General features: G+C 44.8%; 1 protein-coding gene across 1 annotated transcript; it reads left to right on the plus strand.

Moving 5' to 3' along the window:
* Positions 1-346: 346 nt before the first annotated feature.
* Positions 347-50,133, plus strand: C7H12orf75 (chromosome 7 C12orf75 homolog). The gene is made up of 6 exons (XM_084811883.1): positions 347-374; positions 740-1,015; positions 19,516-19,540; positions 47,107-47,186; positions 47,991-48,033; positions 48,883-50,133. The coding sequence occupies exons 1-5, from the start codon at positions 347-349 to the stop codon at positions 47,993-47,995; spliced, it is 414 nt and encodes a 137-aa protein (XP_084668009.1). The 3' UTR covers positions 47,996-48,033; positions 48,883-50,133.
* The last annotated feature ends 21,956 nt before the right edge of the window (positions 50,134-72,089 follow it).

Consider the following 72,089-nt stretch of genomic DNA (forward strand, 5'->3'; position numbering starts at 1 on the left):
ACCTATTTTGTTTAAAAGCTGTACAGTAATGCAAAATATGCACATAATAAAAAATGTTTGCCTGAGGAAGTAAAAAGGGAAGCATATTGCAATCTTTGCAAACCTATCCTGCATGTTTCCACAGTGTGTTGATGAGCCTGAATAAGAATGTGAATTTGTGCTTTTTAAGTAACCCATGAGACTTTTAACCACTATGCTATGCAAGCAAGAAGTAAAAACTGAAGAAACGTTCTGCAGTGGTTTGGGGCTATTTTACATGTGCAATTTTGCTATTCTAAAGACTGCTTCAACGTATGACATGCTTGCCATATGGCGTTAGGAAGACCATGTAAAAAATACAAACACCATGCGTGAAAATCATATCCCAGTTTGCAGTAAGAGCATGTGTTTAGGAGCTGCCGTTTACAGCAAAACATTTGACTAATTTCCTCACACTACAATGTGGACATTTTGTATTCTATTGTTAATTCGCGCAAAAAAAATGTGCATAAAGGCCACAACAAACAACTGAATGCTCTTGGATTAGACAAACTCATGGGGGAGGAGGAGGAGATGGCTATCTGGTTATCAGATAAATTAAAGGAACCTCCATCTTCATAAACCGTCACTGCATAACTCCCATCAAAGTAGATCCCGCAAGCCTGAAGTCTGCCCGGCCCTGTCTTTTAGGAGATGCTCTCAGCCGGGAGACTTTTCTGAGCATCCCTCTCCCTTCGAAATCCCGCTCACCTCCGCTCAGGCCAATGGGAAGGCGCTGTTCAAGATGAAGGCGGCGCTGATTGGCTCCTGCTGTTGCCAAGGCGACGGGGGGGCGGGGGGGAGGAGGGTCCCGTCGGTGCCGTCTCTCCCTCCCTCGCTCCCTCCGGCCGGTCCGGAGTCCTTTGGCTGCTCCTTCGCCTGCGCCGGCTGCAGCAGCAGCAGCACCTCGGGACGCGCGTCCCACTTGGAGAGCGAGAGCCGGGCAGCCAGGAGATGGGCTGCGGGAACTCCACAGCCACCAACGCCGGCGGCAGAGGTGAGGGAGCGGGCAAAGCGCGGGGGGAGGACCGGCGAAGGAAGGAAGGAAGGAAGGAAGGGGCGAGGAGGAGAAGTGGGCGCCCCGGAGGGACGCGCGGGCGGGCTGGTTGGCAAAGGGGCCTGGGAGGTGTGGTCGGAGGAACGGCAGCGCAAGCGGGGGGGAAGCGGGCACTTAGAAAGGCGCTTAGAGGGCAGTTATAGGGCCAGTCAGGCAAGAGAAGCAGTGGTTGGGGCGGTGGAGGCCGGTGGCCCCGATTTCGGTGGGGCTGTGAATCCATTCTGGGTTTGTTTATTATATTTATATCCCGCCTTTTTTCCTCTCACAAGGAATCCAAGGCGGCTTACATTACCCTCCTCCTCTCCCTTTTATCCTCACAACAACAACCCTGTGAGGTGGGCTGGGCTGAGCGTCTGTGACTGGCCCAAAGTCACCCAGTGAGCTTCCATGGCCGAGTGGGGACTGGAGCCCGGATCTCCCGGCTCCCAGTCCAACACTCTCGCCACTACACCACGCTGGCTCTCCGTCAGTTTCAGTCAGGACCAGCCAGAACTCTAAAGGAGCTCTCCCGAGTGCTGAGCCCTGTCCCCCAATAGGTTCAGCGCCTACGATACCTCCCTTAGAGTTCTGGCTGGTCCTGACTGAAACCCAGAGTGGGTTCACAGCCCCACCGAAATCGGGACCACCAGCCTCCACTGGGCTGGGGAGGGCAAGGCAGCGGGTAGGAAAACCTGGAGGGGAAGAGGCACTCTGTCTTCTACAGGCTGCTTTGAGGCTCAAGGAGAAAAGAGAAGGACCCTTCTTTTCTTTTGTGGCAGGCGAAAAGGAGCCAGAGAGAGAGAGTGCCCGCGCTCCTAGAACTGCCTGGAAACTTCAGGCCGCTCAGTCAGGGCGCCTCTGCTGCACAGGCTGGCAGGCACTGAACAACTTGGGGGCAAAACAAGGGGTGTGTGCAGCCACAATGCAATTTCCTTTTTCTTCCCCACCATTTTTTTTTTTTTTTTTTGCTGGGAGGAATGGGGGGATGAACAAAATATGTGTGAGGTTCCCCCTTTTGTCTCTCCCAGAGTCCACCGGCAATAGGTGAACCTGGGCAGAACGAGCATGCTGCCGCTGCTGAAATGCCATTCCTGAAACCTGCTTTGCAAAATAGGCAGTGTGAACAAAACACTTCCTTGCAAAGTGATGCAGCCTGCCTGCTCTTGGAGGAGAAGGATTATCTCTCTTGGCTGACGAGTGCTGTGCTGGACTGTTCCATCTCGTTTTGCTAGACATGTGAACAAAACTAGCAGCATGAAGGGGCTGACTGAAAATAGTTATGGTCACTCTCTGCAGCTGATCTTCCAACATGAGTTCACTTTTATTTAAATTCTTTTTGTACTTGGTGGCTGACATTCTCTTCTCTCAAGAATTCTGTAGTCGTCCCCCCCCCCACCCGCCCCCTGCCTTCTCCTTAGCACAAAAGGCTCTTTCTTTTCATCCACTTAAAATGCAGATCGCTCAGGGCGGGAATAATTGACTTTGTGCTCATGTGCTTGTTTGGCATTATGTCTTTGTCCCTGATGATGTTTCAGTTTATGCCTGTAATGATCCTGGTTCAAATCTGTGAAAATTAAATTAAGAGGAGTTTTGCTCTAACAAAAATGTGACCACTTTTCCAGTGGAGGCTGGTGGCTCCAATGTCAGTGGGATGGTAAATCCACTGTGAGTTTAGTCAGAATCGGTCAGAACTCTGCAAAGGAAAGCACCATGGATAGCTCCTTTAGAGTTCTGACTAGTTCTGACTGAAACCCAGAGCAGATGCATTGCCCCACTGACATTAGAGCCACCAGCCTACACTGCACCTTTCACCCCTTAAGCAACATTTCGCAACCACTGAGTGCATTGTGGAATAATTTCCACGATGTTGCCCTCCAAGAGTTACTATCCAAGAATCCAGCTTCAGCTCACTGGATTACCAATGAGAAGTGGCATTTATGATCCATGCACGTAAAACATTTCATATTTTTGAAGCTCTATAATTCATCCAGACATCATCTTGTGACTGTAGAATGTTATTTATTTATTTATTTATTTATTTATTACATTTATATCCCACCTTTTTTCCTCCAAGGAACTCAAGGTGGCGTACATAATCCTCCTCTCCATTTTATCCTCACAACAACAACCCTGTGAGGTAGGTTGCTACTGTGAGAACTTGCCCTAAGACTAGGGCAAGTCAACCATCTGCATCAGATGCTTATATTGCTTCTTAATGGTCACCAAGACAAAGTATTCCATTCATTACACTACTGCATTTTTTTTATCCTTTTGTCAGTAAATGCTTACAATTTGTAGCTCCTGAAATAAAAAGAGGAAAGATTCCCAGAGTTCTCTTGCTCAGAATGCATAGCTTGTTAATGTCACGACTAATCTTTTTCCATACCCTCAGTGGAAAAAGTAATAAATTCGTAGGGATTTTAAAGAAAGGTATTTGTGCCAGAGGCCTAAGATCCATTCGCTCATCACAGAATTAGCTAAAGTTAGCTACTTTCACCTAAACACTGAACTATTCTGGGCTCTTTGTAGCACTAGTTCCATGGTAAACAAAAGATAAAATTAACTGGTACTGGGAGGGGGGGAGTCTCACATTTGTATATTTATCAGTGTCCACCCCATTCAATTAAGATTGCTTGTTCTGAGCAAATCCGTCACATTTTGTGACAGCCCTTTTGATCTCAAATCTTTTTGAGAAAAGGCATGGTGGCATGCCTCTTGGACAGGGGTGGGAAAACTCTTGATTGGGGGGAGCAGTATCTCAGCCGTACAGCCCCTGCTTTGCATGCAGTAGGTCCCAGGTTCAATCCCCGGCATCTCCAGGAAGTGCTGGAAAACCATCTGCCTGAAACCCTGGAGAGCTGCTGCCAGTCCGTGTTGACAATACTGGGCTAGACGGGACAATGGTCTGACTCAGTATAAGGCAGCTTTCTAGGTCCCTCTTTCACCACAAGAGCCAAATTCAATTTTGGAGATGCTCTTGGAAGCCACATTCCAGAGGTGGGTGAGCCGAAAGGCAAAGCCAGTAGGGCCAAAGGCAGAAGCTGGAGCGAAAATACCAAAAATTCCAACCTATTTTAGCTTAAAGCACTTACTGCCAGTAACTAAGCTTTAGGAGAGGCATTTCAACCTTTTAGAATGGGGGAAAACTCCATAAAAGGTGGGACATTGCCAAACGGTGCCAGTGTAGTGTAGTGTACTGGAGAGCCAGTGTAGTGTGGTGGCGAGAGTGATGGACTGGGAGCTGGGAGATCCGGGTTCTAGTCCCCACTTGGCCATGGAAGCTCACTGGGTGACTTTGGGCCAGTCACAGACTCTCAGCCCAACCCACCTCACAGGGTTGTTGTGAGGATACAATGGAGAGGGGGAGGATAATGTAAGCTGCCTTGGGTTCCTTGCAAGAGGAAAAAAGGTGGGATATAAATGCAATAATAAACAAACAAACAAACAAACAAACACACAACTGGTGGTTGGGGAAAGGGGGTGGAGCCAAGGGAAGGGGGCGTGACCATTTGGGGAACCTCTAGAGTGCCAGCTTGGAACCCCAGACAGGCCAGATTGTACCTCTAGGCCTGAAGTTCCCCACCCCTGCTCTTGAAGGATCAAAATGGTGCACTTCTTATCTCCAGTGAATTTATCCAGATCAGGAGGAGTCAAGGAAGTGTTCCGCTTTAGAGGAATTATTGATAGTGGCACAAGATCCTCCCCTTCCAACAAGGCAGCCCTGAGAATGAGTAAATATTATTTATTTATTATGTCTTTATTAAATGTATAACCCATATTTCTGACAAAAATGGTGCTCAAGGTGGTTATCTATAATAAAATACAGATTAAAAACAAGATCTTAATTAAAAATATAAAAACAAATCAATTAAATGCACAGTAAAAGAAAGGCATGGCAATAACAGGAATAGGGAGGGTTGGATCCAGACTTAGTTATACTTAGACTGTTGCTGTTGTTGTTTATTCGGTCAGTCGCTTCCAGCTCTTTGTGACTTCATGGACCAGCCCACGCCAGAGCTTCCTGTCAGCCGTCGCCACCCCCAGCTCCCCAAGGTCGAGTCCGTCACCTCCAGATACTTAGACTATACCAACTGAAATCAGTGGGACTTATGCTTGACTTGAATAACTTAAATTGCCTTGATTTTGATAAGTCTACTGTGACGTCCACCCTTCCTTTACCCAGGCATTCCCTTATTATCTCTTCACGCTAGAATGATAAACCTAAGGAGTGGGACGTCACTGCCAAGGCAATTCGCGCCATGTGTTTCGGATTTATCAGTGTTATTGTTATTTCTAATTTGGGAAGTGGGTGCTGGCTACTCTGTATTCTTGGTTGAAGAAGCATAAAATAAGACCAAGCTGGCACACAGATTTAACTCAAAGCAATAGAACAAAAGTTTATTATTTACAAGATGTCATTAACGAGCTTAATCCTGCTTCACTACCCCTCTAAATCCTCCCTCCCCATCCAAGATGTTGCTCCGTCCAACTCCCCACCCTGTCTCTCCTCAAAACCGAATTAACTAAACAGAAAACAAACTTAACTAAACTGTCTCTCGCTCCCCCTCCCCCCAGGTAGAACGAAAACAGCCAATCACACACAAGCCTCATCCTGCTCACAGTTAACTTTTTTCTACTTGCACATTCATTTCTTGCAAAACTAATTACAGTAATATTAATACAGTAAAACAGATTAACATAACAAGCAGGTGATTTTGTCACATCTACCCCAAGTATGACTAAATCTGGATCTAACTCACAGCACCCAGCCAGTTAAAACCTGCTTCTGCAGCAGACCAGCTTATGTGGCAAAGGCCTGTTTAAATAAAAATGTATTTGCCTGCTGGCAGAATGACTACACAGAGAGAACCAACTTGCCTCCCTTGGCAGGAAGTTCCAGAGCATGGGAGCAGCCACCGAGAAGGCCCTGTCCCACATCCCTACCAAACATACCTCCAATGGCGCTGGGACCTTAGTTGTATGTAGGGCCCCAGATATGCCTGTATACAATTCGCACTAAATACATTTAAGTGGGGACGGAAGCCCTACTGTCATGATCTTGCACATATTTCAGCCTAGAAGTGATGTGCTTCAGTTTTGTTTAACACTGCACAGCATTTGTGTCCATAATGCTGGAGGACAGAAAAGTGAGAAGGAAATAAGGGACCCCAAATTGGACCAAACGCTTTTCTAAGGCAAGCACAGATAGCCGTGAGGCTGCAGCTAGATCAGCCAAGGAACACCAGAGATATATCCAGAGATTAGAGAACTCAAACCTGAGCTCCACCAGACATAGCATGTTCCCCTGATCCTGGGTCATTTAATCCTGTGCAGAACTGGAAGGGGGTCCAGTACCTTAGGTCACTCCCCTGCAGTGACCCAGCTACCACACTGTTGATGGAAGAAAGAGGCTTAGAGCATCACCCACCTGGCTGTGTTGCCTCTCTCACCCTCATTTGGAGGGAGGACAAGGACCATTACAACATGGACTCTGACCCTGTTAGAACAGGGACTAAATTAGACAGAAGCACTTTTTGCAAACATAAATGTGCATTCTGCTGATGCTGGAGAGATTTTTTAAAAAAATATTTACTTGGGTAAATTAAACACTTGATAAAGCCCTGTCTGGCTGTTAAATGAGCCTCAGTTCCAGGAACCCTAAAGCTTTATCTCCAGGAAAATGTTCATGAAGCTTGCAGACTTCCATTTGCATGTTATACAATGTATGCTAATTATCTAACAGTTAACAGCAAGATTGAAAATTCTGATATGGGTTGTACCCAAGAAGATAGTTTTGTTACACTGATTTGTTTATTGTTGAGTATCTTAAATCACTGTTAGCTTGCCTGTGTGTGTGTATCTATCTATCTATCTATCTATCTATCTATCTATCTATCTATCTATCATCTATCATCTATCTATCTATCTATGAAATTTGTATTGGTACCAATGAGAACAGATGAAGTTTTATTTTGTCTGTTGCTCCTTGTCACCTAGCGCCAAGGAAACAGTCATAACTCTTGAATGTTGCCTGGCTTTGATAATGGTTTGGATGAAGGTGAACAAGTTGAGGTTAAACCAATGATGTCGGGTGGCAATTTTTTTCCAAAATGGAAAATTTACAGTGCTTTGTTTTTCCACTGAAAATCTTCCATTTCATAAGTTCATAAGTAAAAATGAGTAAGAAAAAAAAGTATGCCAATTGCAAATACAATATTAGGCAAGCTTTGTGATTATCCCTAGCAAGTATGTGAGAGAATATATATGTAATTGAAATACATATATTTCTCACAGTGAAATGGAGTTAATAAATAGTGACAATGAAACTGAAGGTGCCCCGAGTTGAACTCTCTTGAAGTAGATGAGTGTTTGTCAGCATTCCATGCACATTTCTTTGGGTTGCTAAAATTAAGTAGTGTGTCAATAGTTTTCAGTGCCTTTGTTTTTTTCTTAAATTTATACAATGCAAGGAAAGTACATGCTACAAGTATTCCAATAAACATGTCTACATAATATAACATTTAAATCACAATAAGAGAGCATTCCTATGGTCCCTGGGCAAGCATCTGTTTGGATAGTTTGGATTCCCCCCTCAGAGGCCAGAGACAATGCTCTAACCTTGGAAGAGGGAATTGGAGATCCATCCTTCCTCCCTGACCCCTGCAGCTGTCATGGAGAAAACCATGCTGGCTGCCTCTCTGATGTCAGAAACAACCTTGGAGAGGGGGGAAGGGGGTAATCCAAAAGGCGGGGAGGGATACGATTTATCCTGAGCTTCCTCCAGCCTCCTTCCCTCCCCCTCCAAAGTGCCCCCCTCCAAAAATAAAAACACAGAGGCTGGGGGGGGCAAAGATCACCCCTGCCGCTCCTCCTGTTCTGCCAGTTTCATCCCGGCAGGGCTTAGGAATCTCAGAAGCCTCCAAGTTCGGGGACTTCCAAGCAGTGAGGGTGATTGTGCCCTAAATGTACTTTAATTGACAAGACAGAGGTGTTGTTGGTCAGTAGATAGCCTGACTTGGAGATTGGTATTCAAGCTTTCTGGAAGGGGTTGTGTTCCCTGTGAAAGATCAGTTCATAGCTTGGTAGTGCTCCTTGATCCTACGCTTTCCCTGGATCTTCAGGCAGAGCTGTGGCAAGGAGTGTGTTTGCACAGTTACACGTGGTGCGCCAGCTATGCCCCTTCCTGAATCAGTCTGACTTAGCAACAGTTATCCATGCCTTGGTTACATCACATTTAGACTATTGCAGTTTGCTCTGCATGGGGCTACCCTGGAAGACCATACAGAAGCTTCAGTTGGTGCGAAATGCAGCAACTAGGCTGCTAACCAGTGCACAGTAATGGGACCATATTACACCCATCTTGAAAGACCTGCACTGGTTGCTAGTTGCTGTCTAGGCTCAGTTCAACCTGTTGGTTTGAACCTTTAGAGCCTTAAATGGCTTAGGATCCGGCTGTCTAAGGGGCTGCCCATCTCATCATGAACCTGCAGGAGAGACCACGACCCACAGAGGCCTGTTCATCAGGCATGCACGAAAGGGCTTTCTCCTGTGTCATTCCCAAACTGGAATGCACTCTCACAAGAACTGCAGTTGTCTTCCACACTCTTGGCTTTTAGAAAGGGGGTGAATTAAAGAGCCACATAGTTTTTTTTAAAAATCTAGACTTTTAAATTATGTAAACATTATGTTTTAGTGTTCTAATGTTTTACAGGATTTTAACGTACTTTAGTGCTTTTAGTTGTTAGTATTTCAAATTGTTGTGCAGCGTCTTGATGGTTCTTTAGCAAATAAAGCAGCACATAAACTTTCATAAATAAATAAATAAACTATAATTTTCTCAGTATTTCTTTAAAAATCCAGAATCTTTAATTAGGGTTAACCAAGTGGCCTAAGGACTGGATGGGACTTCTGAAGCAAATTTATACAGCCCCTGTCAGTCTTAATGCTTTTAACTGAGGTGTGGTTAAAAATGTGCCCACACCCACAGCACCATACAAGTTGAACAGAATAGAGCTTCCCTGCTCTTTATGATTACACCTTTTGTTTAGACTTTGTATGCAATGCCCTAGCTCTGCCCGTGTGTTTGTGTTTCATATCACTGAAGCCCTTGCTGGCTGGGTTCGCACAACATGACAACCCACCCTAGTGAATAAGCCAGGCAGTATGGGTCATCCACAGAACAACCCATAGTGAGCAAGACAGACGATCAGGCTTACTGTGGGTTGTTTTCCCCCTCCCTCTTCCTTGGTCCTCCAGCCAGCTCCATCATGTATACTAGCGGACTTGGTGGCAAGTCCCCTTGCCCGCTCCAGTCGCGACCCTGTTCATGTCCCCTGGCTTCATTTATTCATTTATTTATTTGTTCCCCAACATTTGCACAAATGGGGCTGATGGGGGGGGGGCAGGAATGTGCGCAAATGTCTTTGTAATGGAGGGGTTGTAATTGCAGCTGTCAAGTATATATAGCCCTGCCTTGTCTATTGCCTTGTCTATTTCATCTGTCAAAGGGAATAAAGTGTACTAGGAAATATTCAAGGTAATTGACAAGTTGGGACTGCATATATGCTAGTTTGACAGCCTTTGACAGCGGACAGGTCGGGGTTGCGGGGAGGTGACCGGTTTCGCCCCTTAGCAAAACTTTATCGTCAGGTTTTGAAGTGTGGGATTTACCCTTAGAGGTCCCCCCTTCCATTCCACCCCTCCCCAAGTATCCCCCAAGTGGTTTTAAAGGTGATCTAGGGTCCACCCCATTTTCAGAGCTCCCATTCACAGTAAAAGGAATAAAAGCTCCCATCTGCACACATTCCCGGGGCTGAAAAAATAGTAAAAAAACAAATCGGCCCCATTTCTGCAAATGCTGGGGAACAAACAAATAAGTAAAGCCAGGGAACCAGTGACAGCCCCTCCAAAGTGCTGTTTGGGCACCATTGGAGGGGCTGTCACTGATGAGGGAGGACTGAGGCTGCTCAGGTACGATTGTGAAGAGTGATCGTGGCAGCACTTGGGAAGAGCAGCAGGGGTTTCTGCCACTCTTGCTGAGTGGCTTGCTCACCAATGCCAGCAACCCACAGTGGGTTGGCAGTGCTGGGTTCGGATGTCACGCCAACCCATCATGGGTACAACAACCACTACAACAAGCCATGGGTTGTTAGGGTGGCTTGCTACTCTTGCTCAAGCCACCCTGTGGGAAGCGGTTCAGGTTCAGATGACATGACAACCCACTGTGGCTTGTTACCCACAGTGGGTTGTCATTTTGTGTGAACCCAGTCACTGTTAGATGGTGCAAAGTTTGTTTTGATCTATTTGCCTCCCAGTGCAAGTTGGGAGCATATTTGGGGTCTGAGAGGTCTGGAACTGTTCACCCCCCTTTTTATCTCTCCCAATATCAGAGCTCTGACACTGGGGTGGTAAGTGATGCAGAAATTTCCACAAGGGCTTGAAGAGGGGTTCCAAGGTCGTATTACCTCCTCTGAAGGCCGCCCTCTTTTTCCACTCTCAGAGGGGGAAATCCAAACAGTCCTATGGTCCCTGGGTTGCCTTTGCAGGGGCCACAGGTTTGTAGCTTAAGGAGATGCAATTACTGGAGTTTCCTTGGCAAAGGCAAAAGTTCTGTCTGTGGCAGAGAAAACCAGGATGATGCCAGTGAAAGTTGTTGTTGTTGTTCAGTCGTTAAGTCATGTCCGACTCTTCGTGACCCCATGGACCATAGCATGCCAGGCCTACCTGTCCTCCGCTCTCTCCCGGAGTGTGCTCAAGTTCATATTCATTGCATCGGTGATGCTATCTAGCCATCTCATCCTCTGCCATCCTCTTCTCCTTTTGCCTTTAATCTTTCCCAGCATCAGGGTCTTTTCCAGGGAGTTTTCTCTTCGCATTAGGTGGCCAAAATATTTGAGCTTCAGTTTCAGTATCTGTCCTTCCAATGAGCACTCAGGGTTGATTTCCTTTAGGATTGACTGATTTGACCTCCTTGCAGTCCAGGGGACTCGTAAGAGTCTTCTCCAGCACCACAGTTCGAAGGCATCAATTCTTCGGCGCTCAGCCTTCCTTATAGTCCAGCTCTCACAGACATACATTACTACTGGGAAAACCATAGCTTTGATTATACGGACCTTTGTCGGCAAGGTGATGTCTCTGCTTCTTACTATGCTGTCTAGGTTTGCCATAGCTTTCCTCCCAAGGAGCAAGCATCTTTTAATTTGATGGCTACAGTCACTGTCTGTGGTGATCTTGGAGCCCAAGAAAATAAAATCTGTCACAAGCAAAGTCCCTGCAGCCACTCCTCCTTTGGCCAATGGATGAGGCCAGGCTTGTCTCCTCCTTGGGATGATGTTCTTCCTGACAGGCAGGGGTACAGCCTCCTCCCCTGGCCGATGGCCAAGGCCTGCTTCACACATAACGGTAATCTATGGTGTGGTTTGTTGAAATCTGGGTTGTTGTGTCTGAACCCATCCTGCAAACCAACCATAGTTTGTTAACCAGCTATAAGCCAACAACTGAACCCACAATTTGTTCTTGGCTTACAAAGTGTAGCTTGTTTAAACTACGACTTGTCATGATGTCTGGACCCAGAACCATGTCATATCCCTGGCTTGTTTGCTCTGCTATCCCTGAAACAGGTGCCCAGCAAGAGCAGCCTGAAAACAAAACTGCTCTAAAGGTTGGCAAAATGGGCAGGAGAGAAACCAAATATAGAGAAAACAAGTTTGTTCATCTGCAAAGCAACTCATGGCTAAAGCAACAAACCATGGTTAACATAAACCAGTGCTTAGTGTTATATGTGAACAGAGACAGTGCTTGAGTTCACACAACTCAATAACCCACACTCTGTTTTTTTGCCAGTCCATGTCTGCTCCCAGAATGCAGTTTGCTCCCTGAACATTACCAGGTGATAATACTTATCTCCATCCTGGTGAAAAGTTTCACTTACTGATTCCTGCAGATCGAGTGCTGTTAAAGGCAGAAGATCCATTTCAGTCGGGCTTCAGGCCTGGGCATAGGACAGAAATGGCCTTGGTGGCTTTGGTGGATGATATGAAGAGGGCCTTGGATACGGGTCCTGTCCCAGTGCTCCTTCCTTGTTCTCCTCAACCTCTCAGCAGCTTTTGATACCATTGACCACGGTATCCTCCTGGACCGCCTGGAGAGGATGGGCATCGGAGACATCATATTACGGTGGTTCTGGTCCTTCCTTTCCAGCAGGTACCAGAGGGAAGCACTGGGAGAGGAGATGTCGGGTCCGTGGCTGCTCACATGTGGGGTGCCACAGGGTTCCATCCTCTCCCCGATGCTATTTAACATCTATGTGAAGCCGCTGGGGGCTATCATCAGGAGGTTTGGGGTGCGGTGTCATTAATATGCGGATGACATGCAGCTCTACCTCTCGTTCAAATCTTCACCAGGGTTGGCCCTGGAATCCCTGTCCAAATGTCTGGAGATGGTGAGTGGCTGGATGGGGAGGAATAAGCTGAAGCTGAACCCTGACAAGACCAAAATACTTTTGGTGGGAGACAAGAGGAAGTTGGGGGATGTTGACCTGGTGTTGAATGGGGTACGGCTACCCTTGAAAGACCAGGTCCGCAGCCTGGGGGTCATTTTGGACTCCCAGCTGTCCATGGAGGCTCAGGTGTCAGCTGTGGGCTGGACAGCATTGTACCAACTCCATCTGATATGGCGGCTGTGCCCCTACCTTCCCGGCCATCTGCTCCCATCAGTAGTACATGCCCTGGTCTCCTCTCGTCTAGACTACTGTAATGCGCTGTACGTGGTGTTACCCTTGAAGATGGTTTGGAAGCTGCAGCTGGTGCAGAACACGGCAGCTCACCTGATTAAAGGCAGCCGCCGGCGTGATCACATCAATCCGGTGCTGAAGGAGTTGCACTGGTTACCAGTTGTTTTCTGGGCCAAATTCAAGGTGTTGGTTTTGACCTTTAAAACCCTATATGGTTCCGGCCCAGCCTGTCTCAAGGAGTGTCTCCAGCAACACCAGACAGGCCACTTAACAAGATCAGCCTCGGATGGCCTTCTCTCTGTCCCATCAGCCAGGTCAGCTAGGCTGGTGAGGATGAGGGTCAGGGCCTTCTCTGTGGTGGCCCCCCCTCTGTGGAACTCCCTCCCTAGGGAACTCCGCCATGCCCCCTCTTTAAAGAGCTTCTGCCATGCCCTGAAAACTTGGTTACTCAGGCAGGCATTTGGGGTTGGTTAAGGTATTTTTAAATAATGTTTTAATGTCTAATTTTACTGTTTTAAATTGTACTGTTGTACATCACCCAGAGTGGCTGGGTGACTGGCCGGATGGGTGATTAAGAAAGTTAATAGATAGATAGATAGATAGATAGATAGATAGATAGATAGATAGATAGATAGATCAGGCAAGGCTTCCCCCACCTTTTTTTTAAATTTGGCGGGATGTGTGGAAGTTGGCAACCTTTTCCTGAAGTCATCATGAATTTTGCTTAGGAAGGAGTATCTGTAATTTCAAGCGTCTGCTTAGTAAGTGTAATAACAACTCCATTAGGTATTCTAGGTACAATTACATTGCAGACAGTTATCGACCTTCATGGGTCAAGGGATAAGCGATTATGCTGTCTCTTCCATCCCCACTAATGAGTTGAGAAATATCCTGAGGTTGAGCCTTGGTCTTTTGTTGGAAAAACAACAACAGCACCAAACTGAACTTTGAAGAACAGAAGACGTGGCTGGAGGAGGGGTCATGTGATTATGTCCATATACCTCCTGCACTGGAGGTTACATGTAGGGATAATAACATCAGCAGGGCCAGCCCGCCGTGACATTTTGCTGCCGGAGGCAGAGCAGCAAGTGGTGTGACCCTGTAGCCAGGTGTCCTCTTTTACAGAGGACAGCCCTTTTCTCTCTCTGTCCATCTAGGCCAGCATGGACTACTCTGACTGGCAATGCCAGCTCCAGGATTTTGTGGGCCCTTGGGCAAGACCCCCTCAATGTGTCCCCTCCCTCGGTGAGGCTACCTTTTCACCACCGTTGTCACCAGCTGCTCCTGCTCCTCTCCCTCTTTCTCATCACTGCTACCGTTTGCTTGCTTGGCAGGCAGAGAGCCGGTGAGCATGCAGGCAGGGGCATCTACTGCTCCTCCATCTCACCACCCACGTTGCCTGGGCCAGAGTGAGTGAACAAGTAGGTTGCAATGGCAAGGAGGATGAACAACTCCTGGGGGCTCTTGTCAGTGGGTCCCTGCTGGGGTGTGGCCCTCGGCAGATGCCCAACTATGCCTAATCTTGGGGCTGGCCCTTCTGATCGGCAGTGATTCTCCAGGTCCTAGGAAGACATCTGGAGATGCCAGGGACTGAACCTGGGGCCTTCTTCATGCAAATCACATGCTCAAGCACTAGCTGCAGCCCCTGCTGCCGTCTTCCTCCTCCTCAAAGTCTGATCATCTTTTGAGGTCAACTAGGGCCCTGTGTATTTGCCATCCCTCTCTTCTCCACTAGACAGATGCAGCAGTTTTAGGCAGAGGGGTGGGAGTGGAAAATGGAGAGGCATTGTGACCATTAGAAAGGGGCAAGGCAAACAAGAGAAGGGCCTTGTGGACTCTGGAACTAGTTTTATATAATTTTGCCATATTTTCATAATAAAGGCCTGCGATCTCATGACTTGGTTGGCTTGAGGCTAATCTAAGAGCCAGCACAAACCTTGGGGTGGGGATGGGGAAAGCTCACAGAATGCAGAAAGCTGAATCTGATGTCAGTACACAAGACCCCATCTCTGTTTAATAAAAATTTGGTTTAAAGTAGAGATACAGGGTGCTTCCAGACAGAGGGCTCCTAGTGCTGTTCTGTTCTCTCCTCACAGGGGAAAGACTGACTGGTTCCAGTTAGCTGTGGTAGTGCCAAGGCCAACCCTGCCATGTAGCAGGACAAAGCGACTGGCTTCAGGTGGCACCATGGCCATAGATCGTGGGAGGGGAACCTCCAGCTGATGCAGCCCACAGACGTTCCCCATCTGGCCCAAGGAGCCTTCATGGATTTCTCCAGGGGGAATTCCCTCTGTGATCGGAGATAACAGTAGGAGATGTAGGTGGGCGGGAGACTCAGCCAGCACTGGGTGGAGTCCACAGTGAGTTGGGTGGGGGACCATCACCCCCCCTATTTATTTGCCCACCCCAGCATAGCTGAAGGCAGGAATCAGTTTCTGAACAGTGCAGCAAGACTTTAAAAAATGTTGGCCCTAGCAGGCACCGTTTTGGCTCAACTTCCGAAAGCAAAATGCCTTGTGCTGACTCTGAATAGCACATAAGCAGGAGCACCTGAAGTATGCTGGGGGAAATCCAGTACCTTTCCCTGCTGGACATTGCCCATGTGCAGAATGGGAAGCCATCTGTGCAGACTGCATTGCCAGCACCAACTTGGCCATCATCCCCCAGGAGCTGTGTGAGCTGTCAAGGGTCAAACATGGCCTGAAGCATCTCACACACGTGTTAAAACTTCAGCCCTATCCGCTAGCTCCATTCATGTATATAAGCAGGGCTGGCCTTACCATTAGGCAGAGTGAGGCAGTTGCCTCAGGAGGCAGATGCTGGGAGGGGGCGGAAGGTCTTGGAGAGACCAGTGTGACATCCACCCTGTAAGTTAGCCTGCTTCCTTCAGGTGCAGTGGAGGATGCTGTCCCATCATCAGTGTTGGCCAGTCTAGTTGGCTTTTGTACATGGAATGGGAGGGGGCGCCATCTTGTTCTTCGCCTCAGGCAGCAGAATGTCTTGGGCCGGCCCTGATATACGGAAGCTGCAGAGGGGGCAGTGTGTTAGCACCCGCTGGCCTCACCCCCTGCACGTTTCGTGGAAATGTAGAAAGGGCTGTACACGCAAAGTCTTCTCTATGTGACAGAGAACTTGGCACAAGGATTCCTGATCATGAGGAGGAGACTGCGTGTGTAGAAGCTCCTTTGAACACATGGAAGTTGGGGGCAGAGCTGCTGTGTACAAACACACTCCCCTCCACTACATCAGTATAGGCTGATGATCTTTCTCCTCTGTCAGTGTTGTATAGGTAGAAGGAATGACTGCAGAACCAGCAGGCTTCAAACACAACTGTTCTTTAATTCAGCACATACAGAAGTGACAACTTAGCAGAAGCTCCACCCACTGTTGCTACTCCCAGCTCTACAGGAATGCCAAGGTTCAAAACAATAACTACACCACAGTGCACACACACACACACCCGGGATACATAACAGTCAGTATATGCATAGAGGGGGAAAGTGGTTCCAGCATGCCCTTGGCCATAGAAGGCTCTTCATTTCCCCTGCAGGTCAACTCAGGCCGTGTTCTTTCTGTGCATCCCTGATTGCACTGCACACATGTAGGATTTGGTACAAGGTGCAGAATCTAGCATTCTGAACGTCTCAGCTCACTTTTTAAATCAATGCAGATTTCACAAGGGATCAAAAACACAGATTGATCGAGCACAGTGATTAACTAACTCAGCAACTGGAGAATAGGCCTCCACCAAAACTAAGTTCTGGTGAATGAGTACTGGTCATCCTAGTTTCCTACTGCCACATACTGGATTTGACCTGCTCTGCCATCTTCTCCTTATTCTCTCTGCAAGTTTTCTATTCCTCCCTGACATGTTTTAAATGTGATGCCAGGTTCATTTCAACTCAAAGTAGGAACACTTCAGTCAGCAGTGTTCCCTCCATTCCTAGATTTGTGGGAGGAGGACAGAGGCAAAAACGCCCCCACTCACTCCTTTTTATCTACAGTTTCAACTGAATGCGACTTCTGGCTTGTCTACCTGACTCACTGTGTTTGTAGGTAGGATGGGAGGAGGTAAAGCCAGGATCTGGAGGACCCACTTTTCTTTCTTCCTGAGCTCTTCCAACATTGCTGTTGCATCCTCAGAAAAGCAGCTTCCATGCTGCTTACTGTGGCAGCTGCAAGAGTTGAGGATGGGGTGTGCTGAACAGGAGGGTGGGGTGGGGGAATCTGCCCTATTCTATGATCCATGGGATGCTGTCCAGGGACAATAGGATTGCTCTGCCAGAGGGTGTTCCCCCCCCCCCATCAGAAGAAGTTTCTAATACCTGAGTAACTGGTGGGCAGTTTCACTAAAGTCTTTGTTGAATGACATCTCAGTGGCAATAAAACAGCCTTTCATAACAGGGGATGAAGAATGAGGTCATTCTTAATTGATTCCTGACTTCCCTGTGCTTTAGTGGCTGTGTGAGTCATGAACCATCAGCTGCTGATATGATGGGAGATAAAGTGCAGTATGTGTCATTGCTGCCTTTCATTTTGCTCCCTCTCCTTTGTATTAAAGGATTCCCAATTTTTTATATGTTTAGCCCTTGAAATATGTTTCCCAAATACTGAGCACTAACAAGGTACAATATTTAAGGCACATAATGCAAAGAGGGGGGACTAACTAACTAACTAATAACTAAGGATAACCTGGCTGCCATTGTCCATGCTCCCGTAACCTCCCGAATGGATTACTGTAATATGTTGTATGTCTGTCTGCTCCCTCCTGTATCCCAAATGCCTTTGCGGTGCTGTAGTACTAGCATGTAGAGCAGCTTTTTTTTTTTTACTGCTCCTGCCTGCCTCCTTTGGAGTTTGGAAAAACAACCCATGAACAACTCACAGCTCTGGGTTTGCACATAACAATTCATGGCTTAAACAACCCAGAGTACATAAACCAACGACAAACCATGGGTTCTCTTTCTGAGTTGTTTGTGGTTAACAAACCATAGCTTGTTAGTGCAGCTGTGTTCACACATCACGACAACCCAAAATTCAACAACCCAAACCATAGGTTAGCCTTATGCGCAAACTAGGCCATTATGTGTTAACAAGGGAGGGAGGAGCCTTCTCTGTTTTGGCAGCCCACTTGTGGAACACTCTCGCCATAGACTGGGGCTGACTATACTATCTATTCAGCACGAGTTAAAGCATTTTTAGTTGCCCAGGCATTTTAGTTGGTTAGCTTGTCCTTTATATTTGACACCCTTTTAAATTGTTTCAGGATGGTACCCTGGTTTGTTTTCATTGTATTTTATGATTAATTGACCATGTTGGATCTTGTGTTGTACAACTATCCTAATATCTTTTAATGAAGGGTGGTTTAAATGTATTTTCATAATTAATTAATAATAAAAAAACTCAATAAAAATAGTGTTTTCACGCGATAAAAACCAATCCTATCTTTCACCATGGTGGTTCAGAAAGACACACATAAGTAGAAAGAATATGGATATTTGGGTTTGGGATAAGAAATGGGTTTGCTGTTCCCAGCTCCCGCACACAGCCCTGCTGCCACTGACCCCCTTTCCCTTTCTTCCCCTTGCCACTGTATGTGTGGTACCAGTAGCTCAAAAGTGACAGAAGTGGAAAAATTAAAGGGTTGAGCAGATTGGCTGTCCAAATTCTCAAGTCTAATTCAGTTTGGGGAATTGTAGTTGGGACTATCTGATGGAGCACCCAGTATGCCTGTACAGAGGGGAGTTTGGAGGATGGCAACAGGGGAGAGAGCCTTTTCATTGGTGGCTTCCCAACTGTGGAATGTTCTCCCCAGCAAGGTCTGCCTGGCACCAACATTGTCATCTGTTCAGTACCAGGTTGAGACTGCCCTCTGTTTCCAGGAATTTGATGGCATATGATGGGCTCCTTAATGTATCAGTTGAATTGTTTATGGTTGTCACCGATGTTTTAGTTGTTTGATGAAGTCAAGGTGTTTTGTTGATAATTGTTTTTAGCTATTTTAAATTGCTTAAATTTTTGTATGTATAATTTTGTTGTAAGTTGCCTTGAGTCGTTTGTTTGTTTGTTTGCTTGTTTGAGAAAAGCATCTAATGATGATGAGGGTGATGGCTTAGATCTTGGCTTAGATCAGGAAACCAGCATGGGGGAAAGGGCCAACTCCTTCCATCTCTCAGTGCCACCCTGCCAGCCTCAGTTTAATTTTTTTTTTTTAAGAGATGGGAGATCCAATCAGAGATCTCCAATATCTCATCTAGTTTTGCTCCTAGGCCACAAATTAAAAGCTGAGTTATGATTAATCAATGCTGGCCATTGGAGGGTTTCCATAGCCACTGTTTGGATTTCTCCTGCTCTTCCATGATCTCCTTATTCTCCATTCCTACCCAAAGCTGTGGGCACACAGCCATTACCAGAATGGGTGAGTACAGGGCAAGCATAGGGTGGCCAGATGAAAAAGAGGACAGGGCTTCCGCACTTTTAATAGCCGTGTAGCAGAGGGCATTTCAGCAGCTGAAACATGTCATGCAGTGTTGGGAAAAAATGGGGCCTTGTTCAACCTAGCAATGTCTGGGTCTGAGATTAAAGGGAACAATTGTAAACCACCCCGAGGACATTTGCCAGTTGGGCGATATACAAATATAATAAATAAATAAATTACAAAAAGATGTACTTGCATTGTTAGTTCTGTTAAGTTTATATTCATGTCTTCACACTGCTGTTTTCATTCTAGATGCTGCAGGAACAGCAAAAGATGTGTAAGTATATATATATATTTTGCATTATCTTTTAATATTTTGCATTAGCATGGTGTTCCCAGAGGAGGTAACAAGCTCATGGTAGCTTCTAGGGTGGCTAGATGCAAAAGAGGTTAGGGGTCTTTGCACCTTTAAAAGTTGTATGTAAGAGAGTAGTTTCTAACTGGGGTTGGGAGGTTGTAACTTAGAGAGCTACTCTTTTCCCAACCCCAATTGTGTTTTCCCAACCCGTTCTCCCTCTCTCCTGCTGTAACAAGCAAGGCTTCAGATGTGCCATGCAGCAGGTGAGAGGAGGCAAATGAAAGAACTGGGTGGATCTAAGAAGCCACAATTGTCTTATCCTCTGATTAGGGTGGCCTCTTATGCATTGCCAAAAGAGTGAGGAAATGCATCACACGAAAGAGGCCATAGATTTGCATAAAATGTGCATATGCTAATTTATACATCTCAATGCAAATTTAAAAATAATTATTATAATGAAATAGAAATACAGTTTCATATTGAGGAGGACTGCAACCAGGTGAACCTGTGTGCCTGCCTGCTCAGTCTGCTCTCCAGGTGCTAGCGGTTGATGGGCGACTTGTTGTGAATTGCCCAGAGAGCTTTGGCTATTAGGCAGTATAGAAATGTAATCAATAAATACATAAATAAACTTCAGGGCCCCTGCCGGCTCTCCCTTCTGATGAGTCTTTATCTTCCAAGTGGGCTTGAACTAGACCACCCTTCAGATAAAGGATGCCTTTGCACAGAGGACAGTCCTTTGGCAGCTCTTCAAATGGAAAAATTTGGAGAGCTCTCAAATTTCTTCCTCTGAAAAAGAGCACACATGGCTGCCCTGTCTTTGATTCAACAGCGGATTTAAAAGTACAGAGCAGATCTCCAGGCTGTAGCAAGGCAATCCTGCTACTAGCACTCGCGGCCTCTTCCCACATCATCATAAGCCTTCCCCAACCTGGTGCCCTCCAGATTTGTTGGACTACAGCTCCCAGAATCCCCTAGCCCAGCTATGCTTGTTGGAAGATTCTGGGAGTTGTAATCCAACACATCTGGTTGAGGAAGACTGGCCTACATGCAGGGAATTTCGCTTGAGGAATAACATGAAACTCAGGGTTACCAGCTTCTCAAGCAACCTCTGAACTATGCAATTATCAGATGAGACTTTTCAGGGCACAGGCCTACTCATTATCACCTGCTTTAGAATTGCTGCACATCAAGCCAGTGATAATGGCACACCTGCAGAGGGTGGTTGAAAAGTTGTCAACACTGTTTTCAGACAGTTTGGCTGAAGAAAAGCCATGCTAATATATTTTCTTAGCTTAATGTATAATTAAATGTGGGAAGCAAATTCATTATTAACTGCTTGAAATATTCTATGGCTATGCATGAGTATTTTAAAAAAAGTATATTGGAGTTTGCTCTGCTTTTTCCAGACATGTCTTGTAACCGTTTTCCCTGTTCCTAGCAGAAGCCAGCAAACTTCATTGAATGACCTGGTTGGCATGTAAATAAATGAATTAATTAACCCCTGATTTGCAGCATGCATTCCATGGCCATTTTGAACATTCAACCCCTGGTTGGGCCAATTGGGAGTTGCTACCTGACATCTGAAACCCAAACGCTATAGGTTAATTGTGGGTTGAACAATCCACAGATAACCTACAACTATTAGTTAGCTTAACTGTGGTTTGTTTAACCCACAGTTAACTTATAGTGTCTGGGTTTGGACATCACACAACAACCCCTGTTCAGCCCAGTTGAGCCAAAATATTCAAAAAGGTTGCAGGACACGCTTGGCATGCACCGTGGCAAATCATGCCTTACTGCCACCATTACATGCAAACAGCTCCAATTTCTAACACAACAAATGATAACACTGTGCTGGGAGCTGCATAATACCCAAAAGTGAACTAAGCCCTCACCTCGTCAGACTGCTTGCTGATTAAGAAACAACCCTTTCCAGTTGCTTAGCAACACCTATTATGTTAAAACAATTAATTATTTTTTCTAGAGCCACATCTACATTAACTAGGTGTGGTACATAAATGAAAATGAAGGGACAGACCCTGTGCTCAGGCTCGCAAAGCCAACCTTCCCTGACCTGATGTCCTCCAGATGAGCTGGACTACAACTCCTATTATCTATGGCCAACGTGATCAGGGCTGGCCTTAGGGGTAGGCAAGATGGGTGGTCTGAGGAGAGCACCAAGCTGAACTCAGGGGCTGTGCTTTTTCAATGTACTGTCTGCAGTGAGCTAGGGTGGCAAAAAGCAAGTGCCCATAACCTTTCTTTCAAGATTCTGCAGGTTGTTTGGGTCCTAACTACAAAAATGATCTTCCTTCAGTTAGCTGGAAAGTATGTTTCTTTTCCAATTTCCACTTTGATGTCATTTGCACTACTTCAAAATCAGTGGCACACAGCTTTACTCTGAGGCAACGCTACCAATTACTTAGCACTTCAAATACTGTGAACGCTGTATCAATAATAATAAATAAAGCCGTAAGCTGCAAGAGGTCAGCGGGATACCTTTGTCCTTTATATTTTTCTTTATTATTTTAAAAGATAAAAGTAATGAATATTCTAAAATGAAGAATGCTTACCAAAAGATAGGAGCTGCTACAACACAAATTATTATAAGTAAAACCTGCGATGGTTCTGCTGTGTTGCGTAGCGCACTGCCACTGCTCAGAATGTGGCTTTTCAAACTTTGCCTTGTGCAAACTGAAGCACAGTGGCTGAGAGATCAAGGTTTTGAGCAATGGACATCCCACCTGGACCAGCTTCCAGAAATCCTCTGGGTGGCCCTGCAAAACTGACCGGGGGGGGGGCACCAAATGCACTCCTCACCTAGGGCACTATTTGTCCTAGGACTGGCCCTGAGCATGATGATTGGGGATGATGGGGGTTGTAGTCCAGCATATCTGGAGGGTACCTGAATGGGGGAGGCTGGACCAGACACACAAGGGAAGGGGAAGGAGAAAGTCTGAGGAAGGATATTAGGGCCTAACTGCAGATGACATTAGATGTGTCACTTGCAGTGACATCAGGGTGTTTTTTTTAATTAAAAAAATGAAACGACGTGCGGGGGAGTCCAATCCAGATTGGGACAACAGTGCTTGGGGAGGTGAGCTTTAACCCTTCTCTTCCCTGCAGTGATCTTGAAAAAAAATCAACCCCCTATGTTGCAAACAGTGATAGGAAAAAGGTCCCATTGGCGCCAATGTGAGCTTATTTCTATTACGATTTACAGTGAAGGGGTGGGGTTTGGATCGCAGTGGGAGAGGGATGGGCAAAAGCTCCCCTGCTCATGTTCTGTGGTCCTGATCTGGATTGGGAGCTCCCACACTTGGTTTCAAATTAAAAAAGCAACAACACTCTTGTTGCTGCAGCAGCAAGCAGTGCATTTAATATTGCATGCCACCTAATGCAAAGAGAAAACTCCCTGGAAAAGACCCTGATGCTGGGAAAGATTGAAGGCAAAAGGAGAAGGGAACGGCAGAGGATGAGATGGCTAGATAGCATCACCGATGCAATGAATATGAACTTGAGCACACTCCGGGAGAGAGTGGGGGACAGGAAGGCCTGGCGCGCTATGGTCCATGGGGTCATGAAGAGTCGGACATGACTTAACGACTGAACAACAAAATGGCAGATTGCCTTCCCCAGTACAGACCTGTGCACTCAGGATCCTTGGATGAGGTCTTGCTGGTGGTACCACGACCTGCAGATTTCCATCTCACAGCAACGAGGAACTGGGCCTTCTCCATGGTGGCACCCAATTTATGGAATGATCTCCCCCTCATATTCATATCATGCTTTAGGTGCCAATTAAAGACCCATTTCTTTACCCACACCCAGATCAGCCCCAGATCAGTCTTTCTAGGAGCTTCTTCCAAAAGCAGATCAATAGAGAAGGAAAGATGAAAATGTGTAAAGAGTTTAAATATCTAAAACTTGCCTCGTTGCTATTTTTAGACAGAAGCCTTCTACAGCTGTGCAACAGGCAGGAATTCAATAGGAAAATTCTTCCCTGCAGCGAAGGGAAGGGCTGCACCTGCTGAATTCTGCCTATGGTGTTAAAGGTACAGAGCCTCTGTTCTTTAACAAAGGTGGCAACCTAGATTTAAAACAATGGATTAAAATATTATGTCAGTAATTTCTGCAAAGCACTTATTCATTCAGCAAAGTTCTTACACATACTTAAGTTCAGCAAAGCACTTACATATATACTTAATAGCTTGGATAACTCCTTTAGAGTTCCGGCTGGTTCTGACTGAAACCTGGAGCAGATTCGCTGCCCCAGTGACATTGGAGCCACCAGCCTCCACCGACACAAGTACTTTAAAGTGTAATGCTCAAGTAGTGTAAGGGATGATAGAGTGGGATCTATAACAAAAGTGGTAACAACGGGCACTCTTCGGGTGCAAAGGAGGGTTTTAAAAAAGAGAAAGCTTTGTCAGACATGCCGAGGCAAGACACTTTTGCCTGCTGAAACTACCTAGTCGACACAACCATTAGAGGTTCAGGAGTCTGGTTTTAGGGGCAGAGTTTGGCAGCTTGGGGGCCTAAGCTTTCATTGCAAAGAAGTGAACTTCTAGCTCTTTGAAGACTGTGAAGAAAGCCTTGCCATTGTTTTGGCAATGTCTGATTAAAGGTGCAATCCTATGCATGTTTAGCCCGAAAAATGTCCTACAACTCCCAGCGTGCCCCAGCGATGCCCAGCATGCTGGGAGTTGTAGGACATTTTCAGTCTAAACATGCATAGGATTGCGCCTTCAATCTCAGAAGCCAGGGGTGGGGGTAGAAGTATGATTTCCAGTGTTGGGCTTTTGTCTCCTACACAGCAGTTGGCCACCCCAGGATTTGTACAAGCAGCACAAATTCTGCAAAGTAACCAAAAGTATCTAAATTTTGCTTGTATACGAATGCTTTTGCTTGGTGCAAATCTTTGCATTTTATAGTGCAGCACATGCTTGCTTCTCTTTGTATTCTATGTTCTACTGGGTTCTTAGATTTCTTAGATATTTGGGACTGTTATTCTAATGTCAATATCAGTTATTTAAAGCTAAACATTAGAAGCTTTAACACGTTACCGCTGAATTGTTTTCATTGAAGAGGGGCATCATGACTGGCAGAAGCAAAGAAAACATCTTCTCTCGTGGAAAGTGCCAGGGGATAGTTAATGACCTCATGAAGGAGATGGGACTGTGAAGATTACCAGACACAATAAAGCTTGAAGTATTAAGAGGCAAAAACAGAAGCCACAAATTTAACCTTCCTCTTCCTCCTTGCATTTTTCTGTACCTGAAGAGTGCATGGATGCTAGTAGTGTTTTAGAAAACAAATGGGGCAGTAGAAGAAAAGTATAGGATGCTCTGCATTCTAAAAATAAGGCATACAAAGGGGGCTAGATTCAAGTGAAGGTGTTTTTAGAACATATAGGCCAAAGGTCCCTTTTCCAAATCTCAGAGAGAAAAATTATAAAAGATACCAGCATCTGCATATCAAACACTGGGAAGTTAAGGATTAGAAGAAGCCAAATTGTATGAAGTGCGGTGAACCAAATAATCAACCAGAGCCGAGTCTAATGATTAAACAAAATGAAAGGGATATTCATAGAGTATATTGCATAACTGTCAAAGCAGACAGAAATTAATGAGATCATGAAAACTACAGGAAAGCCTTTACAAATGCAAGTACATTTTACACCCAGCTGTGATCACAGTACATCCCATAGCTGACTCACAGATCCATGTCCATATGTTGTTTTTGTTGTTATTGTTAATTTTATGCATCATTTCCTGATGCGAAAGGCAGTCTCAAAGTGACTTATGCACACACAAATACAGAAATTCATAATTAATGTAACAGAAAAAAACCAAAATCAATATAAACCATAATCAGCCCAATAATAGTAATAAAACTAAACACTATAAAATGTTTTTATTAAATTTATTGTACATTTCAACAAAACAAAACAGATTGTAAAAAAGAATAAAAAAATTCACAGCATAACTACATGCATTAAAAGTATCAATTTCAATTGGCTACAACATTCTAGAAAAAATGGATTATACATACAGTTCAACAAAAGCAGGCCAAATATCCATATATGTGTCCATTCATGAGTGGCACCTATATACCACCCTTTCAAATGTTGATAGCATTGTTGGGTCCTCAATCCATTGCATTATAGGAGGTGAGCATTTATCCTTCCAGTGTTGTAGTATCAGTCTATGGGCTGTCAAAAGGGCACAGAGAATCTATTTACGCTGACCATGCATTAACTTCCAGGAAGCAGGTAAATAATTTAAAAGAACATGTACATCAGTGAATCATAGAAGTATAGGGTTGGAAGGGGTCTACAAGACCATCAAGTCCAACTCCCTGCTCAATGCAGGTAGTCTGATTCCCAGGCGGTCTCCCATCCAAGTACTATATTAGAGTGTTCCAATACAAAGTTTATTCATATAATAACTTCCTCCAAAAAGGAGACAACTATTGGGCATTTCCAAAATATATAGTTAAAAAAAGCATTAGCTGTATTACGCCTCCAGCAATTAGCCAAGTTGGACATTAAAGAGATGTTGCAGCATCCAACAAGAGTCCGTGCTGAATAAGGCATAACCTGAGATCTATAGACTCTTCAGTGAAGCGGTGATCCATTGATTAGGCAAAATGGGACAATCCAGTTCCATAACAACATTATCTAAAAACAATACTCACTACAAAACCAATACTGAATACATGAGTTGAATTCCAGAGGACCGCAGGACTCAACATTCAAGCTGTTATTAGAAAGTGTGTTTGATGCCTTGACTTTCCCAACCAGTGGAAGCCCATGAAAACCTTAGCCATGTCCAACTGGCTACTGCATATAATTTCATCCAATATATGTGTTACAGGCAGGGAATGTCCACAATTTGATGATTACTGACATTTTACCTGTGAATTTCTTCACATTTAGGTGAATATCAACATTTGCAAGTGTTTTCCTAAGGTTTTAGACATTCCCAACATTTGTCAAGAGATTGTTAAAATACATATGTGAATACTGACCTTCACCAAATTTTGGACAAATTTTGACCATATCATATAAACTAGGCATGGGCAGACTTCAGGCTTGTGGGATCTACTTTATTTTTTACTAGAACTCTGAGGTCCACCAGTGAGAGCCAGGCAGGTGAAGCCAGATGCAATATGTTGGCTTGGGGAAGCAGCACCAAGGACTTGCTGTGTCCCATGAGTCATACACTGGGATGACCTGAATATACAAGTACAAATCTACTGATATGAGTTACAATAGATCAGAAATTCTAGCAACCTGATCTAGAAGGAAAAGAAACTGCTTTGTGGTTGATAAGAAACCCTTGCCAATCTATTGGAACTTATCCAGAGATCTAGCTGTAGATCCTGATCTCCCTTCTGCCCAGTGATAATTATAATACTGCCCAGCACCAGATCGCCAATGTGTCTGGAGTAGAACACTATCCAGAAATAGTTCCCAAACATTCATTATTTCAGTTCACCATCACAGTTCTTCATTCAATGCTCCCATAAGCTTTGATCCAACAATAATGGAGTGATATCCCATCCTGATATAGTGGATAAGGAAATAAGGCTTGCTGCTGATTATGTTCTTCTTCAAAATGTTGATAGATGTGTACCGTTCCAACACAGGAGAGGTGGTAGCACACAGCTCCGGAGAATGCTATTACAATAATTAAAAGTGCATAAAATGAAGAGGAAAGTGATAGGGGTGTGGGGAGTACAGCACAGTGTGGAAGAGGGTTTCTTTCTGCTTTTTGAGGAAGTTTTAATAAATTGCCTGTATGAGTTCTCCAGCACTGGGATTGTACAGCAGAAGAACACACTGGTCACCAAAGTGATAAAACCACAAAATAAAGGCCAGTGAAATGGGTGAGTAATGAGTTACTTGGGAATCTGAGTGTAGTAGGGCCCAATTTATATGTCATCACAGTAATGTGAATGTCACCCAAACCCACTTCTGCATGGTTGGGAATCAACATGGCAGCCAGAATGTGACAATCATAACGATTCCCTCTATTGCGTGAAACTACCTACATTGCAACATGGAGCCTCGACCAAATGGAAGCTGGGGTTTGGGGTGGGGGGGGCATTGACATGGTAATGTATGAATCAGTCCTGAATCTCTCTCTTCCACCAAGCAGCCTACTGTCTTGCTATAAGATATCCATAGAAGCAATGAATCTTGTACAACCCCCTCAGCCCCTGACTCAACAACGAAATCATCAACCACTGGAAAAATCAGTAGATGGTGGATCCAAAGTGCTTTGTAAATGAAAAATAACGCCATTTACATTCTGATGACACATTCCTAAGTGTTCTTGAATCAGCCAGTCAATAAAAAAGAACTGACTTCAAGGTTCAGTGTACGACTATAGTTTACTTAAATGTGAAGTCTCATTTAGCAATGATTAGTGTCAAGCCCCTTGTGAGTAATTCCTTCCACTGATTTTTCTCCAAGAAACTTCTTCTTCTTCTCTTCTATACTTTTAAGTAGTTTCACTCTTAATGTTTTACCAGGTTGTCTATCTAGGTTTTATAAAACCTAGATTTTACAAAATGTTTCTGGTCCCTTGATGGCATTCCTAATGTCTGGGCAGTATTAATTTCTCCTTGAATTATCATCTGTGATGCATTTACGTATTGTGAAATATATTCTCTTTGTAAAAGAAATTTTCTCTTTTATATTTTATCAGGTCCTGGCATAGTTTGATATCCAGTACAGAATCATAGAGTAGTAGGGTTGGAAGGGGCCTATAAGACCATCGAGTCCAACCCCCTGCTCAATGCAGGAATCCAAGTGAAAGCATCCGTGACAGATGGCTGTCCAGCCTCATCGTGAATGCCTCCAGTGTGGGAGAGCCCACTACCTCCCTAGGTGATGGGCTCTCCCACAAGATACTTTTCTCTAAATGTTCTTCTCAGTAAATGTATAGTTTCTCATCACTGCTAATCCATCCATCCATCCATCCATCTCATTATATGTATGTATGTATGTATGTATTTTTGCATTTGGGAGATCTTCAGCTATGTTCAAGCCTTAGTCAGCATCCAGACATATTTCAATGCTCTAGGACCACAATCCCATATGCTTCAAGTCTCCCTGTTTACCAAGGAAATAGCTTCCTTCTTCTAACTGTCCCTGGTAAAACACTGTCCCTATTTAGCCATTTTGGGATGCCTTTAAAAAAAGATGCTAGTAGGCACACAAGCACTATAGTTCTTCATGTTCCAGCTTCTTCTCTAGAAAATTATGGATGGAGCAATCCTACGGCCACTAGACAGCGGCTAGACAGCCATAGGATATGTTGTTATCTGGGAACTGACCTCGGAGCCCATGCTCTGAGATCGGTTCCTGGACAACCGACCTCCCCTTACTTCCACGCTGCCTTGGAGGCAGCATGGAACAGCCCCATCCACGCTTGCAAGAGGAGTGCAGAGCGGCTGGAAACGGGCGTAGCTGGGGGCGTTCCAGGGTGGGGAGAGCGTAGCTGACACATCCTATGTGTCGTACAGCAGCCTCCTTCCCTGCTCCATGCTCCTGCAGCTAGAGAGCCACGATTGGCTGTCTAGCAGAAAAAGCAGGGCAGGAGGAGCGTGGAGGGAATTATCCCCTCTGTGCTTCTCCTGCCTTGCTTTGGATAGGCAGTCACCTTTGAGTTTGGAGGCAGCCGCCTATCTAGCTAGGATTGTGCCCTAAATACCTCAATTGGAGGTGTATGTAGCTCAGGCCTTTAATGTAGCTGTGTCATTCCTGCCTGAGTTCCGCCTTTTCCCCAGCTTCCTCCTAAGAAACTGAGAACCAAACCCCTCAGGAACACCTGTTTTCACTTTGGGACAGCTGTATCCACTGCCCCACAAGCTTCAGCCCTTTTACCCTCTGTGGATTCCAGAGAAACTCAACATGCTCACTTGCTTCTCTCAACCCACTACAGGAGAAGTAACCAGGAAATAGATATAATAAAGGTAACATAAAATGAAACAACACGTGGGAATTTGGATTTTTAAAAAACAAACAAATGTTTATTTAACACAAGAAGAGTTATATGTTATTATTCATTAATACTTGGTCCTAACTTCCCTACCTACTCTATTTGTTGTTTATTCACTCAGTTGCTTCCAACTCTTCGTGACTTCATGGACCAGCCCACGCCAGAGCTTCCTGTCGGCTGTCGCCACCCCCAGCTCCCCCAAGGTCGAGTCCGTCACCTCCAGAATATCATCCATCTTGCCCTTGGTCTTCCCCTCTTCCTTTTGCCTTCCACTTTCCCTAGCATCAGCATCTTCTCCAGGGTATCCTGTCTTCTCATGATGTGGCCAAAGTACTTCAGTTTTGCCTTTAATATCATTCCCTCAAGTGAGCAGTCTGGCTTTATTTCCTGGAGTATGGACTGGTTTGATCTTGCAGTCCAAGGCACTCTCAGAATTTTCCTCCAACACCACAGTTCAAAAGCATCTATCTTCCTTCACTCAGCCTTCCTTATGGTCCAGCTCTCGCAGCCATAGGTTACTACGGGGAATACTATTGTTTGAACTATGCGGACCTTTGTTGTCAGTGTGATGTCTCTGCTCTTCACTATTTTATCAAGATTTGTCATTGCTCTCCTCCCAAGAAGTAAACGTCTTCTGATTTCCTGGCTGCAGTCAGCGTCTGCAGTAATCTTTGCGCCTAGAAAGCCAAAGTCTGTCACTGCCTCCACGTTTTCTCCCTCTAGTTGCCAGTTATCAATCAAGCTGGTTGCCATAATCTTGTTTTTTTGAGGTTTAACTGCAACCCAGCTTTTGCACTTTCTTCTTTCACCTCTGTCATAAGGTTCCTCACCTCCTCCTCGCTTTCAGCCATCAAAGTGTTATCATCTGCATATCTGAGATTGTTAATGTTTCTTCCAGCGATTTTAACTCCAGCCTTGGCTTCATCAAGCCCAGCACATCGCATGATGTGTTCTGCATACAGGTTGAATAGGTAGGGTGAGAGTATACAACCTTGCTGTACTCCTTTCCCAATCTTAAACCAGTCCGTTGTTCCATGGTCTGTTCTTATCGTTGCTACTTGGTCGTTTTACAGATTCCTCAGGAGGCAGACAAGATGACTTGGTATCCCCATACCACCAAGAACTTGCCACAATTTGTTATGATCCACACAGTCAAAGGCTTTAGAATAGTCAATAGAACAGAAATAGATGTTTTTCTGAAACTCCCTGGCTTTCTCCATTATCCAGCGGATATTGGCAATTTGGTCTCTAGTTCCTCTGCCTTTTCTAAACCCAGCTTGTACATCTGGCAGTTCTCGTTCCATGAATTGCTGGAGTCTACCTTGCAAGATCTTGAGTATCACCTTACTGGCATGTGAAATAAGTGCCACTGTTCGATAGTTTGAACATTCTTTAGAGTTTCTTTTTTGGTATGGGTATATAAGTTGATTTTTTCCAATCTGGTGGCCATTCTTGTGTTTTCCAAATTTGCTGGCATATGGCATGCATCACCTTGACAGCATCATCTTGCAAGATTTTAAACAGTTCAGCTGGGATACTGTCATCTCCTGCTGCCTTGTTATTAGCAATGCTTCTTAAGGCCCATTCAACCTCACTCTTCAGGATGTCTGGCTCTGGCTCACTGACCACACCGTCAAATCTATCCCCGATATTATTATCCTTCCTATACAGATCTTCCGTATATTCTTGCCACTTTTTTTGACCTCTTCTGCTTCTGTTAGGTCCTTGCCATCTTCGTTTTTGATCACACCCATTTTTGCCTGGAATTTACCTCCGATGTTTCTGATTTTCTGGAAGAGGTCTCTTGTCCTTCCTAGTCTATTATCTTCTTCCACTTCCATGCATTGCTTGTTTAAAAACAATTCCTTATCTCTTCTGGCTAACCTCTGGAATTTTGCATTTAATTGGGCATATCTCCCCCTATCACTGTTGCCTTTCGCTTTCCTTCTTTCTCGGGCTGCTTCCAGTGTCTCAGCAGACAGCCATCTATTCTACCCCTTCTAAAATCCTATACACAAACCCCACTAACTAGATGTTGCTTCCACGATCCCTAAGGTCCTAGCTGACTCCTAACTGTCAGTTGACCCATCATATAACCTCAGAATCCTCACACACACTCAGGCCCCTCCCACCTTTCACTCACTCTCTGGCATACTATTAATTTTATTTTACCTGGGTTAAATTTAACAATGAAAATACATACATTACTATCACAGGCATATATTACATTGATGCATACTTATCATCATCATCATCATTTTTACACCGCCTCATATAGCTGAAGCTTTCAGGGCAGTTTACAACAATTCATAAAAAATACACCAGCATTACAGAAAATACAACATGATAAAAACAGTCTAATTTTTTTTAACACACACAAAAATTAAAACCGCTAAAAACAATTTAAAATAAACAATATTTACACATGGCCTAGTAGTGCCAACAGGGCAGGACTCTGGGGCAGAAGCCTAGAATGAGGAAGAGGGCCCCCAAATGCAGAGGGCTGGTTTACCACATTTTGAAGTAATCCCATCTGAGGGGTGGGGTAAAACCATTAAATCCAGAGTCCAAAATTACCTAATTGCACTACAAAATCATAGAATCATAGAATAGTGGGGCTGGAAGGGGCCTACAAGGCCATCGAGTCCAACCCCCTGCTCAATGCAGGAATCCAGGTCAGAGCATCCCTGACAGATGGCTGTCCAGCCTCGTCTTGAAGGCCTCCAGTGTGGGAGAGCCCACCACCTCCCTAGGTAATGTCAGTTAGGGATGTACGGATTCTGTAAAATCAGTTCCATCTGTAGTTCAAGATTGTCAGGTTCCTTTCATTCCATCATCCGCTCATTGGCAGAATAGTATTTTTGCCAATTTCCTAAATTTGCATGTGCAAAAATAAGCAAATCTCCCCAAAATGCACATTTTCATGCTTTAGCCTATGGGGGAAATGCTCATTTTTGGACAGGTTTTTTTTTTTTTTTTAATCGGATGTATTTTACTTTGACTAAATTTGTGTAAAATTCTGAAAAGTAAAAAGTCCACTGGTCCACAAGTTCACATAATCTGTGCGACTCGGGAAAAAGAGGTCTGTTGTGGAATCTGAGGTTTGGATTCATAGAAATCTGAACTCATTTGGTTCTGTTGTGGATTTCTCCAGCATCCCTTATGTGAATGCACTGTTTCTCTTCCATTCCCTCACCCAGACAGTTTCAGACTGAAAATGTTGCAAAGTGGGTGTGAGTTGCAGCTATTCTGTAGCTGAAGCAGACAGTAGTTTTGTGTCTGACTGCCCGTTCCCCCCCCACACACACACACATGCACACCCACACACACATAAGTTGAAGGTAGTTTGAAATGAGCTCACATTCATTTTGGACTAAAAGCAGCAGTGGGACAAAATAAATATGTATATGGCATACCATGGAAAATGAAGCCTCTCTCAAACCACTTTCAGTTTTCTTAAAAACTATTGTCTGTCTCCAGCCTATATGTATATTCAGATCCACTGTGAGATTCAACATTCTTTTAAACATTATCGTGCTGTTATTTTTTTTAAAAGGAGTATAATATTATGAATAGTTTACTAACACAGCTTGCTTCAGAAGCTAATGCAAAACACATTATTATTATTATTATTATTATTATTATTATTGTGTACACTAATACAATATTCAGCAGGTGGAGAATGCAGGGGTGGGGAACTCGGATAGTGATGTTTGGTGCGAGAATAGGCATTACAAATGTATGAGTGTCCCTAGTTTCATTTTTGATTTAATGCTAGAGTACATGCAGTCTTTGGCATGGATAGGGCTTTGTGAATAAGCCCTGTTGAACTCAGCGATGCATACTTCATAGTAAACATGCATAGGCCTGGGCTGCATGCCCCACTGATTTCATTGATTTAATCATTTGCAATAAACACATATTTAAGGGCAGGATTATAACCTTCATAGGGATGCATTTTAAGGGGGAAACAGCTGGTATGGACAGGAAAGCTTGACTTTTCACCACCTACTGATTCTCCACTGCAAATGCTTGAGAAGGAATCCAGACCGAAGGGCAAACCAGGACCGGTTCCGGCCTTACTGGTGGGTGAGTTGGGCACTCGCCTGGGTGCCAAGCTGAGCTCGGTGGTTGTGCTTTTTTTAGTGTACTGCCTGCCATGAGCTAGGTTGGCAAAAAGCAGTAAGTGTCTTTAACCCTCCCCCTTCTCTCCCCTCCCCTCCACAAGTTCTACAGTATCCTTCCCCAACCTGGTGTATTTCTTGAGATACGTTGGACTTGTCATCCCAACTTGAGGGCACCAGGGTGGGGAAAACTGTTGTACAGGTTGTTGGGTACTAACTGCAAAAATGAATCATCAGTTAGCTTTAAAGTATTTCCCACTGCCCCCATTTTCCAGTTTGATGTCATTCTTCTTAAATAAACATCCAGTTTTAGATGGGCTTTGGGGCAACACTACCAAGTACTACAAATATTACAGTCACTATAAGCATTATAATTTGCATTTGCTTATTTTTAAAGAAAGCTATAAGTTGATGGATGGCATGCTGATGGCACTCCTTGGCCAGGGTGCTATTTATCTTAGGGCTGGCCCTGACTGGGCGGTAGGGTCAAGGAGCAAGCCAGAAGTAAGAACCAAAGAATATCCAAGGATACAGGAACACACCAGAGCTCAAGCAAGGCTCAGCTGCAACAGGAAGTTCTCTTTATAGTCCTCCCTGCCTGGAAGATTCCAGTGGGCAGCTGGGATGAGTGAAGTCAGTCCAGGGCCTTAAGGTACTTCAGGGTAAAGGCTGCCACCTGCGGTTCAGTTGTTCACCAAAAGGGAGGGCTGCACACTGATCTAGCAGCAGGCTCTGAAACTAGTCTTAAGGTCAGCTGGGATGGAAATAGCCTTGGGGGACAGGGAGGAATTGTAGGGAAGAGTCTGTTGGCACTGAGCATGGGAGAGTTTAAGCACTCTTCCCTACCACTCATCAGTTCTTCCCTGCAAGTGAAATTCTGAATATTAGTTCCTAACTCTCCCATTACAGTTAAGCATGCTTAACTTTGGCTGGATTTAGGTTTCTTGAAAACCTCTAAGATTACAGTGTTCATTCTTAGCACAGCTCCTTATTTTGGTTTATTTAATAAGGCTTTTGAACCATAAATGTAGAGCTTTTATATATAGCTAACTTTTTGCTTCCCAGAGCGCTTTCTTGAATTAACCCAAAATGGAAACACATGGAATCCCAGTTTGCTATGTGTGCATGCACTAAATGCATAGCTGCTGTTGCTTGTGAAATCATGTGTCATAATTCCAATCAGGTAATGGACAAGTTTAGAAAACTTCTGCAACAATCTGGAACAATTGCCCTTACCCAAACACTGGGCTGATCAGCAAGAAGCCTCTGAACTTAAAAACATATTTACAGTGCAATCCTATGCATGTCTACTCAGAAGTAAGCTCTTTTGAGTTCAATGGGCCTTACTCCCAGGTAAGTGTGTGCAGGATTGCAGCCTTAAAGTTCAAAATGTCATTAGGGCTAGCAGTTATCAAAGCTGCAGTCTCATGCATGCTGGTGTGGAAGTAACTTCTGTTTACACTACAGTAAACATGCCTAAGATCAGGCATCTGATGACGTGAACTCCAGTCCAGTCATCATAAATTCCTTAGTCTTTAAGGTACCACAAGACTCTTTGTTTTTGCTGCAACAGACTAACACAGCCACCTCTCTGGAAATAAGGACAGGGTATGCTATGGTCCATGGGGTCACGAAGAGTCGGACACGACTGAACGACTGAACAACAACAACAACAAATGCCATTGTTTTGTGCAATATGTCCTAATGGCTAAGCTAATGAAATGAGAAACAAAACATCAAAGCATTTTCCTAGGGTGAACCCCCACCCCACGATTCCCATTGCTCTGAGAGCAAATCAGGTTATCCCCATATTTGATTTGCTATAGCTGATACAGATGTCAAAACAGTGGTCCATTGATTAAACAAAATAGGACATTCCAATTCCCTATTCCATTCCTGCTGTAAACCACATGTATCATACTTATTCATTGATATTAAGTATTTAGAAACATTAATTGTAGGTTGATATATTCGGTCAGCTTCAGTAAGTATTTCCAGTAACGAAGGAGACTCCGAAGCAGTAAAAGTAGCAGGACCGAATCTTGTTGTTGTTCAGTCGTTAAGTTGTGTCCGACTCTTCGTGACCCCATGGACCATAGCACGCCAGGCCTTCCTGTCCTCTGCTCTCTCCCGCAGTGTGCTCAAGTTCATATTCATTGCATCCGTGATGCTATCTACCCATCTCATCCTCTGCCGTCCCCTTCTCCTTTTGCCTTCAATCTTTCCCAGCATCAGGGTCTTTTCCAGAGAGTTTTCTCTTCACATTAGGTGGCCAAAATATTTGAGCTTCAGCTTCAGTATCTGTCCTTCCAACGAGCAGTCAGGGTTGATTTCCTTTCGGATTGACTGATTTGACCTCCTTGCAGTCCAGGGGACTCGTAAGAGTCTTCTCCAGCACCACTGTTCGAATGCATCAATTCTTTGGCGCTCAGCCTTCCTTATAGTCCAGCTCCCACAGCCATACGTTACTACTGGGAAAACCATAGCTTTGATTATATGAACCTTTGTCGGCAAGGTGATGTCTCTGCTTCTTACTATGCTGTCTAGGTTTGCCATAGCTTTCCTCCCAAGGAGCAAGCATCTTTTAATTTCATGGCTACAGTCACCGTCTGCGGTGATCTTGGAGCCCAAGAAAATAACATCTGTCACTGCTTCCATGTCTTCCCCTTCTATATGCCAGGAAGTGATGGGGCCAGATGCCATGATCTTCGTTTTGTTAATGTTGAGTTTCAAACCAGCTTTTGCACTCCACTTTCACCCTCAACAAGAGGCTCTTTAGATCCTCTTCACTTTCTGCCATTAGGGTGGCATCGTCTGCGTATCTGAGGTTGTTGATAATTCTCCTGGCAATCTTAATTCCGACCTGTGATTCATCCAACCCAGCGTTTCTCATGATGTACTCTGCATATAAGTTAAATAAGCAGGGCGACAATATGCAGCCTTGTCGTACTACTTTCCCAATTTTGAACCAATTGGTTGTTCCATGTCTGGTTCTTACTGTTGCTTCTTGACCTTCATACAGGTTTCTCAGGAGACAGGTAAGGTGGTCTGGTACTCCCATCTCTTGAAGAATTTGCCACAGTTTGTTGTGATCCACACAATCAAAGGCTTTAGCGTAGTCAATGAAGCAGAAATAGACATTTTTCTGGAATTCTCTTGCTTTCTCCATGATCCAGCAAATGTTGGCGATTGATCCTCTGCCTCTTCGGAACCCCGCTTGTACTTCCGGTAGTTCTCGGTTCACATGCTGCTGAAGCCTAGCTTGTAGGATTTTGAGCATCACCTTGCTGGCATGTGAAATGAGCGCAATTGTACGGTAGTTTGAACACTCTTTGGCATTGCCCTTCTTTGGAATTGGAATGTAAACTGACCTTTTCCAGTCTTGTGGCCACTGTTGAGTGTTCCAAATTTGTTGGCATATTGAGTGTAGCACTTTAACAGCATCATCTTTTAGGATTAGAAATAGCTCAGCTGGAATACTGTCATCTCCGCTAGCTTTGTTGTTAGTAATGCTTCCTAAGGCCCACTTGACTTCACGCTCTAGGATGTCCGGCTCAAGTTCAGTGACCACACTATCATGGCTATCAGGGACATTCAGATCTTTCCTGTATAGTTCTTCTGTGTATTCTTTCCACCTTTTCTTAATCTCATCTGCTTCTGTTAGGTCCCTGCCTTCTTTGCCCTTTATCATGCCCATCTTTGCACAAAATGTTCCCTTGATATCTCCGATTTTCTTGAAAAGATCTCTAGTCTTTCCCATTCTATTGTTTTCCTTGATTTCTTGCATTGTTCATTTAAGAAGGCCTTCTTGTCTCTCCTTGCTATTCTCTGGAACTCTGCGTTCAGTTGGATATATCTTCCCCTTTCTCCTTTGCTTTTTGGTTCCCTTCTTTCCTCAGCTACTCGTAAAGCCTCATCAGACAGCCACTTTGCTTTCTTGCATTTCTTTTTCTTTGGGATGGATTGAGTTGCTGCCTCCTGAACAATGTTACGGACCTCTGTCCATAGTTCCTCAGGCAATGTTTCAATTGCAAATACTGCCATTCCGCTGTAGCAAGCAAACCAAATTTATCTTGCAAAGTTGAAAATAGCAAAAACTCATCATCAACACCCAATAATTGATCCAGGGTAAAGATCCTTTTATCTGTCCAGATCTGCCATAAAAACATTTTCTTTCCAATTCTTATACCTGGATTTTCCCATAAAGTCAATTTGGCATGGGAAAATGGGTCAAACTGTAATTGGCGTGACATTATACGCCACACATCTCTGACTGCGAAGATTGTGGGAGGAGCTCTATTTGCCTTAATGTGTTGAGAACCTAATACCATCCATTTAAAGAGAGGCTCCAGACAAGAAGATTCCAACACTGACCAAGGTGGAAAATCAAATCTGAGTGGAAAAGACCAGCATTTAGTACAGGTCAGCAAATAAGCCTGATGGCTAGATAGCATCACTGAATATGGACTTGAGCACGCTCCGGGAGAGAGCACAGGACAGGAAGGCCTGGCGTGCTATGGTCCATGGGGTCACGAAGAGTCGGACATGACCGAACAACTGAACAACAACAACAACAAATGTAGCTAGATCTAGAAAACCGAATCTGCCTTCATTAATTGGAAGTTGCATCCTTTCAAAGCTATTTCTTGGTGGAAAGGAACCCCAAAAGAATTTATGAAACAAAGCATTAAGTTTCTGGAAATATTTGCCAGGTATTAGTATAGGGATCCCACGTATAACATAAACCATTCAAGGTACAGTAGTCATCTATATTTTGTGAAATATCATTAATCAATTTATTTAAATTTAACCTAATCATTTGAAATATATCTCTAGGGATAATTATTCCCAAGGAAGTAAGAGACTCTGGGCACCATCGAAATTGCCAGTTGGCCAATACACTAGAGTATACCCTATCTTCAATCGGCATTATTTCTGACTTCGACCAATTAACTGAATAGCCAGACAATTCACCAAAAGTATTAATCAATTTCATCAAAGCTGGAACCGATGACTAGAGTTTTGAGATAAACAACAAAAGCTCATCAGCATAAAGGCTAATTTTAAATTCTAAACCAAAATGGACAAATCCATGAATACTACTATTTTGTCTAATAGCACACGCCAGGGGTTCCAAACATAAATTGAATATCAATGGGGAAAGTAGACAACCTTGTCTGGTTCCCTGCCCAAGTAAAAAAAAAAGCTGAAAATAAACTGTTAGTCATTACTCTCACTCTTGGAGCTGAGTATAAGATTTAACCCATTTCAAAAATTCTGTAGGAAAACCAAAATTAGTCAATGTAGTAAAAATAAATTTCTAATGAATTTTGTCAAAGGCCTTTTCTTCATCGAAGGAAATGATGGCCACCTGGTCAGGTCTTTCAGCATTTAAAGCAACTAGATCAACAAGTAATCTAAGATTATCAGCCCCCTGTCTATTTTTAATAAACCCCACCTGGTCCAGTCTAACAGCCATAACTTGTTGCAATCTATCAGCCAAGATTGCTGTTAATATTTTGATATCTACATTAATTAATGTCGATAGTTAGCACAATAAGCATGAGCCTTGCCTGGCTTAGGAATCACGGTAATATAAGCATCATTTAATGATGAAGAAAGGGAGCCCGCTTCAAAAATATGGTTATAGAGGCTATACAACTTTAGGGCTAGAAAACTGGGAAATAGTAGCCTTCTTTTGGGAGGAAATTATTATACAGATAAATTTTGTATTGGAAAGCTCTTTAATATTTACTGATGTAAATGTTCTCTTAAATTACTTGCCTGTTTTTTTCGGAATGTGACACATGGTCAGCATAAATGGATCTTTTGCGCCCTTGTGGTTGCTAACAGACTGATACCATGATACTGGAAGGATAAAAGCTCACCACCTATAATGCAATGGATTGAAGAATTAACAACGCTGGCAACATTTGAAAGAGTGGTATATAGGTGTAACTTGCAAATAGACTTATATTTGGATATCTGGTCTGCTTTTACTGAAGTTTATGTGTAAACTATTTTTCTCTCTCTCCTTAGAATATTGTAATATTTGAAACTGAGGATTTTGGAATATGTTGTTATATTTTAAACTTATACTTTTTTTGTTTTTTTTGTTTTTTGTTTTGTTTTGTCTCGTTAAAATTCACAATAAGAAATTTGTTTTTAAAAAACTTGATTTGCTATTTTATCATTAGTGCCTGCAATCTGTGGTTATACCACATGGGGGTGGATTTATATAATTTTTAACCACAGATGTCCTGCAGATCTTTCTAACTCTATGGTTAGAAAGAGCTATAATAACTGTGCATGTAAATTGATCTTAAATATAGCTATTTTGTGGGGAAATGAAGACGTTTATGCTATCCCATAACTGCTAATTTCCTATTTGAGTAGCTAAGATTAGACAAGCCTATATAACTTGCCTTTGGCTTTAACAAATTGCATTTGACTTTGACACAGAGGTCGCTGTGTGAAGCACTTTAAGTCCCCACTCTTTTCCACAAGAGATATTTAAGCATGTGCTTAACTTTCCCACTGGAATCAGGCTGATGTAAAAAAATTGTAACTTTGACTGGTTCATGCTTGGAAGTTCTGGAAAAGGCTTTTCTAAAGAGAGAGAGAGATATATCTTTATCTATATATATACACCATCTACTGTCCAAACTTTGCAATTGCTAGTTTGCTTATTTTCCCAGCATTTTCATGCTGGCATTTACTTACTTATTTACAGTGCAATCTTGTGCTTGTTTATTCAGAAGTAAGTCCCACTGTGTTAAATGGGGCTTACTCTCTAATAAGTACATTTTGGCTTACAGCCTTTCTTACTACTTAGATTTATACCCTGAGTTCAGGATAAAAAGAAGAGGATGCTCCCAAAGCAGCTTCTCATAAGACAGAATAAAATACCTACTATATCATAAAACAAGGAAAAATAATAACAACAGCACAAAGCATAAAAACAGTCAGCTGTAGTAAAAATTACACATGGCCATTTTACTGTCCCATATGAGAATTAATAACATAGATGTTGTTGTTGTTCAGTCGTTCAGTCGTGTCCGACTCTTCGTGACCCCATGGACCATAGCACGCCAGGCCTTCCTGTCCTGCGCTCTCTCCCGGAGTGTGCTCACGTTCATATTCATTGCATCCGTGTTGCTATCTAGCCATCTCATCCTCTGCCGTCCCCTTCTCCTTTTGCCTTCAGTCTTTCCCAGCATCAGGGTCTTTTCCAGGGAGTTTTCTCTTCGCATTAGGTGGCCAAAATATTGGAGCTTCAGCTTCATTATCTGTCCTTCCAATGAGCACTCAGGGTTGATTTCCTTTAGGATGGACTGATTTGACCTCCTTGCAGTCCAGGGGACTCGTAAGAGTCTTCTCCAGCACCACAGTTCGAACGCATCAATTCTTTGGCGCTCAGCCTTCCTTATAGTCCAGGTCTCACAGCCATACGTTACTACTGGGAAAACCATAGCTTTGATTATACAAACCTTTGTTGGCAAGGTGATGTCTCTCTGTTTCTTACTATGCTGTCTAGGTTGGCCATAGCTTTCCTCCCAAGGAGCAAGCGTCTTTTAATTTCATGGCTACAGTCACCGTCTGCGGTGATCTTGGAGCCCAAGAAAGTAAAATCTGTCACTGCTTCCATTTCTTCCCCTTCTATATGCCAGGAAGTGATGGGGCCAGATGCCATGATCTTAGTTTTTTTAATGTTGAGTTTCAAACCAGCTTTTGCACTCTCCTCTTTCACCCTCAACAAGAGGCTCTTGAGATCCTCTTCGCTTTCTGCCATTAGGGTGGTATCGTCTGCATATTGGAGGTTGTTGATAATTCTCCCAGCAATCTTAATTCCGACCTCTGATTCATCCAACCCGGCATTTCTCATGATGTACTCTGCATATAAGTTAAATAAGCAGGGTGACAATATGCAGCCTTGTCGTACTCCTTTCCCAATTTGGAACCAATCGGTTGTTCCATGTCTGGTTCTTACTGTTGCTTCTTGACCCTCGTACAGGTTTCTCAGGAGACAGGTAAGGTGGTCTGGTACTCCCATCACTTTAAGAATTTACCACAGTTTGTTGTGATCCACACAATCAAAGGCTTTAGCGTAGTCAATGAAGCAGAAATAGATGTTTTTCTGGAATTCTCTTGCTTTCTCCATGATGCAGCGAATGTTGGCGATTTGATCTCTAGTTCCTCTGCCTCTTCGAAACCCAGCTTGTACTTCCGGTAGTTCTCGGTTCACATACTGCTGAAGCCTAGCTTGTAGGATTTTGAGCATCACCTTGCTGGCATGTGAAATGAGCACAATTGTGCGGTAGTTTGAACACTCTTTGGCGTTGCCCTTCTTTGGAATTGGAATGTAAACTGACCTTTTCCAGTCTTGTGGCCACTGTTGAGTGTTCCAGATATGTTGGCATATTGAATGCAGCACTTTAACAGCATCATCTTTTAGGATTTTAAATAGCTCGGCTGGAATACTGTCATCTCCGCTAGCTTTGTTGTTACTAATGCTTCCTAAGGCCCACTTGACTTCACTCTCTAGGATGTCCGGCTCAAGTTCAGTGACCGCACTATCATGGCTATCAGGGACATTCAGATCTTTCCTGTATAGTTCTTCTGTGTATTCTTTCCACCTCTTCTTAATCTCATCTGCTTCTGTTAGGTCCCTGCCTTCTTTGTCCTTTATCATGCCCGTCTTTGCACAAAACGTTCCCTTGAGATCTCCAATTTTCTTGAAGAGATCTCTAGTCTTTCCCATTCTGTTGTTTTCCTCGATTTCTTTGCATTGTTCATTTAAGAAGGCCTTCTTGTCTCTCCTTGCTATTCTCTGGAACTCTGCATTCAGTTGGATATATCTTCCCCTTTCTCCCTTGCTTTTCTCTTCCCTTCTTTCCTCAGCTACTTGTAAAGCCTCATCAGACAGCCACTTGGCTTTCTTGCATTTCTTTTTCTTTGGGATGGATTGAGTTGCTGCCTCCTGAACAATGTTACGGACCTCTGTCCATAGTTCCTCAGCACTCTGTCTATCAGGTCTAATCCCTGAAATCTATTCCTCACCTCCACTGTATATTCATCAGGGATATGATTTAGGTCATACCTGAACGGTTTAGTGGTTTTCCCGACGTTCTTCAATTTAAGCCGAAATTTTGCAAGAAGCAGCTCATGATCTGAGCCACAGTCAGCTCCAGGTCTTGTTTTTACTGACTGTATGGAGCTTCTCCATCTTTGGCTGCAAAGGACATAATCAATCTGATTTCGATATTGACCATCTGGTGATGTCCATGTGTAGAGTCGCCTCTTGTGCTTTTGGAAAAGAGTGTTTGCTATGATCAGCATGTTCTCCTGGCAAAACTCTATTAGCTTTTGTCCTGCTTCATTTTGTACACCAAGGCCATGCCTGCCTGTTATCCCGGTGATTTCTTGACTTCCTACTTTAGCATTCCAATCCCCTATGATGAAGAGGACATCTTTTTTTGGTGTTAGTTCTAGAAGGTGTTGTAGGTCTTCATAGAACCGATCAACCTCAGCTTCTTCGGCATCAGTGGTTGGGGCATAGACTTGAATTACTGTGATGTTGAATGGTTTGCCTTGGATTCGTACTGAGATCATTCTATCATTTTTAAGATTGTACCCCAGTACTGCTTTTCCCACCCTTTTGTTGACTATGAGTGCTACTCCATTTCTTCTAAGGGATTCTTGCCCACAATAGTAGATATGATGGTCACCTGAATTAAATTCGCCCATGCCTGTCCATTTGAGTTCGCTGATTCCCAAGATGTCGATGTTCAATCTTGCCATCTCATGTTTGACCACCTCCAGCTTACCTTGATTCATTGATCTGACATTCCAGGTTCCTAAACAATATTGTTCTTTACAGCATCGGATTTTCTTTTCACCACCAGACACATCCACAGCTGAGTGTCCTTTCAGGTTTGGCCCAGCTGCTTCACTCTTTCTGGCGCTACTTGGAAATACCCTCTGCTCTTCCCCAGTAGCATATTGGACACCTTCCGACCTGAGGGGCTCATCTTCCGGCGTCATCTCTTTTAGCCTTGTGATACGTTCCATGGGGTTTTCTTGGCAAGAATACTGGAGTGGGTTGCCATTTCCTTCTCCAGTGGACCACATTTTGTCAGAACTCTCTGCCATGACCTGTCCGTCTTGGGTGGCCCTGCACGGCATAGCTTATGGCTTCACTGAGTTACGCAAGCCCCTTCGCCACAACAAGGCAGTGATCCATGAAGGGGAATAACATAGATAGCTAACATTTAATAATAGCATTTATGAAATACTTTATACTTCTCAAAACACTTCACAGACACTACAAAGATCAGTGTAAGTGATCCTTACAAGGATTTCTGTAAGGGAGACCGGTGTTAATATACCAATATTGCAGTGCGGGGTGGGGACCAAGACTGAGAGACATGGGCTTCTTTAATATAGGGCTACCTACTGAGTTCACGGCCAAGGTGAGCTTGAACTCCAGCATTCTTGGCTCACAATGAAGCTCATTGCCACTATATGCTGCACCAGCTGCAGCAGTTATTTTAGATAGGTAGTAAGCAGCTACATATACTTTTTACTCCAGAGTAAACAGAGTAAACCCTAGCATGGTAGGAAGGAGAACCTCAGCCTTTTCCACTCGCTGCAGTTCCAGCTGGGATCAGGCCAATCGTGCTGGCCATTTGTATTGCCAAATAGCGATCTGTATTTGGCAATATATATTGCGACGTCTTCCAAGTAAGCTGTGCTTTGGCCCCGATCAGTTATATAGGCCAGCCAGCGTTACAAGCCATGACGTTCTTCTCTCTCTGCTTCCAGTGGATTCTATGATGTTGGCGAATGAGTCGTGTGAATCATATTAGCAACAGAGGTTTTGCTCTAGGCTAGCCTTCCCCAACCTGGTGCCCTCCAGATGTGTTGGACTATACAACTTCCACAACTGGCTTGGGATGATGGGAGTTGTAGTCTGACACATCCGGAGCACACCAGGTTGGGGAAGGCTGCCCATAGGCAGAAGAAAATAAATCTAAAACCTTCCTGCCAACAATCTTCCTCTGATTTCTGTCATTGCAGAACAGAAGAATCCGTGTCAGAAGATGACAAAAGGAGGTGTGTTGAAATGGGATGGATTAAAGTTGTGCCATCAAGAGTGGATTGCCATTTCATGAGGAAAGAGCACAGGAAACGCAACAGTTTCAGTTATAATCCCAAACCAACAGCTGCACCTTGGATTTAGCAACTCCTGCTACATATTGTTCCATATTGTTATCCAACGTATTGTTACCTTCTCAGCCTCATAATTCACCCTCTGAGCCTGGGACTCACTCATAGTACAGAAGCAACTTAAGGCACTGGGCCAGTTTGCACAATCAAACAGCCCACCATGGCTGAGGTGCGGGCGGGTGGCCATTTTGAATATTCCAGCCATGACCACAGCATCTCCTATCATCTGAACCCAGTGGGGGTGGGTTGTGTGAGGGCTAAACAACCCTCACATGATCCATGGCTTGTTTTAGGGATATGCAAGGGTTGTTTAACCTTACACAACCCACTACTGCCAGGTTTGGATGACACACAAAGCTGTACTTGTGGCTTGAATATTCAAAAGCTAACTGGCATGACCAGCACGTGCTGCAACCCACCATGCCTTACTTAAATGTGGCTTATTTAAGCCACGGTGATCATGCAGAACAGGTCACTATCTTGGAATACAAAATGGTGCATAAAAGGCCCTTTGTGTAGCCAAGTTCTCTTTGATGATGGTAGGAATCCAAATATGATTAAACAGGTGAATGTGCATATTGCAAATGTTTAGGTTCATAGAACAATGAACACCCCGATTCTAAGATTTGCTGTGTCATCTCACGAAGAATTAGACCGAGGGGCAAATTAAACATTCTTCTAATCACACATAGTGGAGCTATGTGTGATTGTTTTCCCTACCCCTGCTAGTGTGCATGACCCCAATTTGGATTGGGACCATGGCCATCCGGGTGAGAATTTAAGCTTTCCCCCCTCATTTTTGTTTCAAAATTTCACACCTACAGGGGCATTAAAAAAAGAATAAAAGTCTGCATTCATTCCAATGAGGACTTTTCTCTTTCTCTTTTTTTTAACCCACTCCCGTAGTGGGGGCAGGACTGGAATTTCACAACAACAACAAAATGGGCAGGTGGGAGCAAATGTAAATCCTTCTCTCCCCAAGTGCCACGGTCCCAATCTGAACTGGTTCTGTGTGCGCTTACAGGACAGCAGAGAAAGCTAGCACAAGTAGCTCCATTGTGAATGTTTAATTTGGCCCTGCTACTTCATTAAGAGCCACAAATTTGTACGAAGTGCTGGCTAAGCATGTAATATGTGTGATGGGGTGTTGTTGTTCAGTCGTTCAGTCGTGTCCGACTCTCCGTGACCCCACGGACCATAGCACGCCAGGCCTTCCTGTCCTCCGCTCTCTCCTGGAGCGTGCCAGTATTATAAGCCCTATACTGCATATCTTACAAACCTGTTATGTCTAAAGCATTTTGAATATTCTCAAGTGTTACTTAGGTGGTGGTGGTTTTCATCAGCATCACAAAACGGAATGTTTGACCAGTCTTACCACCTGCCTTCAGAAGCTTTTTGGGGTTATTCAGAAAGCAGCTGCTCACTCCAAGATGGAGCCTGGAAGGAGGTGGTGGGAACATAGGGGTTGGCCACGGAGGCTGAACCTCACGATGATGAAGATGATGAGGGATGATCGGGCAAACATGACTGTTGTTACCCTCAAAGATGAATTGAAAGAAGAGGGAGAGGTACTAGCAATTGACTGTCCTCTCACGAGTGTGTTGAGGATTGCTGCCAATGGAAGGCGTTTCAAAGCCTCCACTGGAAGGCTTTCATTCCCCCCTGCAATTTGAGGGGGTTGCAGCTGTGTAGGGGGTGATTTGAGATGGCTAACCCCCCTCCCCACATGCTGTGACATGCCCCCCCAGTCCCCCCTGTGCAGCAATTGGGCTTGAAAAAAGTCTTCCAGTGGAGACAATAAAAAGCTTTTTTCAAGACTAATTTCAACACAAGGTAGAACCGTGTGTGTGTGTGTGAGAATGTGTTTATGTGTGCATGAATGGGTGTGTGTTATGTGTATGGACAGTGTGTGTGCCCCAGCTACTTTTGTGGGGAGGGGGGAGATGCCCACTTCTGGCATGCCATCCCCAGAAGTTTAGCTGCACAGGAATGCAGCCCTCACACCAAAATAGGTCCCCCTCCTCTGCCTTACAGGGTTGTTGTAAGGATTATAATTAGATAAGGTTTGGGACTTGCTTTGAACACTTGAAAATCGTATACAAATGATGATGATGGTTAGGTATACCTTTAAACATGTCACGATTTTCATGTCACTTTTCTCCCCTTTTCCATTAAGGAACTATGGGGGTGTTTATGTTGGTCTACCAGCTGATGCTGCTACCAAGATTTCCAGCCAGACCAGGATGGCAGCTAAAGGTACTTCCTAAAACAATGTGTTTAATGTTTCCAGTGCTCCAGTTTCTCCCATTTAACACTGTGCTAAGGAAATCATTTCAGTGTTTTGAACTTTTAACAGCAGTCATGTTTGACACTCAGATTTTATTGGACTTCTGTTCATTCAGTTGGGGAGCATTCAGAGTGTACCTCATCTCCACCCCATCCTGAAGTGGTACAGTCCAGGAAAAACTTTACCACTTGATTCTTTTAAACTGTATAAACTGGCTATTTGTCCCATAGAACTCAATGAGAGCCAGCCCTCACCTGCATAAACCTATCTCTTTATCTGCATATTCCTTGATATGACAGAATCCTGGGGACATATATATTTCTCCCTGCCTGCCCCCCCCCCCCAGTGTGTGTGGATGTGTGTGTGATTGGTTTTGTACTCCTCTTTGGGATTATTTTATAATGAAAAGGAGGTAATAAATTATATAAATGAAATAAATCCTCTCACATTTTGAGGACAGGGTTCAGCACCTTGGATAGCTTCTTTGGAGTTCTGACTGTTTCTCACTGAGACCCAGAGCAGATTCACTGCCCCACTGACATAGAGGGCCACCAGCCCCCACTGCCACTGCTGCGCCCTGCAAGCCTTCTTTGGACTGCTGCTGCCCTGGCTGCTGCCCTTTCAGCACAGGAGCCTCGCTGGGCGTGCGCAGCGGCTCCAGGGCTTGCGTCAGCACTGGAAACCTTGCAGTGCAGAGGACCAGTATGTGAACATCTCTTTTTAAACATATCCATCAGGTTAATTCCTTTGTATATGTTTTCTCCCCCTTTCAGATTAGAGGACTATGAACGCTCTGAACAGTTTGAACAGCTGGAGGTATGCTGTACCTTAATAGGAGTTTAAAACACACATGTATGCATGCTTCTTACATCACCACCATGGGTTTGTGAGGGATGATGTGATAAGGTTCAGCAAGACTCCTTACTTTGATTAGGATCCAGTTAAATTTTTCATATGGATGACAGTGACAAATGAGGTTGCCAACTTTTTCTCTAAGAGAGCCTCTTGAGTTCGTGGGCTGAAAAATGTTGTAGAAATACAAGGAATAAATATGACAGCTATCCTATGGCCCCCAGAAAGCATCTGAGAGGCCATGGGATACTGAGGATTTCTCCTTCTGAGGCTGAACAGAGAGCTACAACCTTCGAGGGGCAGATTTGAGCAGGGATTCTCCCCCTCAAGCTCCTCCCAGCTCCCACAGAAAGCTTTGTGCAGCTCCTTTGCCTGAGGTTGAAGCTGCGACCTTGGGGAGAGGAAGAAGAGGGAGGGGCATTCTGGTGGGTGGGGAGGAGAGAGGCCATAGATCCACCGGATCCGAAGGTCTCTCAGCCACCAGCCCTAGGTGAGTGAGTTAGATGGGCTCAGAGGCCTCTCTAATGCAAAAAGGATTTTCCAAGGATTGAGAGGCTAAAGAAAGCCTCTTCCATTCCTTCTGCCCTGCTGGGTTCTTACCAGCAGGTCTTTGGATACTTGGAGCACTCCGACAGCAACACACTCCATACTATGGGCATCTATCCAATAGGATTGTGCCCTAAATTCATAAGAACTGTGAGACTGTATCAAACTAGTGTCTTCATGACTGCCATCACAACTTTCTTACTGCCATCACAACTTCACTGCAATCACCTTGTAATGGAGACTTCCTTTTCTTTTTTTTTCTTTTAGAATTACAATGAAAAGTTCACCATTTCTTATTTGTTTTCATCAGTTATCTGCACAGACAACTCACTACAATGGAATGGAATGGAGCCTTTCTGCTGAAGATTTACATAGCCAGAAAGAACAGGCCACCAAAAGCTTCAAGGCTGTGAAAGTTACAACTACGGGTCAAGTTGAATGCTCAGAATGAAATTGAAGTGTGGGATCGTGCTTTATGGAACATTATGGTGCCATCTAGTGCGGCATTGATTAGCAGGTGTATTATGGATATTTCTGCACAAGAGCTGATGGTGTTGATTGCCAACGCTTTGGCATCCCACTACACATTTTATGAATGACAACAGGTCTTTTTCCTTCAGCTACTTTTGATAGTTTTTATATAAGGAGACTAACAGCATGACTACTGTTCACTCAAGTGTTCCTAGGCTGAGGTTAGATTATAGTTTTATCCCAGAGTAATATATTGGAGTAATATATTCAAGCTATTGCTTTGGGAATTTGGACTTCGGTTCAAACAGGCATTGTCAAATCCTTCTAGATACCACTTACTTTTATACTGTAAACCAGCTACTGAAGTTGACATGTCACTTTTTAAATATCTAGAATTGCTCAAGAAAATGTATTTCATCTGAAATCATTGCAATGTTTTTCAATTAAATGTCTTTCTTTCTTCCTTCCTATTTGGCATTATTCCTGTTGGCATTATTGGTGGGAAATAGCCAGTGCTTTATCAAATGATCACGTTATGTCTTCCATTTCACATAAGATAGTGGGTTGTTTTTGTTTTTTTAACAGAAACTAAAATGGTGGAGGTAATTGGAGCAAGTCTGCAAGCATTTCAGCAGGACAAATGCAACACATTTCAGTTCAGCATGCAAGCCGCATTAAAATGTAGGACCTCTGTTCAGCCACAGTGACTGATGGACTGTACTCAAAGTGAGGCTTGATAGATGTGACCAAACCTCCAACTCTGCGCACATCTTAAACCTGGAGATCTTTTGATCAGTATCAGAGTATTGTATGCAGGAGTATCAGTATTGTACCTCGATCTCATAGTTAATTACAGCATCACAGTATGTGGATACAAATAAGAGTTTGCCCAATATGCACCTTTTCATACCATACTGTTAAATTACCTATTTGGTTTTCGGATTCCATTAACTTCGTACTGTCTCTCTTTCCAAGTAGCACCACTCACTGTTTCCGCATGACTGAAAATGTATGAAATTATTAAAGGCATTTTGCACAATTCTTGTGTAGCTCTTCGTTTGGTTTGGTTTGGTTCTGGAGGTGGCACTTGCCCCATCAAATCACTCCCATAATATGTACAATGATTCTGAAATGGTGAGGTCGATTTGTTTGCGGACTGCAGTGCTAAGCAAGTTGCTAAGCAGGTGCATACTGAGCATAAATGCAGGGCAGGAAGCGAAAGAAGTATTGTGTCAAGATCAGGTTATGAAATTAATAGGTGTTACACCTGATAGGAAGTGGCCTTATAATAGATGTTACATAGCATAGGAAGCTGTCCATCTAGTATAATATTGCCTACTCTGACTGGTAGCAGCTCTCTATGGTCTCAGGCGGAGGTCTTTTCTGTCCCCTGGTAGCAGTTCTCTATGGTCTCAGGCAGCGGTCCTTCCTGTCCTCTGCTACCCGATCTTTTTAGATGCCAGGGATTGAACCTGGAGCCTCCTGCATGCAGAGCATGTGCTCAACCACTGTGTTATCTCTTCCTTTTTTGAACGGTGGGTCCCAGACATCATCTCTGGTTTTGAAAAATTCAGCTACTGACAGGACGACAGGTGATTTGACAGTTCGTTATTAAGGTGCAGTCCATACATTGTCTCAGTGAATTCACTGCTGCTTCTGTGTCTCCATGCCCCATACTGTCCCAGTCATGTTTGAAATGCAGCAAATTCAAAGGATGGGGGGCTATATGATGTGGATACTCCCAGTGCCAGCACAAGGGGAGTTACAAGTGGTGCAACTAGGTAATTTTAAACCCTGGATTTAGAGAGTTGTCCTAGCACATCCAGTCCTATGATTAGCTAGGCCGATGCCCTTGCATCAGGCAGCAGTGCGGGAAGAGCAGTGAATTGTGCCACTCTCCTTCCCAAGTGGCAGGAGAGCCTGCCACATCTTTTTACTGTGGGCTGTCATGGCCACGGCTGGCCAGCCTACCTGCTTGGCTGGCCGGCTGCTCCCTCACTTGCTCAGCCAGCCAGCCCAGCTCCTGCCCACCCAGCCACTTCTACCACCTTGTGCCCCAGCTGTGGGGCTCCTGTGAGAGGCTGGCCAACCTCTTGTGAGAGTTTGGCTGGCCTCTCGCAGGAGTCCCGCAGCTGGGGCACAAGGCGGGAGCAGCGGCCGGGCAGGCAGGAGGAAGCAGCCAGTGGGTTTGGTGGGCAGATGCGGTGACTGCTGCGGCAAGAAGGGGTAGGTAAGCAAGCGTCACCAGTGGCATTGCCACCTCACTTGAGGCAGCAAGATACTTTGGGCTGGGCCTGAATCCTATGGCCCCTAGATGGCATTTGAAGGGCCATCGGATGTGGGCGATTTCCCCTTCTGAGGCCATAGACAGAGCTATGGCCTCAGAGGGGGAAATCCACACAGGGATTTCCCATCAATACCTCACCTCACAGCTACTCTGAAAAGCTTAGGCCTCGGGAAGAGGATGGAGAGGGAGGGGGCAGGCCAGTGGGCAGGACCAGGAGAGGAGAAGCCATGGGTCCACGGGATTCAAAGACCTCTCGGCTCCTGTCCCTGCTCCTGGCAGTGCAAGACAGCTAGATGGTCTCAGAGGCCCAGATATTACCAAATTCAGCAAAAGAGGACAGAGAGGTCAAAACGCCTCTGACACTCCTCCTCCCCTACTGGGCAGGGCATTAGATTCTCAGAAACCTCTGATCTCAGGAGTTTCTATGGTGCAAGAGTCCATAGGGTTGTGCCCTTAATAGTCTTATGCACACATGCCCCCCCACAGTCTTGTATATTACTTCAGTTGTGAAGTACACAACTAACATTTCCCACCCCCGCTGCTGCCACTGCTGCCACCACCATTCCATACTTTACAACTGCTTCTACATTCCGTGTATGTTGAAATGTTTCCCAACCCTGAGGTTTTTTGCTGTTTTTTAAGATACTCTATGCATGTGCAGTTTTGCATTTTAAGCTCACTTAAATCATAGCTGCAGGGACCCTGTACCTTGGTCCGGAGGTCGAGCCCTAGCTGAATCACGGGGAGTAACCAAGCCATTGGCAGGGGAAGTGTGACTACACGGAAGCTCCGCCCCCATCCTGCTCAAGCAACGTGCAAGCTGCCTCAGAGGCTGATCTTGAGCTTCCTAGGACTTGAACAGGAGTCTTCCTCCCTTAGCCCTCTCTGAGTCAAACTAGATGAGACTATGGAGATCTGTGATCAGATCTCTGATCCATTTACATTTTGGGGGGGAAATGTATATGGTACACTGGTTGGACACATGAGGTTTCCTTAATAGGGCAAATAGCAGCCATGGGAGAGCAATTTTCAATGGAAAAATTGCACAGGGGGAAAGGGTTAACTCACCCCCGCCCGCAGCAGCACCTAACTCCCCATCTCAATCTTCACATTTTTGGTGCTATTTGCCAACATTCAAACAAAAAGACATTGGTAAAGATTTGCAGTGATCATGGATTTCCATCTAATTTTGCACTCAGCAGAGGAGGCTGATGGCTCCGATTTTGATGGGGCTGTGAATCCATTCTGGGTTTCAGTCAGAACCAGCCAGAACTCTAAAGGAGCTATCCAAGGGGCTGAACCCTTGGTTCTGACTGAAACCCAGAATGGATTCGTGGCCCCACTGAAATCAGAGCCACCAGTCCCCACTGGTCCGTAGTCGTATAGCTACTTGGGTCTTGGACCCAAGCAGCTTCAATAGCCCCATAACTTGTTTTGAAATCCCCTGTGTGGCAGATCCCTGTTCACTTTTTACCCCTGTAACTTGCACTGAAATCTATGGGCTTAAGAGCACCTAACACTGAGCTGTGTTGAGTGCAGCCGACCCATGCGCTCTTTCGTCATTGTCATTAAAACAGTAGTCAAAGCAAGCTTCAGGTGGTTTTACTACAGAACTCTTAAGATGAGATAAAGCATGCTAGTTTACAAGGTTTACTTCAACTTCCTACCTTGTTGTAAAACCTGTTAGTTTTACTTTAAGTCAGCTAATCTTGGTGTAAAGTAATTTCCCCCACTAACAAACAGAATCCATTTGTCTTTGAAGAAACAGATCCCCAAAAGTTTCATGTATTTGCACAACTATTTATCTGTTAGATTTCTAATCTGCCCAATAACCAATGTTCTCTGGGTGGATTACAAACAATTAAAAGACTAAAACTGAAATTGTTTAGCTGTTTAAATTGTTTTAAATTTTGTATGTTAAAAAATGTATACCATGTTTTATTATCTTGTGTTTTATAGTTTGTAATTTTGGGAACCGCCCAGAGAGCTTCAGCTATTGGGCAGTATAGAAATGAAATAGATGATAAATTATAAGCCGTAGAAATAGTTAAAATATAAAATACAATGCAAATATTCAAAATAATACAATACAATGCAAAACAACAAACAGTGCAGGAATCGATAAAACAGCCATTAAAAAATCTAGAACTTCCAGCTATGTTGTATGTGCAGCTGTTTTGTTTTTTATGTAGGTTATGTCATATGGTGGGTTTTGATTCCTTGTTGCTGAGCATTTTCACGCCACACATTGTTCCAATAGCACCCCTAAAAATACTACCTCCCAAAGCAACCAATGTGCAGGCTGGCTTTGACCCTGATGTACAGAAAACTGCAAGGGGAGAGAACGTTCATAAATTGCTGGGATGAAATAACAGTGCTGTTTTACGAAGAAAGCCGTAGTGGAATGTCTGATAAAAGGAAGCCTTTAACCAGAGAGACTCTCACGCAAGAGCGCGGAATAGGCCAGTCATAAATCCTGCATTCTCCAACTTTACGGAGAATATGTCTCTTGTGCTTTCCCAGACATTTTTACTGTCTATATAACAGTTGCTTTCAGAGAGACACCAAAGAAGAAGAGGATTGAGATGTACAAAGATGTACAAAGTACAAAGATGTACAAAGATGTACAAAGTATATCTGATTTACAGCAATACAGAAGCAGTACAATATTTTAGGCAGTATCCCTCAAAATATTTTAACAAGGGAGGGCCAAAGTCCCCTAAGGCAGAGCAACAGACAGTCCTTCGTCTCCCAGTCTCACTTTTAGCGATGTAATGATAAGTTTAATCTTAGTTATAGGTTCTGTAACAAGGGTATGTTAAATGCTCTTTGAAGGCTCTTGGTCTGAAATGCCATCACTAATAGAAATCTGTCTCATTTAAGTGCTGTTTATTTTCAAAGACAACTTTGATTTTCTATCAAAGAAGGAATCTCTCTTTTCTTCTCTCAAAGTGTTTTTTAATAGTTCCCCCTACCCTGGTAGATACAACTCTTTTGAAGTCCCATTTGTGAAAACAAAAGACAAAAGGGAAAATAAAAATTGTAGTTGGAAATTAGTACAGTGATTCATCGATCATTGTCCTCAACATTCTAATGGCTTTTCATGGAATTTTGTACCCAATAAGAAAATGAGAGAATTAAGTTGATTGGGGAACATCCTCTGAGGACCAATTTTTTTTTTTGCAAATTTTGGGAGTTAAGAACATAACAGTAGCCCTGGTGGATTACATCCATCTGCTGCAGCATCCTACTGCAGATGTCTCCAGGAAGCCCACAAGTAGGGCATGAAGGCAATAATCCTCACTGCTGGTACCCTTCAGCTATTGGGCGGTATAGAAATGTAATGACTAACTAATGGAGGGAGCAATCCTATGGCCGCTAGTCAGTGTCTAGACAGCCATAGGGTATCTGGTTTTCTGGGAAACCAGAAACTGAGGTCAGTTCCTGGAGAACTGACTTTCCCCCACTTCCGTGCTGTCTCGCAGGCAGCATGGAAAAACCTCATGCTCCATGCTCACAACAGGAGTACAGAGTGGCCAAAATGGGGTGCTCCCAGGGGGCGTTCTGGGGCAGGAAGGGTGGAAATGCCTGTACGACACATCCAGTGTGTCATACGGCCACCTCATCCCCTGCTCAGCTCTCCCACAGCTAGACAGCCACAATCAGCTGTTTAGCTGAAAATTCAGGGCAGGAGGAGCGTGGAGGGAATGATCCCCTCCATGCTTCTCCTGCCTTGCATTGGATAGGCAATTGTCTCCAAGTTCGGAGGTGGCTGCCTATCTGCATAGGTTTGCGCCCTAAATAAATGAATGAATGAATGAATGAAAACAGGGTGCTTCCAGACAGAGGGCTCCTAGTACTATCAGTTGAAAGGCATTGAGCAGCAATTCTGTCTTTTTTCCTTAATGGATTTTTTACAGTAAGGAAAAAGACAGAAAAGGTGGTGGGAAAACACAGTAGGGTTAGGAGTGGAAGACACCAACGTGTGGACCCCCTTGTAAAATTTCATAAATGAGGCAGGGTGAGGATACGATGAAAGTCCCATCTGAAAGCATTCTTATTCGGTGGCAGGGATTCCATTTACTTATCATTATCTAACAGCCACTGACAAACCTCTTCTCTAAGAAGTTATCTAATCCCCTTTGAAAACCAACTAAGTTAGTGGCCATCATCTCTACATCCCATGACTGCAAATTCCATCAGTTGCATCCTGTTGCATCAATTCAGTTCCATCAATTTGAATTCCATCGGTCAATGATGTGTTGTGTGAAGAAGTACTTTCTTGTGTCTTTCCATCCTGTATCTACTGCCCCTCAACTTCCATGTCAATGAATGATTCAATGGGCTGGTTCATATGATCACCACAGCCCACTGTGGCTTATTTAAGCCATGGTCAGTTGCAGCACATGTCACTGGCCGTTGTGGATATTCAAGCCATGGCAAGTGGGCACTGTGGCTTATCACGACATCCGAACCCAGTGCAGGGTGGGTTGTTGCTGTGGTTAACAAACCACCCTCAACTCAAAAACAGCCCATGGTTTGTGGGTGATTTGTTAACCACAGCAACAGGATTTGGACTTTTCGATAAGCTGTGATGACCACCCACTATGGCATGCACTGCCGGCATGCACCACAACCCACCATGGCATAAATAAGCCATGATTGTGTCATAAATGATTGTGTCAACCAGGCTAGTGTGTGGCCTGAAAAAGCCATTGCAACAACACCACACGGGGGCTGTTTTGTTTTGGGGCTGCCCCTAGCCATGCCACCATTATAGGAACAAGCAAGGGCATCACTAAGCAAGTAGCCAAGCCAGACAGCTAGATGAGCTCCTCTTCACTGCCACCATTATCCCAGTGGAGAAGCATAGCCCATGTCATGCCCCCCTTGGACTCCTCCTCTGAGGAGCAAGGGTTAGGTTGATGCCCAGTTTCTGCCAGGGCCCACACCGTAACATGGGCCTGTGTCTATACCTGCTGAGGTCCAAGCCGCTCAGAAAGAGGAGGAGTCTGCCTCGGAGGAGGAGGCTGAGCGTGCACTCACCCCAAATTCCAGACAGTGATGGTATCAGAGGAGGCAGGCCCAACTCAGGGGACCTCAATGAAGCACCAGGCTGCAGCAGAGGTCTACACACAAAGAAAGGAGCTCCTCCTGAGTAGAGCTCTGACACACTGCAGCTGAGCCCTGGGTGGGGCAACAGGCTCTGCTGTTAAAAGCCTTCAGTGTCTGCCTAGCCAGTGTTTGGGACAACACCATTCCAGCAGTGAAAGTGCCTTGTACTGTGCTTCCCTGACCTGGTCCTGTGATTGATGCTCCACAGTACTGGCCCTTGGATTCCTTCTTGACTCTTCTTCTGGACTGAGTAATATATCGGACTGTCTGTGTTTTGACCTCTGTGTTTTGACCTCTTTTGACCACTCCTGCATTAGCCTGGCTCTACATATCTGACCACTTGCCTGTGCTTGACATTTGCCTGCTTAACTGACCACTCTCTTGTTTACATCTCTGCACTGGCTAGCAAAGAGCCAGGACTCAAGTTTAGAGTGGGGCAGCCCAGGACTCAGAAATCAACTAGGTATGGCAGGTGGGCCAGGGATGCACACCCACCTCTAGGCCTCCTCCTTCCCCAAGGAGGATGCATACATAAGGTTGCACTCATGCACAGAATTGTTGAGGGTTTTTTTAAAAAAAGAAACACATATTAAATGGGGAAAAAATCCATTTCTCATTTCTATCTGCCAAAGGAGACCCAGACATTAAAAAACCAGGCAGGCAGGGCTGACCCAAGACATTTTGTAGCCCGAAATGGAGTATGATGCTCCCTCCCATTTCATGTACAAAAGCCAACTGGCAGTTGAATGTTTCTTCAACACTGGCAATGGGACAGCATCCTTGACCACACTGGAAGTCAGCAGGCTGGCATAGTGGGTAGTTGGTGGGCTGCATAGCTCACAGCTCTCTCTTCCAACACCTTCCTACTGCTTCGTAGTACAGATTAAGGGCTTCTCCACACAGGGCTTTTATCTTACTATTGAGATTGGTTACTCACAGAAGTTTGTGGATGTCATCAACCTCCATGACTTTTCCTGTGCTAAATAACCTCTATCCCATTTGTTTAAAGATTGGAGATAATGAGCTATCAAATTACAGCGCACTGAGTTCCCTCATGAGAAGAGGAAATTTAGCAATAAGAGGAACTAGACTCTTATTAAATGTAATGCCATTTAGTGGCTGTATAATGAAACATAGAATATGCAAATAAGGTAGAGGGAAGAGTGTAAAGGGATCCTGCATTTAAAACAGAAGCAGAAAGTCCAGGTAATGTTGTGGGATTTTAGGCTGGTGTAGAAATGCTCACAGAGACTGCTTTGTAGTACAGATGCTACCACCTGAGGCAACTGCCTCCCTCTGCCTAATGGTAGCGCTAGGACAAATGAAAACAGTTAGTTGGCAACTCGTTAGCTTAAATCCAGAAGATAAAGAGACTATTGTTAGAAGGAGACTGGCCATTTGGTGACATGTTAGCAGGCTGACCCAGTGCAACCCAGGAAGAGAGCATTAGAACATCTCGCTGTTGATAAGAGGACCCATTCACTTCTGTCAGGATTTGAGAAATCTTAGTAACTTAAAAAATGTATTCGTTGAACTTTACCAGCAGAGGGCAGAATAGCTCCAGCAGCAGCTCTACAACTTGCTTTGGTTGATTACTAGGGATCAACCTGGAGAACTTGCTTTGACTAACTGGAGGAAACATACTTTTTAAATGTATTCTACATGCGTTATTCCCCACACCCCCAGCAGCAGTTTTGTCACAGCACAGACAGTATCATTTAAAATTAATCTATAACACAAAACAAATTAAGAAGCCAATAGTCTTTTGAATGTGTTCGTGAGTTCTGTGGTCATGCTTGGGAACCGTGCTGAAAACCCGGACTGAAGATCTACACCTGTGTGACAGCTCCTCCATGATGGAATAAATGTTGCAATATAGACATACATTCCTTAATTTGCAGAGGGTTAGGTGTGTTAGTCTGTTGCAGCAAACACAAAGAATCTTGTAGGACCTCAAAGACTAACGAACGTATGATGGCATAAGCTTTTGTGAACTAAATTAACTGAATTTGCAGAACCTGTTTTGTACTCTGAATCTAAAGAATGTTTAGTATTATCACAACTAATATCCAATTGTAACAAGGACTGAAGGAGTGGAGGCTGGAAGAGAAAGAATACCAAGGCCGCAATTCTATATGCACGAACTCGGGAGTAAGTCCAAGTTAATGGAATGGGACTGACTTCTGAGCAGACGCCCATACCACTGAGCTGTGAAGGGCATCAGTTGCACAGCAATAGGCCTGGCTGGAAGCAGCGCTAAGGGGAAACACTTCAGGCCCTAGGAATCTGGAAAGCCACATCCACATCACGTCTGGTTTATAAGAGCTGATGCAGTGTAGTAACTATGAACGTTAGCTGGGGAGTCTCCAGTCTGAATCTTGCACCAACCACAACTTCACTTTTGCCAAGCGATAATCTCTCAGCCTCAAACCCTCATATGGGGATAATATTACATGGACGCAGCACCCAGGGTCAGCATCATTGGGAACTTGCCAAGGCCCACTCGTGGTGAGGGGCCCACTGGTGGCTACCAGAGCCCCCTGGCCCTATCGCAACTGCTGTAGTCCTTGCCACCCGCTCACCCACTCTGTCCAGGCAAGCAGAAGGGTGCCAGCAAACAATCAGAGTGAGCAGGGAGGAGTACCAAGTGCTGCTGCCTGCTGGCTTCTTGTCCTGCTATGGCTGAATCAGACTCCACATTACAGCGGATTATGGGGCAATCCAAAAGGTAAGGCAACAAAGCAGGCGAATGGTCATGCACAGAAATTCCAGTCCACTGCAGGATCGGGCAAAGGCAGGAGTGGTCCAGATACAAGCAACGGTCAAAGCACCACTAGCGGTAAGTTACCACACACAGTCCAGAAGCAGAGACAAATGGGAGTCCAAGGGCCAGTGGCGCAGAAGGTAAATCACAAAACAAGGTCGAAAGACCGAGAAGCTGACGATGTTCCAGCACTGGCTAGCCTAAATTGAAGACTTATATAGCCTGAGCTTTCTGAGCCCCACCCAGGGCTCAGCTACAATGCATTACAGGCTCTCTGGCAAAAGTCCTACTCAGGAGGACGGCCTTTCTCCCAAGGAATCCTCCTTTGTAATTGAGCACTCCTTTTCAGAGAAGTCCTCCTGGCCTGCCTCTTGAGGCAGCGACACTCACAAGGGCTAGGGGGTTGGCCAACCTCTATCTCAGGGGTGGCATTCCCCTCCTCCTGCAGGGATGGACTAGCAGTGATCTCCTATGAGGACCCAGGCTCCCCTAGATCTCCTGACATGGGTGGCTCCTTGGCACTGTTTGTTTCTGGGAACTCTAGCTCCTCCTCAAAGGAGGATTCCTCCAGCCACGGCGCCCCCCATCCACACTGTTGTGCCACCATCATCCAATCATCCCTCTCTCTCTGCTGCCGCCAACCCCGGCAGAGAGACAGGGATGGTTGTGCAGTGGTGGCGACAGTGTGAGAGGGAAGCACCAGGGGCCATGGCGTTCCCCTCCCACCCTGCCGCCACAGATGCCACTATGCAAAGGTGGAAAATCTGCCAGCTGCCCTGACTTGCAGCAGACTGAGTCAGGCCAGCCAGTGGATATCATCTTGGAGTCCGGGGAGCCGAGTTGGCAAAAGTTCACTGAGCTCCACCCCGCAATGGATTCCTCTGACACCCCTAGGCATGACGCTTCTCTGCGCTTTTTCTCTGGAGAACAGAGCAGAGGGAGAACAAGTGGGCGATGGCAGGAAGAAAGAGAGGGGCCCACTGATGGCCTCCCAAAACCTGGAGCAGGCACTGATATTAGCTTTCCACCCAGTGCTCTTGTGAGGATTACCAAGATAATGTACGAGAAGCAACCAATAAATGCCAAGTGTTCTTCGTAACTTTCTATAGAAACTAAGGACATATTTTTTCAGGCTTTTCTTAGTAGTCTTGACTACTGGAAAGTCCACTGGGCATGGACTCAAAGAAAGGAGGAGAGTGGCAGAGCTGGCTGCTGTCTCATGCTGTGAGTCTCAGTAGCTAGCTGCTTCATCTTCCCGGGATGTCCTGCCCCTTCTGTCCCCAGACATTAGACAAACCATCATTGGTGAGGTCAGGATGTGGTTACTATAGGCTGGGCTGCTTTTCTCTGGACTAGCCAGAGGCTACTTAAGGTGGGAGGGCCCAGCATAAGTTCAGATTACCTGACAGATATAACATATTACTTAATGCATTTTTATTGCACCTTTCCTCCAGGGAACTCTGGGTGCACAAACATGGTTCTCTCTTTCCCCCTTCTGCCATTTTAACCTCCTGTGTGGTGGGTTAGGCTGAGAGAGAGTGACTTGCCCCAGCCCAGGGTCACACAATGAGTTTCATGGCTGACAGGGGATTTGAACCCAGGCCTCCCTCAACCACTGCACCAGCTGTGAACTCAGTTCACAGCCAGCCTTCCCAACCTGGTGTCCTCCTGCTGTGTTGGACTGCAGCTCCCAGCATCCCCAGCCAGCATGGCCTAAGCATTCTGCAGATCCTGTATTAGAGGTCATGGTAGTTCCTTATTTGTGATAAGACCATGCACTTTCTGGTGGCTAAATTCCATGTTGCATTTAGTACAGTTTGCCGCTAGAAAATCCAATATTTGGTGGAGAAGCAAGACCACCCTGAATTTCAATAACAGCTTGCAATAAAATCTTGGCTTTTAAACAATGCCTTGGCTGCTCTTTAGCTTTATGGGTGTTTTTTTTTTTTTGTTAAGTTAAAAAGAATACTTCCACTGTCTTTAAATCATAAAGTGTGCACTGTATTTTATTTCTTTGCAAAAGAAGTCTTTAAAAACTGAACTATGCTGAATGGGAGAGAGGCAGGGTCGCTAAAGAGTACTCAAAATGAAACAAAGCTGAGGAAATTAATATTGTTCCAGTTTGTGATTTGTGCTATTGAACTATGCCTGGATTGCTGGTTTCTGCCTGTTGTGCACGTCTGTGTTTCTTCTAAGTATAATTCAAGGGGAGGGAGGACGGGCCTCAAGAGTGTAGTAATTACACTAATGCACAATCACTTTTGTTGTATTCAGCCCTTATTTCATTAAAGATAGAAGAATCTTCACAGCCATTTTAAGTCCAAACTAGATGCAAGGGTGGCAAACGTCTTTTTAGATGTGGAGTTGCCCCAGACATATATAAAGCAGGAGGTGGAGGGTATTTAACAACAACAAAAAACAGGGTCGGTGAGATGGGATTATTTTTTAATGATGCCTCCTGTTAGAAAGGCAATTAGCAGAGAAAAAACAAAAGGCAAAACAGAATGGGGGTTTTCCAGTCCCACATGCACACTATAAAAAACACTATCTTCTAATAATGAAGGAGACCACACGCTTCTTTGGTGAAGAAAAGGTAAAATGGTTTTACTCACAAAGTGTTCTTGCATATACAATGCAGGTACAGCATAGAGTTTCAAAAAGAGTTTGTTCAGTCCATTTTGTGTTCCATTACACTGGCAGAAGCGAGAGGGCAAATACACGTGCTCCCAGCAATGGTGGAGGTCAGAGGGGGAGGGGAGGGGAGGAACAAAAGGAAGAAATCACAGGAAACCATATTGTAGACTATAGAGATCCTAAGGCTAGCTGTGGCCAAGATTCCCATGAATTAACTAACTGTAACCCTGCCCCCTTCCAGTAACTTCCCGATGAGGTTACAATATTCCCAACAATGTGGGCAGTGGTGTAGTGGAACCAGGCCTCACAGGGATGCAGTGCTGGCATGTTTTGATTAGCAAGGACACTGACATCATCTGCCCACCTTCTGCCCAGACTTCATTGAGATTGGCTGCAATCCTCACAGTAGCTGGAGGAAAATGAATTTACCCAGCATCAGTATATTATTCTTTGTTGTAATGCAACGTATTTTGGAGTGGTTTGGCCTTGAATTAAGACCCATCAGTTGTGGTGGTGGTGGTGTGTGTGTGTCTTTTTTTTTTTTTTAAAGACCTGCTCCTGATGGAGATGAAAACTGCTGGAACTGGTCTGCTGATATGGATCAACACAGCTGCCTGGATTTGGGGGCTGTCCTTGGGGGCGTGGCTATGGGGACCGTCAGGATGAGTGCCTGCACTTCAGAATTTACCACTACACGACTGCGTGCCGATGGGAACGCTTCACCTGCCTCATTCATGGCTTGCCTCGTTGCAGTTTCTCCCTGCATGTAACTTTCTGCTCAGCCAAAGATGACCCTGGCAAGGAGAAAAGTGGCTGGCTGACACTTCAGGGAAAGCCTGTGTGAAGAGATGGGCTTTGAGAAGACTTCTGAATGTCAGAACTGGGGGGAGGGGATGACTAATGACAGTTGGTGATGTGCAGGTGGGTGCTGCAACACTAAATGCTCTACTGCAAGTCCTTCTGCAGTACCTCAGGAACATGCAGCACCCTCAGGAGTGCTTCCATTGATGATGGCAGAGATCAGGCAGGGACTCCCTAAGGTATTATTATTATTATTATTATTATTATTATTAGCATTAGCATTTCTATACCGCCCCAGAGCCAAAGCTCTCTGAGCAGTTTACAGAAGTTAAAACATTAAATACAATATAAACAGTTTAAAAGCCATTTACAAAAAAGCACCCAAAAGCACACAAACAATATACACAAGCAACATATGACTAAAAACAACATTGAACTTTATCAGTCATAACTAAAGGCACATCCAGGACCAGTTAAAACTCATCATGTGCTGCCAAAATGCCTGGGAAAAGTGATAGGTCTTAATGTTACAAAAATTGTGTTCATATTCCTGGCAGACTATCCAATTATTCACCAAGAATGAAAGGAGGCAGAGATCTAGTCCAATGCGATTTTATTCTGCAGAATATGGCAGTCCTTGGGGCTAGCGCACCAACACAACGACAGCAATCAGGCAGTGTGATTCAGAAGCTTATATACAGAGTCTTTGGTAGCTTGCACCTGCGCTTTACTGTTCTCTTTGTCTAGCTAAAAGGAAGCAGGAAGCAGGTATCACCTTTCGACACTCAAGCATGCGCAGAAAGCTAGTCACATACTCTTGCATGATATGTTCTCGGCATTCCTGACTTCTTTATAAGGCACTATATCTTGTTGACTTGGCAGTTTCGCAGGAAAGGTAGAACAGACATAGCATAGCTTATAAAATCATAGAATAGTAAACATATTACAACTGAAATTTCTATAACATTAACCTGGTGCCAAAAAGATAATAATGTTGGTACCAGGCGGACCTCATCAGGGAGCTTGTTCCACAGATGGGGGGCCACCACTGAGAAGGCCCTCTCCCTCGTTGCTGCCTTCCAAACTTCCCTTGGAGGAGGCACCCGGAGGAGGACCTTAGATGCAGAGCACAGTGTATGAGTTGGTTCATTTCAGGAGAGGCATGCTGTTGTCAGGTATTGCAGTCCCAAGCCAGCTATGGCTTTATAGGTTAAAAGCAACTTGAATTGAGCTCAGAAGCATATAGGCAGCCAGTGCAAGCGGGCCAGAGTTGGTCTTATATGCTCGGACCTTCTGGTCCCTGTTAGCAATCTGGCCACTAGGTGAAAGTAACCTGGTCCCAAGCGGTTTAGGGTTTTACATGTTAATAACAACACCTTAAACTTGCTGGGGAAAGCAAGCACCCTGAATAGTATATATAAAGGCACGTAAAGGGCATGGAGGCGTGTGCGTTTGCCCAACCCCCAACAACTCTGCGTGTGCCTTCTAGGCTGCCTACTTATGCACTGCCAAAAAAAGAAGAAATATATCCCTCAAAAAGGGGACAAAAAGGGACAGATTTTTATATTTAGAAATAGTTGCTATAGTTTAAATAGAAATAAAATACATCTCACCGTAGCGGGAAAGACTGTGACCAGGTGTGACTCGTTTGTGTGCCTGTTCAGGCTGTTGTTCAGGTGCTCACTGCTGATGGGCAACTTCATAAGAACACCAGAACAGTCCTGCTGGGTCAGACCAAAGGCCTATCTAGACCAGCATTCTGTTGCCACAGTGACTGACCAGATGGCTCAATGAGAAGCCCACAAGCACGACATGAGTGCAATAGAACCTTCCCACTTGTTGTCCTTAGCAACTGGCATACAGAGGCCTGCTGCCTTTGACACTGAAGGAGAGACTTTATATATACACACACACACACACACACACAAACACACACATACACATATATATGCACTAAATTTCTTAATCACCCATCTGGCCGGTCACCTGGCCACTCTGGGCGATGTATAGCAATACAATTTTAAAACAATAAAATTCTACTTTAAAACATCATATTTCTAAAAACATATTTCCTAACCCAGCCCAAATGCCTGCCTGAACAACCATGTTTTTAATGCGTGGTGGAAACTCATTAAAGAGGGGGCATGGCGGAGTTCCCTAGGGAGGGAGTTCCACAGAATGGGGGCCACCACAGAGAAGGGCCTCTCCCTCGTCCTCACCAGCCTAGCTGTCCTGGCTGATGGGACAGAGAGAAGGCCATCCGAGGCTGATCTTGTTAAGCAGCCTGTCTGGTGTGGCTGGAGGCGCTCCTTAAGATAGGCTGGGCTGGAACCACATAGGGTTTTAAAGGTCAAAACCAACACCTTGAATTTGGCCCGGAAAATTAACTGGTAACCAGTGCAACTCCTTCAGCACTGGAGTGATGTGATCACACCGGCGGCTGCCTTTAATCAGGTGAGCCGTCGCTTTCTGTACCAGCTGCAGCTTCCAAACTGTCTCCAAGGGTAACCCCACATAGAGCGCATTACAGTAGTCTAGATGAGAGGAGACCAGGCATGTACTACTGATGGGAGCAGATGGTCGGGAAGGTAGGGGCGCAGCCGCCGTATGAGGTGGAGTTGGTACAATGCTGTCCGGCACATGGCTGACACCTGAGCCTCATTGGACAGCTGTGAGTCTAAAATGACCCCCAGGCTGTGGACCTGGTCTTTCAAGGGTAGCCGTACCCCATTCAACACCAGGTCAACATCCCCCAACCTCCTCTTATCTCCCACCAAAAGTACCTCGGTCTTGTCAGGGTTCAGCTTATTCCTCCCCATCCAGCCACTCACCGTCTCCAGACATTTGGACAGGGATTCTACGGCCAACCTTGGTGAAGATTTAAACGAGAGGTAGAACTGCATATCATCTGCATATTGATGACACCGCATCCCAAACCTCCTGATGATAGCCCCCAGCAGCTTTACATAGATGTTAAATAGTATTGGGGAGAGGATGGAACCCTGTGGCGCCCCACAAGTGAGCGGCCATGGGTCCAAAACCTCCTCTCCCAGTACTACCCTCTGGTACCACCACAATATGGTGTCTCCAGTGCCCAACCCCTCCAGGCGGTCCAGGAGGAGACCGTGGTCAATGGTATCAAAAGCCTCTGAGAGGTCGAGGAGAACAAGGAAGGAGCATTTGCCCCTATCCAAAGCCCTCCTCAAAGCCCTCCTTAGCTATCATGTCTAGCAGTCATTGGGAGCCTTATTCTCCCTTAATTTGGCTAATCCCTTTCTAAAGCTGTCCATGTTGGCATCCATCGTGGAGTAAAGACTTAGGACCCTGTTCTCTCTTCTTAAGGTTCTTAATTTTCAACCAGACTTAGACTGGCTGGACAGACTTTCAAACAGAGGATGCTTTCATATAGAAGACTATCCTCGGTAAATTAGGATGTATGGCCACACTAGTGCTGTCCCCATCTCCTCAGTCCCTGCACTGAGCATAGAGGTCTGAAGGGGGCTTCTACTTGTGTTCATTTGAACATGAGTAGAACTCTGCCCCCCCCCACCCCGCATGCACAACCCAGGAGCCTTGATTGCATAGCGTTCTATTCGCGTTCAAGCAAGCATGACCTTGTATACCCTGTTCCCCTTACACACTTTTGAGAACTACTGACGGAAAGAGTCGATTCAAAGCCCATGGAAACCAGGGCTAGGGTGGCCAGGTGTCCTACTTTACAGATGGCAGTCCTCTATTTTGGAGAGCTGGCAGAGAACAGTCCTCTAGTTGAAGGTGTCCTGTTTGAAGGGCTGTCCAGTCCAAGTCTGGTTGAAAGTCAAAGAACTATAAGGAGAGAGAACCAGCAGGGGACTCGCAGTTGCCCATCAGTGGTTTGCACCAGGGCAGTAGGCTAATTCACCTGGTCAGTCTTCTCAGCTATGATGAGATGCATTGTGTTTCTATTTTAATTATAGTTATTATTTCTAAATTGCACCTATATTTATAAATTTGCATATGCAGGTGTTATGCAAATTGGTGTCCTCCGTTGTCCTCTCTCTTTTTTGGTGATGCAATTCCTCTTTTTTTGCAATGTGTAAGTGGCCACCCTAAAAGCAAATGGTGCCCAAACATTGGTGGGGCACCAGCTAATACATTTTTGGCTGTTTTTCCTTCTTTTAAAGTTCATGTTACTTTGCATTCCGCCACCCCCCTTTGCAGTGTTCATTTCCACCTGACAACAACTATTAAGTGTTTTGAACAACAGTTTGAGCAATTAGAGCCAGTTGGTTTTGCCATGAATAAATTGCCAACTCAAATGTGTTGATGTCACCTGGGAAGTTTGTTTTACCAGGGACTAATTAATGGGGTCTAATATGGTGGTACACTGAAAACAGCTCAGCCTTTTGTGCTCTGACAATGGGTTCTGTGTGATTCAGTTTCAAAGGTGTGTGAAATTCTAATCCTAATTAACTTTGCCACTCTGAGTCCCTTAGGTATATGCAAATGGAAATCATCAGGCTCCAGGCACAATTAGGTATAAATATACCCTGCCTGCCATTTTAACAAAACACACACAAAATCTTGACCAGCTCATATGTTTTCTGTTGGCTGATTTGCATGTAGTTTGTTGCTAACAGAAAAAAGTAATGATGGGTGAGCTCCCCCTGGCCCGCCTCATAATTTGCTCATTTTTCTGAGCTCTCTTGGGAAATTCTTGGGAAACGTATTTCAAAGAATTATCTAAGAAAGCCTAGAGGAGCTTACAGTGGAGGCTGGTGGCTTCAATTTTGGTGGGGCTGTAAATCCATTCTGGATTTCAGTCAGAACCAGCCAGAACTCTAAAGGAGCTATCCAAGGTGCTGAACCTATTTTGGGGATAGGTTTCACCACTTTGGATAGCTCCTTTAGAATTCTGGCTGGTTCTGACTGAAACCCAGGATGGATCCACAGCCCCACTGAAATTGGAGCCCCTCCACTGTGAGCTTATCACCAGGCCGTTCCACATAGCCCCTTCCCCTTTCCCAGAACTTGCAATGCTAGAATGGAGGCTTTCAATAGAGACCTGGGATTAGATTCAGGTGTAGCTACATGGCTGTCTTAAGTCTCATTGGTTTCAATGGGTCTACTCCAAGTGCGACTACATCTCGATCCAGCTCAGGCCAGGAACAATTTTATTGCCTGAGGCAAAGGATAAGAATCTGTTGGACTTCTGAATGCTCGTGGGGATTTCCCAGTGGAGAAAGCTGGTGATCCTAGCCTCACTGTGGAACAGTGAGATGTGGAAGGCCATCGACTCAATTGCACCCGAGTGCCCTCTCGCTGTGGAACCAGTTCTGCTCCCTGGTATACTGGGGAGCTATGAGCAATGAAACAGGCTGGACGTCAGCTAGAGAACAAATGGCACAAGTCCCGAAGCGAAGATGACCGAGCAGCATGCTCTCATAATCGTGCCTATGGCGTGGCGGTGTGGGGAACAAAGAAAACTTACTTTCCATTGCATCCTCAAGTAGCCATCCAGCAGAGCTCTTTCGAGTGGTCCGGGGGCTGTTAACACTCTCCCCAGCAAATGAGGCCATGGTCCCCTCAAGGACCCACTGTGACCTTTTTGCATCACACTTTGAGGACAAAATCACTTGTCTCTGCAGCAAACATGATGCTGTTGTTAGTGCAGTTCCAGCAGAGGTGTCTTACGCCATCATCTGTCCAATTTTGTGGGATCAGTTTCAGTTATTCTAGCCTGATGATGTAGAAAAGGTGCTTGCAGCAATGTGACCAACCACATGGCCTCTCAATCCTTGACCTTCCTGGCTAATAAGTGCTAGCCGAGCGGATATGACTGGATGGGTCCAGGGTGTGGTGAATGCTTCCCTTCAGGAAGAGTTGGTCCCTGCTATTCTTAAGGAGGCAGTAGTGTGACCACTCCTGAAGACTCCCACTCTGGATGCAATGGTATTAGACAACAACCGCCCAGTTGCAAAAACTTTAGGGAAGTTTCCAGACAGGGTAATGGCAGAACAACTGCAGGCATTCTAGGAGGATACTGATTATCTAGACCCATTTCAATCTGGGTTTCATCTTCGTTACAGGACTGAATCAGCCTTGGTCACCCTGATGGATGACCTTTATCGAGAGAGGGACAGGGGGAGTGCCACCCTGTTAATTCTGCTCGATCTCTCATTGGCTTTTGATACCATCGACCATGGTATCCTCCTGGATCAACTCCATGGGATGGGTATTGGAGGCACTGTGCTACAGTGGTTCCGGTCCTACCTATGGGGCTGATTTCAGAGAGTAACATTGGGTGACTATTCCTCGGTCCCTTGGCAATTGAGCTATGGGGTGCCGCAGGGTACCATCTTGTCCCCAATGTTGTTTAACATCTATATGAAGCCACTGGGAGTGGTCATTCAGGGATTTGGAGCTAAATGCCATCAGTATGCTGATGACATGCAGCTCTATCTCCCTGTGACATCTGAATCAGGAGAAGCTGTGAAAGTACTGGCCCAGTTCCTGAACTCAGTAATCAGCTGGATGAGGGCCAATAAACTGAAATGGAATCCTGGCAAGATGGAAGCCCTGTGGGTGAGTGGTTCCGAGTCCAGGAGACAGGCTCATTGCCTGTTCTGAATGGGGTTGCATTCCCTCTGAAAGATCAGGTCCATAGTTTAGGGGTACCCCTAGATCCATCATTGACGCTGGAAGCCCAAGTGGCCATGGTGGCTTGGAGTGACTTTTACCAGCTTCAGCTGATTCACCAACTATAGCCTCTTCTGGACAGGGATAGCTTGGCCACAGTGGTACAGGACCTAGTAACCTCAAGACTGGATTACTGCGACATGCTCTATGTGGGGATGCCCTTGAAGCTGGTCCAGAAGCTGGAGCTAGTGCAGAATGCAGCAGCTCGGCTGTTGTCAGGAGCTGCCCCTTTTCAGCATGCAACTCCTTTGCTGAGGGAACTGCACTGGCTGCCTATCCACTACCAGGCCAGGTTTAAGGTTTTAGTACTAGTGTACAAAGCCTTAAACAAATTGGGACCAGTATACCTGAGAGAGTGCCTTCTCCCTTACCAACCTGCCCAGTTACTGAGGTCATTGGAAGGCTTGCTGCTGGTGTTTCCACATGGACCTATGGCCCAACTGGAGTCCATCAGGAGAAGAGCCTTCAGCATGGTGGCCCCCTTTTTTGGAATTCTCTGTCCCTGGGGGTCAGGCAGACACCAGCACTGTGTTGTTTCCGGCGCCTCCTTAAAACAGCTCTGTTCCAGGAGGCATTCCTTAATTGACCAGTTACAGTTTTTATTGGCATTGTGTTTTTAAACAAGTATAATTTTAATGTGGGTTTTTTTTTTATTCTTTTACTGTTTTATTTTTTGTGTTCACTGCTCTGAAATCTGTTCTAGATCTGGAATGGTTTATAAATATTGTAATTAAATAAATAAAATAAAAAGATGGTGCCATCACCACCACTTGATTCCATGTACAGAAGCTGACTGAACTGGCAGTTGAATCTAACTTCAGCAATTGCGACAGGACAGCATCTCCTACTGCACCAGAAGGCAGAAGTCTGCAGCTTGGAAAAATTGGGAAAAGTACAGAAAAGGGCAACTAAAATAATCAAGGGACTGGAGCAACTCCCCTATGAGGGAAGATTACAACAGCTGGGATTGTTTAGCTTGGAGAAAAGCTGAGTAAGGGCAGACATGATAGAGGTGTACAAAATTAGGCATGGTGTGGAGAATGTGGGTAGGGAGACATTTTTCTCCCTCTCTCAAAATACTAGGACCCGGGGTCATCCCATGAAGCTGATTGGTGGGAGCTTCAGGACAGATAAAAGAAAGTACTTCTTCACACAGCGCATAGTTACACTATAGAATTCACTACTACAAGACGTAGTGATGGCCACCAATTTGGATGGCTTTAAAAGGGGGTTAGACAAACTCATGGCGGTTAAGGCTACCAATGGCTACTAGTTCTGATGGCTATGTGCTACCTCTAGTATCAGAGGCAGTATGCCTATGTACACCAGCTGCTGGGGAACATGGGTGGGAGGGTGCTGCTGCATTCATGTCCTGCTTTTGGGTTCCTGGTCAACAGCTAGTTGGCCACTGTGTGAACAGAATGCTGGACTAGATTGACCCTTGGTCTGATCCAGCAGGGCTCTTCTTATGTTCTTACGTAGCTTAGGGGGACAGAGCAGATCATGTGGCACACAGAGCTCTGTCCTCCAACACCTGTCTGCCCTCCAGCATGTGCTACCTGAGGCCTCTCACTCTGCCTAATGATAGGGTCAGCCCTGATCCAGCCCCATATTTTTAAGACCTGGAGGCTTTTGCAGAACTTCTGTTGTCATTGGGGATCCTAGGAAATGGAATTCCCAGTGTCTCCTGGCTCAGTCTATTAAGCAAACAGGCATGGGGAATGCCACTCCCCAGGGCTGTCTTAAAGATGAGGCCTGTGTTGAAGGCCTCTGTGAGTGACAAGGAATTGCATAAAGGCAAGTGAGCAGGCTTGTGGAAGAAGGACGGAGCACACCGTCCCTCCTTTATGCTCAGCATAAAGGCCAAGAGGGCTTCAAAAGGGGTCTCTGCACCAAGGTCCCAGCACAGAAATGCAGCAGGCTGCTGCCATAGGGACAGATCTCTCCATCCATCCTCCAACAGCTCACAGGAGACAAGTATATATATTTTTGCGCACTAGTAACTTTTGTGCACTTATTTACAAGGCTGCATCAATCATTTTAATAAACCACCCTGTGCCTTGAACAATTTCTCTGGCTTTCCCTGGGTCCTTAAAGAATCTTACTTCTGCACACAGAGCTGCTTCTGCACACAAACCTCCTTCTTGGATCAGGCACTGAAGGGTTCCAGATGCACCTCTTGTCCTGACAAGAGAATAATGCTGAGGATCATTATGTGAAGAACCAGTTTAGCTGATCTGATGCTATTTAAATAGTGAAATAGGTAAGTCAGCCTTGTAACAGCCCACAAAGGTTACTAGCCTGCAAAATAGTTTTACTAGCCTACTGGAGGCTGGCAGAAGAGAGTTCGAGAGCTGCATTTCTTTCCTCCTCTAGCAGCCTGCTTGATTTCTATGCTGGGTGTAAAGAAAGAGCCCATTTGCTCGCCTCCATGGAAGTCCTGATTGCCTCTGGCAAATAGGCTAGGGCGTAAATACAAGGCTGAGATAAATTACATGTGTCAATGTATGTTGGTATTTGTTTATATAATTGTAATGCGTATATCTTTTTGTGTATATGGATTATGATATAGTATATATATTTTTTATTTTTTAAAAGCCATAAATCTCCAGTAGTCTACCATCCAAAAGGAAACTACACCCTGCAGTGCAGCTTCTGGACCTTCTTCTTGGAGAAGTGGAGAGTGTGTAACAATTGTTATTTTGGGGGTCCATCAGACTTTTT

This window comes from Heloderma suspectum, chromosome 7 (assembly GCF_057233095.1).
Source record: "Heloderma suspectum isolate Gila_16-S chromosome 7, 16-S_ref, whole genome shotgun sequence".
NCBI lineage: Eukaryota > Metazoa > Chordata > Lepidosauria > Squamata > Helodermatidae > Heloderma > Heloderma suspectum.

Coding starts and splice junctions, on each gene's coding strand:
- C7H12orf75 (XM_084811883.1), top strand. CDS start 347: ATGCGTGAAAATCATATCCCAGTTTGCA. Junction 375..739: donor AAATCATATCCCAGTTTGCA/GTAAGAGCATGT, acceptor ACCTCCGCTCAG/GCCAATGGGAAGGCGCTGTT. Junction 19,541..47,106: donor GCAGGAACAGCAAAAGATGT/GTAAGTATATAT, acceptor TTTTCCATTAAG/GAACTATGGGGGTGTTTATG.